This window comes from Pleurodeles waltl, chromosome 3_1 (genome assembly GCF_031143425.1).
Source record: "Pleurodeles waltl isolate 20211129_DDA chromosome 3_1, aPleWal1.hap1.20221129, whole genome shotgun sequence".
Classification (NCBI taxonomy): domain Eukaryota; kingdom Metazoa; phylum Chordata; class Amphibia; order Caudata; family Salamandridae; genus Pleurodeles; species Pleurodeles waltl.
In genome coordinates this window covers 355938094-356010182 of record NC_090440.1, presented here as the reverse complement: position 1 = coordinate 356010182, position 72089 = coordinate 355938094, and positions in this window count along the sequence as shown.

Here is a 72089-nt window from a genome sequence, read left to right as displayed (position 1 = left end):
TCATTGGACGTTTCGGTGCTGAAGTTTGTGGTGTGTTGCACTTTACTGAACATGTAATGTACCACCCTGGTTTGTTGGATGGGGCTGTCCTTAAGGATTATGGAGTTATGGGTAGATCAGGGAATTCTGGCACAGAAATGTGTGAAGCATAGGTCTGTGTTACGGACCATCTGTATGGGGTGATGGGCCACAACTTGAAGTTACTGGCTTCATGGCCCTGGTAGGAGCAATTGCTGATTGAAGCATATTGGGGAAACACTAAATTATATTGATGTTTGCTTCAAAGTAATTCATTGAACATAGCTTTCTGAGAAATACGTTCTGGCCCACCGAAGAGAGCAAGTTGCACATGACTGGTCTGAAGATCTTTGAAATGATGAGCTGTGACACAGCAAAAATTCTGAATGGCAAGTAGTCTTGTGAGGTTAGGTAGTGCAGGGTTGGACTTTTTCAAAGAAACAAAAAGATGGTCCCAATGAAAGAGAAAAGTGAATGATCGTAACCTTCTCTGACACCTTTTCAAAACAGACTCTGTGGGAGAGAGCTCAGGGTCATCAGACACTGAGATCCATCACCACTCGCTCCTTTTTTATTCCGGGGGACGAGCAGAGTACGCAACTGGTTTCAGAGACAGGACAGAGGGAGGTTTCACCATCAAGACTGTCAACATCATCATTTCAAAACACAGAAGCAACAATTTTGGAGATCAGAGAGGCACCGGGCATAGGGTTTAGGGACAGACTTCCCAGTGACACTATTCCTATATTTGATTTGTCATTAGTGGAAATTCAGAAAGATGAGAGCCAATTGTTATCCAGAGGGCTCTCAGTCTTTTCTAGTGTGCTAAGTAATGTCTTCCAACTAAATAAAGATGTGTTCAAGTTTCTCAGGAAAATAAGACTAAAATTATTCTTAATGCACAACAGCGTGGAGAATCAAGAGGTAAATCGGTCAGATGCTAACTCCCATCTAAGTGTACACTGACTCTGGACATGTTGGGACCAGGAGTGACCATATTTGAAAGAGCAGTACTTAAGGACCTTATTAAAATCACTAGGTTTATACCTCTAGTATCCCCAAACTTGTCGAAAGGGGAGGCTGTCTCCCTCAAAAAGTGACAAGAGAGCCCTAAAATCATTGTGAAACCTTGTGACAACGATATTAGAAGTAGTCTTGATGGGCAGAGAACAGTACAATGAGAAAGTACACAGCATATTGGCTGTCCTGGAGCATTACAGGGAGACCAATAAACAAGTATTTGTTGCACTAGAAAAGAAGATCTACCAGAAAAGATCTAGAGCTTTTTTGTGCAGCCAGTCGGTGTGCTTTTTTGACATATGCCTACATGTATTCTCTGTTCCCCATGCCTCCTTGCTTGCTGTTGTTGTTTGACCATGTGGCTGGCAGGCATTTTGTGCATCCAGCCAGTGTGCCTTTGCCATAGGCTTGCATGTGTTATTTGTTCCCCATGCATCCTTACTCACTGTTGTTGTTTGACCATGTGGCTGGCAACCATTTTGTGCATCCAGCCAGTGTGCTTTTGACAGAGGCTTGCATGTGTTGTTTGTTCCTCGTTTCCCCTTGCTCGCCGTTGTTGTTTGACCATGTGGCTTGCATCCTTTTGTGCATCCTTTTCCTATAGGCTTGCATGTGTTCTTTGACCCCATGCCTTCTTGCTCGCTGTTGTTGTTTGAGAATGTGGCTGGCTGCCTTTTTGTGCATTCTTTTTTTTGGGGGGGGCACCTTAGGAGAAAGGAAGCCATGTAGATAATGTGTTTAATGGCATTAGAGGAGGGTTTGAACACTGATCATTATTCAGAATACTTTTTAGGGAATTAGGGATGACCAACATACTGACCATGTGGCTGGCTGCCATTTGGTGCATCCAACTAGTGTGCCTTTGGCATAGGCTTGCATGTGTTTTTTGGTTCCCATGTCTTCTTGCTTGCGGCTGTTGTTTGACCATGCGGCTGTCGGCCATTTTGTGCATCCAGCCAGTGTGCTTTTGCTATAGGCTTGCATGGATGGATGTGATATCAGTTTTATAGTATGCTTGAGGATTACTGTAGTATATGTATATTATAAATATGATTTCGATGAACAGTGCTTATATATTACATTTTTTGTATTATTCATTTGCACCTTCTTGCCTCACAAGAGGTTTCGTCTCATCCTCCCATGCAAACATCAGAAATAATTTTATTTTTTTTATTTTTTTTGCATATGCATATGCCATCTGCATATGCCCTTGTAGATATGCCTACACATGTAATATGATACACCCTGCCTTAGGGCTGGCAGGCCCGCTGTAGGGTGACTTATATATATTGCATGCAGTTTTAGTGGGCATGGCACACATGCTGTGTGCCATGTCCTGTTTTCACTTTTAGCTGCACCAAGACACACAGCCTGTAATGGTAGTCTGCATGAGCTAGGTGAGGGGCCTCTGAGGGTGGCATAATACACGCTGGAGCCCTTGGGGACCCTCTTTGGTACCCATGCCCTAGGCGTCTATAATGCAATTTTCTAGATACGTACATGGGGACCAATTGTGCAGTTTTGGGGAAAGAACACTGGCACTGGGGACCTGGGTAGCAGGAACCCAGTGCACTTCTCTTAAAATTGCATCCAATGTGAGGCAAAAAGTAGGGGGACTACTGCACCAAAACCCCATTGTCTTACACATATGCCTGCGACACCAGCCTCTGTGGAGGAACCTGAGAGCAGCACTCCTTCATCAACAGCACTACCCCAACTTAAGCCCAAGACCAGGCAGCCACTGCAATCATGGTGATGCCGACGAGCAGTGATGTTGAATTGGAGCTGACCATTTTGCAAAGTAGTACCCAGTTGTTTCAGGAAACAGAGCAAAGTGAACAGCAGCTGCAGCCAGCAATAGTAGATCTTCCTGAAGTTGGAGCAGAACAGGAGGTCAAGCTTCCTGCCGAGCAAGAACCTCCTCTTTTTGAACCATTGGCTCACAGATCTCCAGCAAGGAAAAGGAAGGGTATTCTACCATCTTCTCCAAGCACCACTTCTCATGATGCTGATGGGGACATGTAGTGAACAATGCCAGAGTCCAGGGTGATGCCAGGAGAGGCAAGGGAAAAGAAAAGTTCCTGAAAGCCTTAGAATTTAGGGAGGGGATGATGAGGAGGATGATGACGACGAGCCAGTCATTTTGGAAGCTGGCACAGAGGAGTCAGACATTACTCCTTCTATTCAACCTACTACGAGGGATGTGGCACAGGTAGCACCACCATCTCCGATATTCGTAAGGCCCCAGCTGAGACCTGGGCCAGCCCCTACCTCAGTACAAGTATGCACTGCAGAGAGGCAATCAACGACACACCCACCTACCTCCAGTTCTTCTTCAGTGGCTCACAAAGAAAGTACTTCCACCAGTTAGAGACTTTTTTACACTTATCAAACATTAAGAGAACATTGCAATATGTTTGATTTGCCAACTAAGTGCTTGTCGAGGTAAGCCTGGTTCACATTGTGGTACTGGAGGCCACATGACCCATATGTAAAAACATCACCCAATGCAGTGGCAGGAGCACCATAAACAAATTGTGAACTTGGTTGTGGTGGTGAAGTTGAGGAGAGCAAGGAAACATCAGTTACAAGTCCAATCATGGTGAGAGGTCATGATGAGGAAGAAGAGGGTGACATCCTCACACAAAGCAGCCCTGTCTCAGCAGTGCACCAGAATCATGTGCCTCAGCAACCTCACAATGGCACAAGAAGAGTCAAATGGAGACACCACAGCAGATAGTAACTGCCCCATGATGCACATTGAGTCTACCACCACCTAATTCTCAATGGTCGTCTGTGTTAGTGGCCCAGAAAAGAAGAAAATCCAGGCTACTATTACGGCATGTATAGGCAGGAGTGGCCATGCAATCATAGCCACCCCACGGCACCATTGTACAATGGGAAGCTAACAAAAATGTTAGTGCTGAACCGCCTCCCTTTTTCTTTTCTGGAAGGAGTGGGATTCTTAGAATTTATGGCAGCCATCTGCCCGAAATGGAAGGTTCCAAGTTGGACCTATTTTGCCAGAGTTGCTGTTCTATCACTGCGTCATTATGTGCTGCAGTTGGTTGGACAAGCTTTGCACCAAAGCGTTGTTCACATGATCCACCTGACAACAAACATGTGGTCTTGGCCCTGAAGAAGGTTTTAAGAGCTCTCTGTAGCATACAATAGTAGCCTTGGATGAATTTAACAGCAAGGTTTCTGAATGGCTGCGACCCAGAGATATTGGATTTGTTGCCATGGACAATGGCAGTAACATAGTCAAGACCATAGCACACAGTGGCTATTTCAGGGTCCTGTGTTTGGCACATTGCATCAACCTGGTTGTGCAAGAATTTCTCAATAAAGAAGACATAGTCAGCAACATACTTTCCACCTGCAGAAGAATCTGCACTCATTTCAACCAATCTTTGAAAGCTTTGAAGCAGTTGCAGATTATTCAGCGTGCTAATAGAGTACCAGTTAAAGCCTTGATACAGGAGGTGCTAACACACTGGAACTTGACATATTATATGTTACAACGTCTGTTTGATCAGTTCAGACAGATCAATGACTGTGTCATTCAAAGAGGAGGGGATGCAGTTGGGAAATATATGACCATGGATGCAGATAAATGGGGCCTAGTCAAATGCATGACACAGAAGCTACTCACTTTTGAGGTTTTCATATGGGAAGTTAGGAAGGAGGACAGTACGGTGGGCCAAGCTATCCCGTTGTTGCATCTGCTGCAGGACCAGCTAAAGAAGGCATCTGGAAATGTTGTAGTCGTAAGTGTGAATGAAAACACATTTGCGCATAATTTGTTTCATAGCTTAATATTTCGCTTGGCTTGTAATGCAAGGCTGCAAAATGACATACTCTTGTACAAAGAGTACATATGTGCCACACTATTTGATCCACAGTACAAAAATAAATCTGCCCACTTTCATTCCTTTTTCTGATGGTGATGTTTCAAAATACATGAGGTGGATTATTGAGCAACCTGGACTCCATGAAGAAGACCGGCTGGAACTTAGAGTCTCACTCACTCTGCAGTTCTGAGCTGCCACTTTAAACTTCCAGAGAGGGCAGTCTTGTCTCATCACAGCATCCACACCAGCAACAAGAACACCGGTAACAACAGCATCAGAAGAATCAGATCGAACCTCTGCATTGGCTTGGGTTCAAGTGGCAAGTATTAAGTCCAGTGATGAGGCAAAGGCAAAAGAGGTCGATCAAGTGGCAGCACCAATGACACTTCAGAGGATGTTCCAGCAGTATCTGGATGACCCAAAAGAGGTGCATGTGGCTCGGAACCCATTGGTGTATTAGTATGGGAAGATTTGCCAATGGCCAGAGCTCAGCAGGCTAGCAATAAAGTATCTGGCTTGTCCTGTAGCAAGTGTGTCTGCTGACCGTGCGATCAGTGCAGCTGGTGCAGTAGTTACAGTGAAAAAGACTAGTCTCTTCCGTCAAAATATAGAGATATTGACTATGATCAAAATGAACCAAAATTTCATGCCACATGATTACACCGTTCCTGAAACAGCACAGGAAGAGGATGATTGGTCAGAATCAAGTGTGTTAGCTTACCAACTTCTGGGTGAACCACCTGAGAATGCCCTTCCCAGACTGAATATGCCGATGCCGCCATAGAACTTTTTAAGTATTTCTTGTTGAACTTCTTTCTTTGCAAAAAAAGAAACTAGCTAGTGGAACCTTATTTTTGTGTCTGATTTATGCTTCCCCGTTGTTTTATATTCACATCACATGTATTGCCGGTTTGGAGTTACACCGTGTGCAGTGAAGAAGCCTCCACAATTCCTTTATGACATAGGAGACAATACCTGCCTCCCTCACATCCCTATCCTTTTTTGCATGAAGTAGCAAGGCTGCCCCAGAAGATCATTGTACCAAAATTGAAATGTGTTGCCGGCGTCAAAGATACATTTATGTACCTACCCGTGCTTGGATTTGAAGAGCTAACTACCTCTATTGCCCTAATGAGTGAGTGCTGATTGATGATTTATGTGGCATCAGACAGTGAGGGAGGGTGTTCAATTAATCGTAAACTTGATTTTGATGAATTGAAATGTTTGGTGCCTGATGTGTGATCATTTTTCCTGAAGGTAATTCGCCTTTACAATCTTATTTAGTGAAAATGTTCTTGGAGAGTCAACTCCTTTTTTTCTCGCTCTTCAGAGACCAGCTATTCACTTTAGTTAACAAACACAAATTTATACAAATAACTGCAATTCTGTTTCGCCACTTGTTCTTCAAGAGCAGTGCACCCCAGGTCTATCTCACTCAGGGTGGGTCTGGGATGGAGTTACTCGGATTCAGGAGGAACATGGAAGGACTCAGGGTGGGGCAACCTCAACAGTTAGAAAAAGAAAGTTATTGACTTCAAAGGGAAACCATGACTCTGAGGTCTAGTATTCAGCTATGTGGAATGGGAAGAGGTGCATTGATTTGGGAAATGCTGCTGAGTGTGTGTGTTGCACTGATGACAAACATGAAACTCCTCTTGTTTTTGCTCTCCCTCTGAGTCTTCTTGGTACACTCCTCATGAAGCTTCTGTCTTTCTCCTTGACTCTCCAGTACAGTTTGTGTTTTACAATCCGCAGGCCTTCTTCTCTTCTGCATGAACATAAGGCAAAAGCTGAGCTCAACACTCCTACTTACGTAACAGAGCTGATCAGACAGGCACCCAAGAGTGACGGACATTCCTGAGGAGAATGCAGATGCACCGCCCAATTTGGTAACACAGTATAATTTTGCACCCAAGAGTGACGGACATTCCTGAGGAGAATGCAGATGCACCGCCCAATTTGGTAATACAGTATAATTTTTCTTTTTAAATCATATTTTTTTTAGAACTAGGTGGGTTCAATTCAGTCCTTCAGAATTAGATTTATTTTCAAACATAGAAGACAGAACATTTAGATATCTAATAACTTGGGTCTTTGGTGCACAAGGACTGTTTGCTGTGTATTTACCTGAACTGTGTCACATTCATTCCTTCATTTCTTTCAACAGCAGATTGATGAAGAGCATGTGCACCCCATCGCTCTGATGAATATTATTCTATGGATGTGTTTGTATTTGCCACACCTTTCCTCCAATTTCCTTTCCCATTCATTAATCAAACCCCTAACCCTCTTCCTCCGGGCTGTGTAACTTCACACTTGGTAGGGCGGATGTGGATAAATGTGACTCCAGCTCACTGCGGGATCTTACCCTAGCAATAGCCCACACCAGCCCCACTTACCAAACTACACATAAGTAATAACTAAGAACATCACCACCAACATCATCATTTGGGCCTTTGTTATGCGTAAGTAAACACTTAACCTTGTCGACTACAGAGTACAGACTTTGAGTAAATGTTTCCTGACTTGAGAATTTTATAACTTTGGTTTTTAAATTCCATGCTCACCATTGCTCAGAATAATTCACTATTGCTAGTTTTTTTTATAATATGTGGTATGCTTTGATTTGTCATAGTGGTAGTAGTCTTTCCTCAGTCTCAGTCTTTCTAAAGCCATAATTTAAATGTATATGTATAAGCTACTAAGGCTCTCATTACGACTTCAGCGGTCTCTTCCTGAGGGGGTGGTGGTACCCCCCTGGCCCAACCTTCCTGTTGCCCTTCGGTACTGTTGTAAGAAATAAAGAAGATAGCAAAAATAGATAAGTGGTACAGTTAATCTCCTAGAAAATATTTTGACAGGCAAAGGCAATAACATATTGACATTGTATTTTTCTAAATTAGATTGCTTATATTAATGAGTTTACCTATTCCTAATTTCTGAAACCTTACCTAAGCCATATTCCAAAGTTCCTAAAGTGCATCTGGAAATACTAATGCATTGCAACAAATGATCTTTGCTTCGCAAATCGCAACCTCCTTTGATGGGCCATCTCAGTCAGTTTCCATTTTCATTGCGTAGTTGCATACTACACATCAATGGGAGATTGCTTGGGACTGTACGAGCTACATCAAAAGAAAGACGCAGAGAATGCTAACTCACTGATATTATACTACTACTACTACCACAGTACCACTATCTAAGTGACAGGAGGACAGAGGAGTCAGCATAACTTTTTAAATAATCATCCCAAGTGAAAGCCCACAGCAACGAGCAGAACTAAGTAGAACTGAGCACCTGATTCGTTCAAATTGGATTACATAATATTTGTAACTTTACTTGAAATTAACTTACCACTGAGTGTCACTGCCAGCGCCTGTAGAGTTTACCGTTCACTGCACCCCCTGCAGTGGGGCTGCCTCTCCCACATTCCGCCATGGCGCTGAGTGAGAATAAAAAAAAGGCAGGAGGAAAGATAAGGAATAGAGAGTAGGAAGTTAGTGGAAAACAAAAAGGGACAAAAAGACACAGAAAATAAAAAAGAGAGGCAAAATCATAAAATACACCAACACAAATACACACACTGAGGAAATAAATGTCAAACCAGGGAGGATAAGTAGGAAGTGAGGATGGCAAAGATATAATATAGATGAAAATTAAGCCCATCACCATGCACATAATAGGAAAAACAAGATGACTGCATGCGGGTGACCGCGTGGTGCTGTTCATGTTCGTGTTGCAATGTGGAGTGCGCTACTCACACCAATCAGTGTAAACAGGATGTTGAGCACATCTCCACCCATTTGCAGAGTTTTTTGGCACTCTGCAGATTTCGGCATAGCGGAACTCCACCCACCCCTAGTCCAGTAGAGCTTCCCTACCATCACTCGGTATATGCCTCCATAGGACAGCTCCCCAATCCTCCTCAGGAATCCTGAGCTTCTAGAGTGATCTCATATGTCACGAACCATCTGTCTATGTCATCCCCCTCCTTGAAGTCAGGCACCAAATGCTTGGGCATGTGGACCCATCCTTCAGCACTGGATGTGGTACTTTCGCTGGCACCATTCATGCCACACTCTTCTAGCTGTTTGGCTTTCAAGTTCAGCTCCCTCTGACTCAGTTCATGAGCCAGCAAGATCATCTTCTCTGCCAAGCCCCCCTCAACCTTATCTACCTCCATGGCAAGTTCTTCCTTGGCTAGGGCTCTGTCATTCTCATCTTCTCTTCTTCTGCCTTCTGCAGCCAACTGGGCCAACTGCAGCTTCAGTTCCTTCTCAGTCTGTCTGTCCTCAAGCTTCTCAAGGAGACACTGCCTCCTGCAATGGATCAACTGGGGGACTCCCTCTCTCCGGACTCCTCTTTCTCCTTTGGGGCCTCTGCAAAAGTCATTTTTCCCCTCCGCTGCCTCTTTCTCAGGGCCACTACCCTTTTAGGCCTCTGGTTTGAGAGGATCCAGGAGCATCCAGGGCTTTGCATTCTGTAGATTTCCATAAGGGTCCTCATCCCCAAACTCATCCCCAGAGTCATCACTTTCCTGGTTCTCTGTTGGTGCTCCATACCTATGTTGGAATTCAGAACAAGAGAGGGAATTCCACAGGCCTTCCTTAGTGGACCCTTTCTCCATTAGCAGCCCCCTCTCCTTGCAGAACCTCCTCAACTCCCTCATATTTTAATATGACAGGGACTTGGGATCCATTTCCTTTCTGATAAAGCCAGAAGAGTCCCAAGTTGATGAAGATGAAACAGGAGTAACATTTTAAAAAATGACCAATTGAGAGAAAAAGGAGAACAACTTGTAATGGTCTTAGATGTGGATGGTGGTGTACACCAAATTACAGTAAGGCAATGCACAAACAGAAGTCCTATCCTTACTGCTGATCACCATTATTAGAAATTGGGTCTCAAGTTGGCAGAGATAAGCATCCTGTCCAAGTAGGGACCACAATCCTATTCAGGGTATGTAAGATACACAACCTAAATTAAGCTGTGCTCAGCCTCTGGTAGCTTGGCACAGAACAATCAGTCTTAATTTAAGAGATAAAGGCCCTCATTTTGAACATGGTGGTGGAGACCGCACCGGCGGCGGTAATTACCGACGATGGCATGGCGGTTCAGACCGCCATATAATGAAAACATTAGTGAACTGGCTTCACTACTACCTACCGCCAGGCCAGAATCGACCGCCAGGCCGATGGTAGCCACTTTCGACCTGGCGGTGGAGGCCAGACCGCTGGTGGGATAATGTGCCCATTTCCACCAGGGATTTCCTGGTAATCCCTGGCAGAAAGCATACAGGTGATAGGAATTCTCATTTCTGTCACCTGTATGTGACACGCCAGGCCTCCCCTTACCACAACCCCCACCCACCTCCCCCCAAGCACCTAGACCCACCCCCAACCCTGAAAATTGACCCCATCCCTCCTCCCTCCAATCTCCCTGTTGGCCCTCCACAACTCTCCCTCATCATCGCCTACCCACCCCACCTCCGTCCAGTGACACCAAACTCCAAATTTCTATCTTTTCCCAACTGGAAGTTACACTTAAAGGCTGCTTCAGGGTAATCCCAATATTAACCTGTGGTAGAGCTAGGCTTTGCAGTAGTGAAAAACAAATGTAATAGTTTTTCACTTCCAGGACGTGGTAAACTTGAAAGTACATGCCCAACATTTTACAGACACTGCATCCTGGCCTTGTGGCTAGCTAGGGCCAACCTTAGGGGTGTTTTGCCTGTACTAAAAAGGATGGTTTGGGTCTGGCAAGTGGGTGCACTGCCAGGTTGAAGTGGCAGTTTAAAACTGCACACACAGGCTCTGCAGTGATAGACCTGAGACGTGTTTAAAGGGCTACTGTGGATGGCTCAATCATTGCTGCAGGTCCACTAGTAGCATTTTATTTACAGACCGTGGGCACATATAGAGCACTTTACTAGGGACTTACAAGTAAATTAAATATGCCAGTTGTGGATAAGCCAATATTACCATGTTTAGGGTACAGAGCATGTACACTTTAGCGCCAGTTAGCAGCGGCAAAGTGCACACAGTCCTAAAGCCAAAAAACGAGGTTAGAACAAAAGGCGAAGGTACGCAAAAAGTTTGGGAATGACACTGCTGAGAGAGCCATTTGGAACAGGATGTGTATAAGGAAATATGACACAGCATTATTTCTTCCTTAGGCCTTTTAAAAACAAGTTGAATAGTTGAGGGACTGTGTAATAACCAGTGGAGCATGTTTCTAGCTGCAATATGGCACCTCTAGGTAAGGGTGTCCTGGGCACATATGCATGTCAGCCTTCAGTTATTACAGAGACTATGTGGAGCCCATGCAAGGACTTCTTCCCTGTAGTAAATTGTCAGTTACATTAAATGCGTCCTTGGGATGCCCTAGGTGTATGTCTGACTCGAGCGGAATAGCAAATAGCAGAGACTAAGCGGAGCTTAGAGGAAAAATAAAACATCCTTGTTCTGGTAGGCAGGTGAATTGTACGACTTGTTAACATGGAGCGATAACTTTTTTTCCATCTTAAGTAAATATAATTTCGTTTTTTTACTGTATAATCATGGAGCTGGAAGAGTACTTTTTTTTGCCCCAAGGAGACGGATTTACACGGAACAACACTTTACTGTACCTCTGGTAGGCGGCTCCCCCACCTCCCCTAACACTCACCTGACGCCTCCCCTCCATCCATACTCACCCCCACCCACTGATACACAAACTAACCCCGCCCCCTTCCGATCCACTCACTCCCCACCCTCCTTGCACACACACACCACACAACTGACCCCACAGCCACACACATCACCCACCTTCCCCACCCCCACTACAGTCACAGCACCCCTCCCCCCACACCTTCCTCCCTGCATACACACATACAGACACCCACACGCACTAGGCATACACCCATTCACTTACACTGACATACATGCATGCATTCACACACTGACATACACAAATTCATTCATGCATACTTCCAGACAGACTCACACACATTCTTACACACAATCACACTGACATGCAGACTCTCCCTCACTTCACCATTCTTACACGCATTCACTCATACACATACAACCATGCAAACAACAGAACACACACAGACGCATTCACACACAAACTCACACATTCATGCACACACTCAGACACACACACACAACACCCCCCACCCTCCCACCCCCCCTGTCGGAAGCCCGACTTACCTTGGGCAAGGAGGTCCTTCGGCAGGGAACAAGAAGGGGCATTGCTACCGCCAGCAACGCCCAGCCAGCAGAACACCGCCATATCGTATTACTGGTCATAATACGCTGGCAGCCTTCTACTGGCTTAGCGGAGCAAGTGTTAGCAGTGCAGGTTACCACCTTCAGCCACTATGAACACTGCCGGATTTCCACCCTTATTGTTGCGGAAGTCAGGCAGTGCTCATAATATGGCGGAAGGATGGTAGCCGCCGTGGCAGTATGTTGTCGGCCGTCACCGCAGTGGTAGGCGGTATGTACCGCCAATGTTATAATTAGAGCCACAGTGCCTAGATATAGCTTCTTTTTCTGCTGCTGTTCTCCCTTTGAGACATCAGTTTGCCTTGGGAATTTTTCCTTCCTCACATCTAAAAGGCATCAGTCTCCACAATTGCAATGCACTGCTTTTCAGGGCTTACAGAAGAAAGAAACACTGTCCAATAATGTCAAGTATAAGGTTCCCTCTGGTCTTCTTGATCTGTCAGGAAACAGTTATCAGTGTCCTGACAGCAATCCACGGTGCCTCAGGAAAATTCTTATGCTGAAAGCCTTTCAGTTGTTCAGAGGGCTGGTGTTCCCCAAACATTATTTAGTCAAGTGGCATTATGAAGGCAAACTTTCAACTTGATTGTGGGATTTCTATACCACAATATCAGGTATCGACATTTACCTGTATTAACCACCCTCCTACATTCACACTAAAGGAAGGTAAGGGTTACATGATGAATATTGCCTCCGTGCCATTGCAATTTCTGGTAACATTTACTCCCAAGAAGAAATATCTATCCACAAAGCATACTTAGAAAATTCAGGCCTTACCTGTCCTGAGATCAAATGGTGTTGACTGGGATGTTTGGTCGTGCTTTGAGTGAAATGTGTCCTGAGATCAAATGGTGTTGGCTGGGATGAGTCTGTTCTCACTTTGAATGAAATGTGTCTAATGGCATGCATTTTTGCACAGAAGAACCCCCTCTTCTCACATCAGGTCTCACTTAATGTTTCCTCAGAGAAACAAATTCCCATGCTCTTTTGAGATTTCCAGAGGTGAGGTTCAGTCCTGCTCATAGAAATCCTAAGCATTTCAATACAACAATAAGGATGTATAAAGGCATACTCACACCAAAAACTCAGAAAGTTTACATTTAAGTTAAGTCTTTGTAGGGGGCATGACCAAGTAGGCAACCAAGATGGTGGATGTGGAGCCTGACCAAGCTGCTATGTGGAAAGCAGATCCCTGTAGCAGTTGTGGTCAATAAGGAACGACGGCCTCAGACGCCTAGCTGCAACAGAGGCAGTCAGTTACCCTAAGTCTAATCTCCCGCTCCATCTGCCATGACGGGTGAGGCTGAGGTCATCACCGTTGTGCGACATGCTGACAGATTGAGCCATCCTGAATACAATCAGATTGCAGTTTATACGGGGGTGTCTAGCCTGGTCAGGGACCTGAGTGGAGGCAGGCCAAACTTACTGTAACAATCCAGTACCAACCTTGGCCCACCTAGGCTTTGTAATCAGTAGGTAAGCAAACAACCTAGGCATGCGATCCCTTCCATATTGTAGAGCGCTGTAGCCGGGCCATGGAGAAGGGATCCTGGCCTATGGTACCGCCTAAATGGACCCATGCAGACCCCATTGGGTGCAAGGGGTGGGAGTCCTGGGATACGAAAAGAGTTACTGTTCCTGGAAGATCATTCCTAGAGTACTGTGACACCTTGAACCCCGCCAACCTTCCTGCAGAGGACGGTTGACATAGCTGTGTGACTCCAGATTGGAGCTTGTGGAACTGTGGCCTCCTGTGTGCTGGATTTTTCACACTAGGGAATGGACGATCAACTGTGCCGGGCCCTACTTCCTTACTGCCATTACCATGGGGAAAGGTGACATCAAACAGGGCAAGCTATCCTTTGATGCCAAGAGGACCCCTGTTGTGCTGAACTCATGCCCGCTGGGAAAATGATTCCCACTGGATCAACCGAGCTCCAGTAATTTTACCACTGTGACACGGCTGGACTGTCTGAAAGAGCAGCCGAATAGTCAGTTGGTCAGAATTGATGGAGCTGAGGGGAGACTCACTGACCTGGCAGATGACCTCACAGAAACCAAGGCCAAATTGGCGAGGGTGGTGTTATGTAAACTGAGTCTCTGGTTTGTTTTCACTCCCACAGGAGACACAAGTGAACTTAGTTCAGTGCTAAATACAGGTTTTTGTAGCCCCATAAAACCCACCCAATACATAGCTGAAGTGGCATCAAATGCTTTTGGGTTAGTAACAGTCCCTAAACAGGGGACGGCGTATTCAGTGCACATTCCAAGGGTGCTAGGGAGGCCACCTGTGTGATGCATTGGACTTGGCTCCATGTGGAATTGAGTCCAGTGCCGCCAAACATTTTCCACTGGAATGACCGGTGGAAACCTTGGATTCCGCTGGTCAGCCCAGTGGAAAACTCCTAACAGGGCAGGTGGGGAGTCCACTAGCTCGACGGCGGCCTCTTCACCATGGGTCTGGCGGTTGGGTTTTCTGACTGCCAAACTCGTAATCAGACCCTAAGTCATTTGGAAGTTTACATATTGCTGTAGGGAGGGGGGACTTCAACCTGGTTCTAAACCCTGAACTCAGCTTCACAAATATCTGTCGCTCCTTCCAAACTCAATCAGTTAAAATATTGGTAGATATTATGAGTCTGTTAGAGCTACAGGAAATGTGGCGATGTGCTCATCACTGTACTAGGGAATTTACTTTCTAGTCCTCAATGCATGAGTTCTCCTCCAGACATTACTATTGGCTCTCCACACTGGATTTGGTGGTCTGGGCTACTGACATTACTCACCCACTCTGTACCCTATCAGATCACTCCCTGGTTATGCTGCAGGTGTCATTTCCCTGCTTGAACTGACCGCTGTTGCACTTCCCCGCTGATTCCCTTTTTGACCCAGTATTCCATGACAAATTGCTTATGACCGCACTAGAATATTTATTGCTGAACAATGGTGTGGTGTGGTATACGCCTTTAAGGCCTATATTGGAGGGGTAACAATAGCCAAGATGGCAGGGATTCTCTGGGATACACATGGGCAACTCAAGCACCTGGAACAGAAACTTAATGATCTAGAAGGCTTTTTAACACCTGCCTTTTTAACACCTGCCTCATGAAAGAACAGCACCAGTAGCTGCAGGAGTTTAGGGACCTAGCGGACAGAGAGGTGCATTATTTGGGTAAGAATGCACTTACTTAGCCTTATGGCAAGCGGGAGAGACCACACAAGACTTTGCTGTGGCTCCTACTTTAAGATTGATGACAGAGCCACATACACATGATCACGACACAGTCTGGCACATCATTAATAGATTATGAGGATATATTGGCTGAGTTCCAGGCCTACTACACATGTCTTTATGAGAGTGGTGGAATCAGCTAACTCCATCCTAGATTACCTAGATGAGGTGGCTTTAGTTTGGCTGCAAAGATGTCAATAGCAATTGTTAAGCCATCCTATCTCGGGAGAGGAGATGGTGGCAGCCATTGACGTCCTGACTGGGGGGAATGCAACAGGCTCTGACAGCTGACAGTAGATTTTTTCAAGGCCTTTGAATGTATTTTAGCCCTCCCATCTCCTACAGGTATACACTAGGCCGCTCCCTGAATGAATGCTACCCCCCACTCCCAATGAGGTGTTTTTTTAGTCCTGCCTATACTCAGACGAGACGTCACTCAATGCACCTCGTACAGACCACTGTCACTACTCAATTATGAAATTAAAATCCTAGCAAAAGTGATTGGAAACTGACTCTTTTACTCAAGAAGATAGTCTCTTCGGTGCAAGCTGGTTTGTACCTCACAGGTCCACATCAATTAACCTACACATGGTGTCTGCGTTTTACACCTACTGAACCCTGAGCTTAAAGCCATAGTTGTCTTACTCAACACCGAAAAGACATTTGATTCTTTGGAATGTCCCTTTCTTATTGAAATACCAGCACGGTATGGCAACACAAAGGGATTCTTGGCAATGATTCAGGTGCTCTGTTTTTATCCTGTTGCTACGATCGCCATTAGCGGCCTGCTTCCAGTTCCATTCCCAAAAAACAGAGGCACTCTGTCAAGATGCCTCCTTTCTCCTCTGCTTTTAATCCTAGCCATGGACCTCCTTGCTTGACACCCTCAGGAATGCCACATGCACAGGGGGACTTCCTTTTGCTCAAGCAAAATATTAGTATCCATGTATGTGGATGATATTTTGCCCTTTAAAACACTGGCAAGATAATGTATCCCTATCGAAATTGTCAGGCTCTGTAGATACCTAAGTATCACTGTCAACTGGGATAAAAAGGATATATTTCAGCTCACCTATGGCATGGAGTCCCTTCCTTTGGAGTATCTGACTCGGACTACATTACATTACCTGGTGATTAGCCTAAACAGAAATGCGGAGCTCATCAGACCTCTCAGCTACAGACTGACTATTGATCAGTTACAACTGCAAATATATACCTGGCTTAAGCTTCCCTTATTTCTGGCAATCAGAGTAGCATTGCTCAAAATGGTGGTCTTGTCTAAATGTCTTTATCTATTCTTAAATATTCCTATCCTGCTCAACAGGCATGTTTTTACTCACCCTCAAATCCCTGTTAATCAAACTTATTTGGGTTAACAGGGCTATTAAGATATGCTGGGATATTTCCCTATGAATGTGGTGGTTTGGAAGTCCCCGATTTTGGAGTTTTTTAATATGTAGCACAATGTCACTTTGCTGCCCATTGGTACCTCTCAGACGCACGTCACCTTTACTTGATATTAGAAGGGGACCAGGTAGATAACATTCCGTGGTTGTCGATGCGTCCCCTGGGGTGTGCCTAGACCAGCAGTTCTTAACTTATTGACTTCCGTGGACCCCCACTGAATCACTAGTGGAAGCTGGGACCCCCTACCTAAAAAATTGCTCGGGTGTGAACCTCAAATAAATACACAAAACTGCAGAATCCAGTATACATGAAAAAAAAACACATATTATGAAATAACTGCTAGGGTGTGAACCTCCAATAAATACACAAAACTGCAGAATCAAGTATACATCAAACAAATACACATATTATGAAATATTTTGTTTGATTCACAAACACACATTTAAATTATAATTTCAATGGGAAGGTTAAAGCTTTTCAGAATTTGGGTTTATTTTTAAAAGACAAAGCTATAGGCTATGTTCCACCATATCATTCTGTATTTTTTTGCATTTAATGCTTTTTGTCAGAGAATGCTACCATTTCAATTGAGGCCAGTAATCACTCATACAACTGCTTGATGTCCTCATGCTGTTCTTACAAATCAAGTTAAGCATATAAGCTTATTTTTTTAGCCTCCAGTTTTCAAATTCCTTCACATTTACAGAACATTTTAAAATGTTCAGTTTAGCTAAGTCCTGTGTATATACTTCATCAACCTCTGGCTGGCTTTAGCACTGATGGCACCCAGTATGGCAAGCTTTGTTAACACCCCCACAATAACCTTCTTTTCCATAGTTTTCCTCACTACTACTCACAAATAGTGCCCCTCATCTGTTCATCACCCTTCTCTCATATTTTCTGATTTTGTTTATAATGGTACTCCTCCTAATATAGGGAGTCACAACACTTTACATCAAACTCACACACATTATACAAAGACAACAATTCATACAAGTGTGTGAGCTACAGGGTAAATAAGTTGCATGTCATCCCTACTGATATTAATTGAATGGTCGGGTTGATTGCCCTAATAAAAATTACTACTCCACAAAGGAACCATTTTAGACACCTGAGATTAAAAAAAAACAAGCATTTTCAATGCATTCGGTCTCGCATTTGAAAATGTTTGAGCTTTTGGTAATGTAATTGCTTAATGTGTTTGTTTGTGGGATACTTTTTGGTTATTTGTAAACAAATTTGTTTTGTGTGATATAAGTGCAGTAAAATATGAATATGGTGTTTTTTGTGTTGCAATGTAAAACAGTATGTAACTGAAAATTGATTTCCACTTTAAGTACTGTATTATTATATTTTTTAGTTGTAACAGTGTAATAATGTTCTATTTTGTGTAATTAATGTTTAAGTTGTTAGAAAAGAATGTCATTTATCTATGTATTTTGTTTAAATGGTATACGTTTTTTTTATATGAATACTGTAATAATATTGTAACTAAGTACCTGATACTATTTCTAGTTGTGTAAGTAATGCTTGTAAAGTATTATATTATTATTTTTAACTGTAGTTAATAGTGTAGTGGGCGCATGTAATGAACGATGGAGGCACAAAAAGAAAGACACACAGGGAGTGTGGCACTGGATATGTGATGTACGCAAACAGAATTAGACATAGCAGACTCACAGAAAGAGATGCTTGAAACTTGCAATAACGGAAAGTTGCACTTAAAGATAGAGACAGGGCGCGTGTAATAAATGATAGAGGCACAAAAAGAAAGTCAGATAGAGGGTGTGGCACTTGATGACTGATGCATGGAAAGAGAGGCACAAAGGGCAGACGCACAGAAAGAGAGACATAGGGAGAGTGCTACTAAAAGAGAAACAGACAGAAAGAAAAACAGAGAGAGCTTGACACTGAGAGACAGATGCACAAAAGAGATACCAAACGCTTACTAAAAAGAGACAGATGGACACAAATAGAGACACACAGGAAGAGTGATACAATAAACAGATGTGCAGAAAGAGACGTTTGGAACTTGCAATAAAAGAAACTTGCACCTAAAGAAAGAGACAGGGAGCGTGTAATAAACAATAGAGGCACAAACAGAAAGACAGATAGAGAGTGTGGCACTTGATAAATGATGGACGCAAACAGAACCAGGCATGGCAGACACACAGTAAGATGGATGCAGAAAGGAGTTTAATGAAGCAGTTTATAAATAAATTAAATACCGGAAGGACTATGAATTGGAGGTGAAGCTGCACTTGATAACTGATGCACGTAAAGAGAGGCACAAATGGCAGACGCACAGAGAGACGTAGGCAGAGAGCTACAAAAAAAAAAAAGGACAGAATGAAAATAGGGAGATCGTGACACTGAGAGACAGATGGACAAAACAGATACAAAACGCTTACTAAACAGAGACAAATGCACAAAAATAAAAACACACAGAAACACTGACACAAGAAACAGATTCACAAAAGAATGACACGTCACAGATGTACAGAAAGAAACGTTCAGAACTTGCAATAAGGAAACTTGCACGTAAAGAAAGAGACAGGGAGCGTGTATTAAACGATAGAGACACAAATAGAAATACAGATAGAGAGTGTGGCACTTGATCACTGATGGACGAAAACCGACCCAGACATGGCAGACGCACAGTAAGACGGATGCAGAGAACAGTTTTTTGAAGCACTTTATAAATAGATTAAATACTGGAAGGGCCGTGAATTGGAGGGGAAGCTGCACTCGATAACGAATGCACGTAAAGAGAGGCACAAATGGCAGACGCACAGAAAGAGAGATGTAGGCAGATTGCTACGGAAAAAGAAATGGCAGGTAAACAGAGGCACAAATGGCAGACGCACAGAAAGAGAGGCGAAGGCAGAGTGCTACGAAAAAAGAAACGGACAGAATGAAAACAGAGAGAGCGTGACACTGAGAGACAGATGCACAAAAGAGATACACAATGCTTAATAAACAGACACAAATGACCACAAATAGAGGCACACAGAAAGTGAAACGACAAACAGATGAACAGGTGGAGACGTTCGGAACTTGCAGAGAAAGTGTGACACTCAATGACTGATGCACGTAATCAAAGACAAACATGGCAGACGCACAGAAAGACAGATTCAGAGAAGAGTTCATTATAAACTTTCTAAATAAATTAAGTACCGGAAAGTGAAGCTGTAAATCGCCCGAGGTTTTCCTGTCCTGCGCGTTGGGAGCCCTGCTGCTAGAGCACGCTGAAAGGTAGACACCATTGTAATCGGAGTTTTTGAAAACAAAACTTGTACAGAGCAATTTACAAAAACACAAAGGTCGTGTTTTACCGTGACCTTTTTAAACTATGCATGAGGAAGGGAATCATGTTTACACAACATGCAAGCTGGCCCTGGAAAAGCACCCCTCTGTTTTATTATGTTTGCAAAGGGAGCTGGTAAGGAGGAGGGACTGAACAAGCATCCACAGTCTTGAAGTCAAACAGGCAAATGGTAAAAAAAAGTCCCTTACAGAAGAGATAAACAGAACATAGCGTAATTACACAGTACTTTGTACTGCTCCCAAAATCAAAAAAGGCAGGACAAATGAAAGACCTGACCACTAGCAAGCAACGAATCAAAACACTGAAACGCACTCTATTGTATACTTTAGTATACAGCAGGCCGAACGCTAACGCTCAACCTAAAAAGACTGAGGGGAAAAAAAGAAGACGTTTTTAAACCAATACCTTGACATTTGCATTCAGCTGTTTGATGCTGGTTATTGTGCTATATTAGAGGGGTTTACTTTATGCAAGTAGTAAAAGGTTCTCTATGACAAATTCATTAACCCAATGGGTTATGTAAATCTGTATTCTGAATGTAAAATGTATGCTTTGCAGGGGGCACATTTATTTACCCTCTTTTTTGTGATGATTCAAAAATGTCACTAGACAAAAGTCAGACCTTTCTAGCAAGTATATTAATCACCATAGTTAACTTGCCATTTTTATTACTGCCTGATAATTTCAGCTCACATAAAGAACTCTGCAGCATGTGCATTCACCCCCATATGACATTTTAAAGTGAAGTGCCCCTGAGTTTGGGCCCAGTGCAGAAGCACTGGTCACGCAACCCTAAAGCCGACACTACTTCTGACAATTCATTTTATGGACAGTCATGAACCGCCTGGCTAGGAGTCACTTTTCCCCAGGGGTCCACGGTCACAGGTTAAAAATCACTGGCCCAGGCCACAGAGGTAAAAACAGTAGCTACAACATGCTGGATGTGGTGCACGCTGTGTCACAGAATGGGCAGCTCCTTCCTGTATTAATCTGTGCTTCAGCTTCATAGTAATCCCTGGTTATCACTCACTTTGGAGTGGGTGGTACAGAAAACACTGACTAAAATAGCCATGTCTCACTTTGAGCATCCTTATGCAGATGGCCTTTTCCTTACATTGAAACTCAAGGGAGCCCTCCGACTTTAGATATCTTCATATATGCACGGCTCCGTGCTGCTGTATGGGACAAACTCCACTAGCACCCTGCAGAGTTGACGGACTTTGCACCACTGACTCAGAAGCTTATAGCTCCAACACAACATAATTGGTGACTCGGCTGTACGCCTTTGTGTCACAAAATCGAGTAAGCTGAACCAATCTGGCCTGGCAGGCATGGGATGCAGATCTAGGAACATCGCTATCTGATGCATAGTAGAGGTATAGTTTAAGACAAATGGGATGTACATCCCTGAACTATTGGCACCAACGCCTGCATTTTAAATATTTACTCAAGGAATACGGCACACCAGACTGCCAGCACCATATTGACCCTACACGTTCCAAGCAATACACACATTGCAGTGCTGAACATGTGGGCTTTATGCACCTAGCATGGGAGTGTCTCTCTGTTCTCGCTTATTGGCGTGCAGTTCTGAACATGCTAGAGCAGATGATAGATCAACACATAGTAGCTAACCCACGCATAACTACACAACACACCCAAGGGCACCAGGTGCTTCCCAGCTCTGGCATTCCTTTTGGACAAACACAGAGTGGCCTTATATTGTGGAATCTGCAACACAAACAAGGCCAATGACTGGCTCCGAGACTTAACAGTCTGTAATGACAGTACTAAAACCTACGCAATTATGCTCCTAGTAACCTCACGACCAATGGACATATGGAGCCTCTCAGGTCTTATTTGGCTAGACGGGGCAGGGAGATTCACGGGGACTGGCTGAGATAGAAATGATACCGTGGAATCGACTGTGGCTACCCCACCCTCACAACCTCTATGAGTGGTGGTTAGCAGAACTTTGTGACCTGGAGATCGACAGGGATATTATCACACCATAGGATAAAAGTAAGGATCCTATTTTCAACCCCAGGGATTCCTATATATATTAATCTACAGGGGGAGGAGAGTTGCTGGATTACACAATAGATGACTAGATGTGATTTCTAACTGCTTTCACATTGTGACACTGGTCACATCTTTGTCTCTCGAGACTAGATTAATTGTTTTGTATGTGTTAGATTCTAAGCAAATAATAAAATAACTAAAATAATGTAAAAAAATTAAATCTCCGTTTAAAAAAATACAATCATCTTTTGTACAAAAATTACAATTTCTTAGGTTGTGAATAAGCGTATGGCCTCTTGTATACTTTTAAGTATACTTGTACTGTGGGCTTAAAGCCATTTCATTTAAAAATCCTGGCTTACTAGTGGTCAGTCATACCTTTTTCTGTTTGGGAGCAGAGACCAACTACTATATAGTTACACTGTGTAATGATCATCAGGGGACTTTAATTCTCTTCATTTCCTGCTCCCCTTTGTTGAAGATTCCCTTTTCATTTGCAAAGCGTTCTTGCTCCCAGCTTAGCTTTGCTGTAAACAAGGCTGTTATCTTGGTCACATTTGTTCTTCCTCTCTCTGCACCCTCTTTTACTGCTCTCTCAGGTGCTTGGCTCCCACCCTTCCTTGGTTTGGAATAAGAGTGTGCCTGCCCAGTGTGCTTATTTAATTGCTTGTTTGCTAAGTAGCCCACACTCCATGTATTAGAGGCTTTACATAAGTACCGTGGAAGGAGGTGATGTGCAGCCAACGCCCTGACTCGACCCCAGGTCCTGAGACCCAAAGTCAGCAGCTCTAGTTGGTGTGCCACTCCTTCTCCCTGTTCTACCACCTTTTCCTGGAGCACATGAGGCATTCCAGTTCCTTTCATTGTGACAGTGAGGCGCAACGTGCTTTATGTTTACCTCCTCCATTTTTTATTTAATTACTTTTTCAAACCTGTTATTGTTTAATGGTAGAGATCTAGGACTTTGCACATGTGAGTGTCCTATGTCATGTGACCACCACATATGCTTGCACAAAACTGCACACACACTCGCAGGTCACACTTTTAAAGTAGACACATCAAGCAAAAGACCCACACAAACTCCACCTGAAGGTATTGGAGGGTTTACATAAGCACGAGCTATATTACACAAGGACATACAAATTTTTTGTAGGCACAGCGAGATTAAGTGATGTTGAGTTGACGCAGTAACTGAAACCCAGGTCCTCAGTTTCAAAGTCAGCAGCTCTAGTCATTGTGCCGCACCTTCTCCCTACTCTGCCGCATTTCCATAGAGCACATGAGGCATTCCAGTTCCTTTCATTGTGACAGCACAGCATGCTGATCTTTATGTTTACCTCCTCCATTTTTTATTTAATTACGTGTTCAAACCTGTTATTGTTTAACAGTAGGGAACCAGGACACCTGCGAGGTTCCTGTACCACGTGACCACCACAGATGCTTGCACAAAACTGCATGCACACTCTCAGGTCGCACTTTTAAAGTAGATACATCATGCAAAAGACATGCAATTTGGTGTGTTAATAGATATAGCAACCTATATAAGTCCATGTGCTTCTTAATATTTGATCTTACAGACACCACAGTTTGTAGAAAATATTTCTGTTTGAAATGAAACCACGTTTGTTGTGAATTAAAAACAGGCCTTTGTGTGTCTTTCTATGTCAAATGAGGAGATGACATGCAAGTTTGCGTGCTGGCTAAAATAGGAATCTCCTAAGTACAATCTTTATCTTTCTGCGAACCTCTGTAGTCAGATCCCAAGTACATCTTCAGCACCTGCATTTCTTCTGTGAAACGGACTGAAACAAATGAGGGTTAAGTAAACTTAGTGACAGGCCTGCTAACATTTGTATTCCAGGCAGCCACAAGCTGCTGCCTGCAACATGACTTCAGAATATGACACCTCGGGCGAGGTGCTTCCAGAAGAACATGCACCCAACTGTCAAGATGTTCCATTCACCGGCAACCCATGGTCTACTCGGAAACAAATTTTTTTATCTTCTTTAATCATCTTACTGGATCCTGCCTGCTGCTATAGTGTTTGATATCAAATGCACAAAAATATAATTCCCTTTATGTTTAGAAATGAATCCTGGAAGAGTATAATTCTGTTGAAACATTTACAAAGTAGCATGGCAGATTTAAATTAGGATGCTAAATGGCAACATTTTAATTTTTTGCTGCAGAAAGAGGAAGAAGGTAAATGGAAGTGCTTTAGCTACATGAAGGGTCACTATAAATATTTGGCAGAAAAAGACGAAATTATGAGGCAGAGTTGACCAATATCTGCAGAAAGAAAAGTCCAATCATGAATTTACAGCCCCAATAGCTCTAACTCAAGGAAATTCGAGACCTATTGCATTGCAAATCCCTGTTATTTTTTAAAACTCTTTCTGTGCTTTCACTGTTTAATACTCAAAAAGCAACATACTGTGCTTTCTGCTAAAACATTTCAATTTACACATCTTTCATTTCATTGCTTATGGTTAACAACTCAGTAAGGTAAATATCTTTCCATTACAACAGAAAAGGAAAATATCTGCAATAGAGAAGGCGGTTTCACCAATACTAACTGATATATAACATTAACTTAATTATGCTTCCCAAAGGGGTGTGGCCAAGATGGTGGCCAATGTGCGGCTAATATGAAGCTCCGCTTCAGACCCAGTGTTTATCCTGTCACAATTGACCATTCCAGTTCCCCCAGCAGCATCTAACAGTGCCCACACAAGTCCTGAAGTATATTGACACCTGACGGCACTCCCGACTCCCAGCCGTGGGCAAGAAGTGCTGTTTTGCTATAATCGAAGGTCGTCCTGTGGACAAGACTGCAAAATTGGCAAAGGAGTCATCCCAGGTGGCATCCTGGCCTTCCACTGCACCTACCACAGGTGGAGCCCCCTGTGAGAGCATGACCGTTGGTAACGCATTGCAACCCTGCTCCACCACGGCCAGTCTGCAAGGTGAAATGCGCCTGACTGAGAGGACTGCAAAGGCTGCAGTGTGCAGCGAGCTGCTGGGGCTCGAGTGTGCAGCACCTTGAGGATCCTGAGCCGCCGGAGGCGAACTCAAGAAGTTCCACTGCCCCCAAAGAACTGCACCACCGGAGGTGAGCCACTGTTAGTGGAGTACTGCGGCCAGGGTGGTGCGCGCCTAGCAATGAGTTGCGGGAAGTAACTGCTGGGCTGCCTGGCCTTGCATATGAGGACCCCCAAGGGAACCCCCCGGCTCAATAAGCATCCACTGGAAATGAATAGCTGCTGCAGCCGCACCCCAGCCTAAGCATAGCCTACAATCTGTACTTTGGAAATCTGCCTGTGCTCTGACCGGGCCTCTGACTTCTCCTGCTTGCTTCTGTTACTCCTATTAATAAGGCACACAATATTACCCATTATTGCCACTAGCAGATTCCAGTAATCAAGTGCAGAAGGGCCTGTGATGTCCTGGGACCCCAGATGATTAATACTGTAAATTCCTGCCACAGCATATTACCAAGATTACATAGCACATCTCCAAAGCACCAATATACCAATTGAGGCATATAGGCCAAATCTATGAAACATCACTTCACCTTGTGGTGTGCTAGCGCTACTAGACCCACCACAGACACTCAGATCTCTCTGCAAAGGGAGACAGGGGACCCCATCACTCAACATGTGAAATGTGAAGGTCATGTAAAAGTCAGAGCAACCACCCCATATGAAATGCAGGCCTGAACCCTAGCCACGAACCCAGTGACCCAGCAACGGGTCTGCACCGCTACCACTCCCCTCCCTGCGACCCCTCTCACATAGAGCTGGTGGTGTCAATCAGTGGCGCAACACCACCTCTAATAAAAGCTTGAAACTGTACAACCTATACCTGAGATCCCGGCTAAGGACTACACATCCTGCCGACACCCTCACTGCCTTTGCATTCTTCCGCTTCCTGCCACAGAGTGAGTAGCTGCCACATAACAAAATGGTAAAGCCAAAGAGCACAAAATCTTCTATGTCCATGAATAGGACTCTGGTCGCTCACTCCACAACCTCTAACAACACCACCTCGGCCCTCTAGCAACTGGACGCAACTCTCCATACCCATGGCACTCAATTGCAGGCCATCCTAGATACCTGCATCTCCCTGGAAACAAAAATTGATGCAGGGACTCAAGACATCAACCTCCGTCGAGCGACCGACATAGTAGAGGAAGCTGAAGCATCTCTTGTAGCCATGTGCCCAAACTGTCCAGGAACTACAGACAAATGAAACAACTGAATGCAGAGGTGGCTTCACTACACCGCAGGTGGAGGACGCAGAGGGACGCACAAGGTGCAACAACATCTTCATGGGGTTTCATGGGCTTTCCCAAAAAAGCAGAAGGCCCTTGAACAAAACTCTTCCTTGAAAAATGGCTGACTGATACCATATTCGGGGACAGGGTACCAAAATTATTCTCGATTGAAAGGGCACATAGGATCCCAGGCAGACCTCTCCTGCTTGGTGCCCCACCCCAACAGATCACGTATTTCTGGACTTCTTAACTATCAGGACCACAATCTGATACTCCAGGGCATCAGAGCCAAGGGGCAAAGGCAATTTGAGGATGCCTCCATCACGACTTACCCCGACTTTACAGCAGAGTTATAAAGAATTAGGAACTTGTACACTAAGATCAAACAACACTTTCACGACCACAATGTCAAATATGCTCTACTGTGCCCTGCAAAACTTCATGTGGAAGATGGTGAGAAATCACACATCTTGCCAACAACAACAGAGGACATCTGGACATGGCTTCCTGCCATGGGCCTCATCCAGCCATCACAAGAAGAGGTCACAGCTGAGGGGTGCCCAACTCCTCACCCTAGGCAGAAGCGTCGCAATGCGTCCAGAGCAAAACTAGCGAGGACCCAAGTAGCGGTGGGCCAGGCTAAAGCCTTGCTTGAAACCAGCCAATACACAAAAAACTCTTTCATGGTGCTCCGAGATGAATGCTTATCGGATGCTGGCTCTGATGCGGGAAATTCTAGTGGCTCAACTATTGGCTCCACTAAGGGGCCAGAGGTCACCCCGTGCACTGGTGATGACCTTTGAGGACTGAGCATGTGCTTGCTTCAACCGTGATCTCTGGCGTAAATGGCTTAACCAGCAGCTGAACCCTGATACGTCACTTATCTTTGACAGAAACACAATCATCGGATACCAGATCCAGAGGTGTTGGAGACTCGGGAAGCGTTTGTCCTAATGTTCACACACTGTTACGGGTCACTGCAAGCCCACGGACGGAGACAAAATTCTCCTGATTCCACAGCTCCAGCTACCCTGCTACCAGTATTTGGGAACTAACCACTATGTGGGGATGGGACATGGTAAGATCACACATTCTACCAGTCGAAGCCATGATTTAAGTCACTTTTAGATTAGCCACGCTCCACCAAAAGACTTCCAAATGGACAAATTTACTCCCACATATAGTTATAGTTATAAAAAGTGTTATTTCTGGGTAACTGGTGATAGGCCTCTTAGCCATCAGCCTCGGGGGGATAATCACTAGAACTGTGTTGTGTACTGTTGCAAGCTTGGTATGGTGGACTTCAGGCAGGTTGGGGGAAGGGTCCCGGTGCTTGGGGGAACAGTATCCCCAAACCTACATGGCGTGCATGGGTGATGACGTGGTGCGCACGGGGAGAGATGTCCTCTCTGCATTTGTTGCCCCTATGCAATGCATTATGAGAACCCAAGCTACTACAAATGCAATACACTATAATGTCCTGACATGGAATATGAAGGGTATGATGACACACACCAAAAGCTATTGGGTTCATGCCTACCTTAAGCGCCACTATATGCACATAGCCATACTATAGGAAATCCACCTCACAGACACAGAGCTCTAGAAGCTCAGAGCTAACTGGAGGGGTCAGGTATATGGCACAGCGTCAACAGCGTTTACCTGAAGGGTGCTGATTTGGGTGGCCCCAGGAGTCCCATACACAATGGAGTGATTCCGCTCGGATGACGGAGGTCGATATGTGATCCTAAAAAGTCATCTAGATGGGTCACCATTAACATTAGCAGGGATATATGTGCCTAACACGGGACACAGAAAATACTTAGCCACGCTCACACCCATTCTTTTCCATGACCCAACAGCCGCCTGCCTATGGGCAGGGGGGCGATTTCAACTGCACACCTAACACAGAAATGGATATGTCCCACTCACCACTACCAGGAGCATTAAGTAGAAAAATGCCCCAAGGGTTTTTACTCCTGGATGGCAGACAGAGGATTACACGATTTATGGTACATAGGACACCCATCAGAGTGCAAATACTCCCTTTTCTCCCCAGTACATGAACTACACACCAGGATAGACCTCTTCCTAGGACTGGCGCACCTGGCTCAGAGGGTAGTGAGGGCGGACTACCTGGCCTTCCCCATATGTGATCATTGCCCACTATATATTGAGATACAGTGGGGCAGACTGCACACATGTATCCTAACATGGCGCCTACAAACCGAAGCAGTCTCTGATCCTCCATTTTGGCAGGAACTAGCAGGTTGCTTAACCCAGTTCTTCTAACACAACAGGGAGACTACCCCCCTCCACGCCACAGAATGGGATGCCCACATAGTATTGGTACAGGGCCATTGCCTCCCAGCAATATGGGGAGTGAGGCATACAGTGTGTTGTGAGTTGACTTCTTTGGAGTACGAACTATGTGAGTTAGAGAAAGGGGTCACATCGTGGAGATCCAATCCTGACAGCCTCCGCGAACTCCGGAAAAGACATAGAGACACAGACACACAACTGCACAGACATGAGTACAGGCACTACCTGATCAGATTACACACTGAGGGTGACTGCTCTGGTAGACTACTGTGGTAGTTGATTCGCAACAGTCAACACCACACCCCTATTGGGGTTATCAGGCTGGACACCAGTCTAGTGGTTAACACACAAGCAACCATCAATGCTGCCCTTTGCAACTATTACCATAAACTATGGGGGTCATTACAACTCTGGCGGTACAAGACCGCCAGGGCTGTAATGACGGAAGCACCGGCAACAGGCAGGCGGTGCTTCCCAAGTCATTACGACCGCCACAATGGCCCCGGCGGTAGTAATCCGCCATCTCCTTTGGAGCCGGCTCCTGTGTTGCGGCCGAGATCCCCGCTGGGCCAGCGGGCAGAAACTAGGTTTCCGCCCGCCGGCCCAGCAGGGATCTCAGAATGGCCGCGGCAGGGGTGCGGCTGCATTGGCAGCCGCCCGGCAGTCCGATCTTGGCAGGTGGCTTCAGCCGCCCGCCAAGGACGTAATGAGGGCCTATATGCGGTGGGGCCAGATCCCACCCCCGGACAACTATCTGCCTTCATGGACAATGTCCCTGTGACTCAACTCACATTACTACAGAGAAATGAACTTGACAAGTCAATTTGGCTCAAAGAGGTTCGGACCTCACTGGGGCAAATAACTCCTGACAAGACACCAGGCACTGCCGGACTACTGGCGGAATGTTACTCTACCTATTTCTCACACCTCACCCAGCCATTGCTGGAGTTTTTAATGAAGAAAGAGACCACGGGTAGCTTCCAGACTCAGAGCGGGGCCGCTCATAGTAGTCTTACCCAAACCTGATTGCGATCCACTCGAAAAGCGCTCTTACGGGCCAACGTCCCTAGTAAATCTGGACTGTAAAGTGCTAGGTAAAATACTCGCAAACAGACTGCTTCCTGTGATTAGTCAGTTGGTCCATGAGGATCAATCAGGCTTTACCCCCGGACATAGTACATTTCTACAGGGGCGAATCCCCTCTCTTCTAAGATGCTCTAATGGACATCTACACTATAGGCCCAGGGCGTTTCTTAACATATTGTGCAAGGTGAAACCTTGCCACCACTGTTGCCCAGCCTTAATACACAATTATTGGGAACAGGCCCTAAGAAAGCTATTTCCCTAATATATGACACCCTAAATGCAAGCGCTGGCACAGGCATGGAGGGAGCACTTGCCTGATGGAACCTAGTCCTTCCCAACCCACTGTCCCAAGGGTCATGGTCAAGCACACTCCAACATGTAAAGGGAATCTCACGTGATCCTAGATTCCAGTCCATCCAATTTAATTACCTCCACCAAGCATATTTATCCCCCAATGCATCAAGCGTATATTTCCAATGACAGCACCGGAAAGCCTGTATTGTGGGTTATCCGATGTGGGATTGTGTCACATGGTATGGGATTGTCCTCCCCTGCTGAGTACCTGGCATGAGATAACTGTGTTAACGGCAGACCTAGCAGACCATACGCTATCCCCCACCCTTGAAACCTGCCTCCTAGGCCTTCGCACTAAAGCTAAAGGAGATAAACACCTTCATAGCTTTATAGATTTAACATTCGTATTGTTCAAATGGCTTAAAGCGATGCAGTGGAAGGCGCCCACCACTCCGTACATTAATATATTGCTCCATACCCTATTGCAGTGGGCTCGTGCTGAAACATGCGTGCTTTGCTCCATGAGAGATAGAGGCTTGGCCTGTGCTGGATGCAAGATATGGGATGTATTTGTCATTAACATAGAATCTCAAAATGACACCCACCCCCCACTCAAAGGCCCCACGGAGAATATTACATGCATCGCATTAATGCACTGATGTAGGAACACTCCAACAGGCGAATAACTCAACATACCACTACAGGATGCCAGCGATCACTGTTTTCTCGTCCCTCCTCCACTGCATGTACCACCCCTCCCTTTTAACCCAGCCACTTCCCAAGACACCCGCCACTTTATCCTCCCTATCCCAATGCATGTGATCATATGCATAATACAAGCGTTTGTTACAGTAATGCTTGCCTACAGTATGACGTGTATGACTCTAAATGAACCGAGGTTTTTGCTCATCGCACTTCATCGAACCTGTGTCCCTTCCCTCTATTCTCCTTTCCTTCACTCTTACCGCCATCCCCCAAAGCTCTGCAATAGTTGTTGATGATGTTTTGTAAGCAATTAAAATAGATTAAAAAAAAACAAATAATTATGCCTCCCACTAAATAGCGTCTAGATGACGAACGTCTGAGGGGGCAGAGCTGAGGACGAGTATGGGGCGTGCAGTGATGGTCTCATGCTAGAGCAGTAGGAGCAACGTTTAGTCCATGTGATGTTTATTGATTGCTCGACAGTGCCTGCAGAAAAGACACTGCAGTCAAGGATTGACCCTGAAAATCGGATGGAATGCTAAAAAGATTTAGAAAAACATATAATGAAATAACGTGAAATATAAAGATAATGACATGGGGTTTCAGAACGTTAAACAACTGTTCAACCAGACTATTTGCACTTCCATGGTGACAACTCACATCCTGTAAGAGGCTATGCTCATACAAGATTGTAGTCAGGGAAGCATGCCATGGGTCAGTGAAACTATGATGGAAAGGTGGCTTTTCCCGCTAAAACCGACACTTGAAGTGTCTTGTAAATAAAAAGGTAAACACTTTACTGATTGCCATGTCTTATTTAGGACAAATCATTTGTTTTCTCTTTTTTCACACCAAAAAGTACGTTTTTTCTTGAGAAGACACAGCAAATATTGTAATGCATATAACAGTTATTAAAATATAATCCATCACAACATATCGCAGGGAGTATGTTTATTTTGGTCGGTATGCCTTGTGGTCAAGAAGGCTTCTGATGCTGGCTCTAAAACTATGCAGCACATACATTATAGAGTAAGCACTTCCTAGGGTGTAGAATAACACACCAAATAGCTGATGATGAAAGAAAAGTGCTGTGTTTAACTGCCTCTTTGTATATTTAGAAGTGTAACAAAAATGTTTTGGCAGACAGCCAAAGCTGACTATAGTCTGACTTAAAAATTAGAGGTGTGCAAAAGTCAGCCTCACACATGCTACTTTCCCTACATACAATCCCACGAAACTAAATTATTGCAGTCCTACAAGTGAAGTCCATGAAACGTACTTTGTCAATTCTCACTTACATAATTGTCTATGGGTTTTTAATCTAATCTAGTAGTTTCTGTTTAGGATTTCTGTATCTTTGGTTCTTTTGATGTATTTCTTTCTGTGTTGAAAGGCATTTTTATAATGTGCAATAAATATCTTTGTGCATATCTACCTAGTCACAAAATAGCCTAAAAATATACTTCATTATTTGATGTTAACAACAAAGCTCCAGATTTTAAACATTTACTGTATTGGAACATTCATTCCGTATGTTGTACCTGCATGCAGGTTTAACAAATTCACCGAACGGTATCCTTGACGTTTTCTTAATTTCTTTTTGCATCCTTTAGGACTATGTATTTCCTGGTTTCAAGAAAACACAACTTACGCAGCTGCCAGTAGGCTTGGAAGCTCCCCAGGTTTTAAACCGCATAATAGAAGCTCAACATTTTACAGTGTGTAATATGTTCAGATTTTATGCTCAATTGATGCATTAAATGCTATTGACCTATATGTGCAAATATTTAGCTCTTGCTAGGTCAAACAATGCATATAAAATGTATTCACTAAAATGATATGTAATGATGAAATACTTTTCAGCACTTAATGGTCTCATTTCAGTATCTTAGAAGTGGTAAGTGTGAGAAAGACGAATAATACACTATTCAATTGTAATTATAGGAGTACTTGCTACAGTAAAGGAAATCACTCACTTCAGTTACTTGATGCTGTTTGTGAATGCTCATTACGCCCCGCCATTTTCAAAATTCATCAGCCACCACTGAAAAAGAGCGCCTTGGAAAACGTCAAGGGGAAATAACACGTAAGGTTATTAAATTTAGGATGCAACCATCATGGAAGTGTCATAGCCATAAATAATTTTGGAAGTTTTTGACTTCCTATTTCATACTTGTGGAATGATGCGGCACATAAAACATCAAAAAGGGCTTTATTGAAACACTAACTGCAATTATGCAGACTGGACGGAGCTGAAAATGTACAAAATGAATGATTGAAAAGAGGGTGTGGCAATGCAAAGTATTTGTTGACCTGTGTAGTAAAAACAAACATGCTTTGGAAAAGTGTTTCCCTGCTGGAAGCGCTTCTTTCTCTAATGCTTTAAATGTCCTTAAATTATAATATGTGGACCATGACCGTTGTCATCTCCACCACTTTGTACGTTTCTTGGAGTCATGCCACACCCCTCATCCTTTCAGTAAGTTTAGAAGTGTCCTGGCAAGGAAACTATACCCACCTATGATAATTGAACCTCATCTTGATTATTAAGGCAATTCAGAAAGCCCATTTGATATTACATGTAATGGGGGTGTTGTTTAAATCAGTAAAGTTTTGTTTACCTGGTATACATGCTGTATAAAGGTGGGAATTTAAGTTTAAGTGTTCATTCAGCCTAACAGCCAGTGGCCTCCTGTAGTTCGAGCTTCCACACAAGAACACATGCACGCTGACTGACTCAAACTCGTACTATCCCATACATTCACACACGCACATCTATTCACAGCACACACTCACAAATACACATACATTGAAAAAACACTTATGGGCTGCAGTGGTGATTTCGAAAAGAAAAAAGAAACAGTGGCTCCTCTCGATTGCAACTTCTGCTTCCTCTCATTGGCTGACCATGTTATGAGTCAGCCAGTGAGATGAGGTGGGAGTTACTTAGTCGTCCCAGAGTGGCATGGGGTCAATGAGACTGCTGACTCTGCCCCACTATTTGATGAGTGTCACTAATAGACAGTAGGCCCTTGGCACTTTAGGGGTTTAAACTGAAGTGCCCAGGTCTGAGGCTAACAGTGACTCTCCCCCTTGTCCTGAGGGGGAGGACCACTGAGCGCTTTGCTGGACTGAGGATGTATAGCCCCCAGGGATGCAACATCTTCAGCCCAGCACAGGTCAGCTCAGACAGTGCTTGGCTGTCTGTCATGAACATAAAGAGTGCTTGTCTGGTTGACATTCGCTTAGCCTGAAAAACACTCTTCATGTTTGGAAAAACACAGTCGGTGGGGCCCCTCTGTCCTTAGGGACAAGTCATAGCTGCTAACAGCTCCATTTTGAGTGTTGTACATGTAAAATCAGACACATATGGGGCCCACTTAATCATTCTGCATCCCACGCAAACAGCTTATGGATCTGCAACTTTTCTCTGAACAATTTTGTCCAGATAATGTTTGCCCATACTTGCACAAAACATATGTCTTGACTCTGAGTTTTGCAGCTTGGTACAACACAAGATAACATAGGCACTGCATGTTATCCCTGATTTCTAACTGTGGAACATGGAATGGAGAGGTAAAACCACCTGGAAAATCACAAGGTATCTTATTGGACATTACAGAGGCGGTTTTATCTCCTGGTATTTTTTAGGGTCTTGGAAGGATGACAATTGTTTTTTTATAGATGATAAAGTAGCTGAAGGACCTTTTGGTTCTTACACCTATATTTCTGATACACTTCAGAAGCACATATGAGCAATTATCCATCTTAGTAGCTGCTGGACACAATGAAATGCAGACTGGGTGTTGGAGGCGGCACATTCAGGTTGGCTAAGGCTGGGCCCTAGCCAGGCAGAACTCACCACTCCAATCAGGGGTGGGTGATTTCACTTACTGTATAACCTGTGCTTACCCTTGGGTAGCTTGGTACAGAGCAGTTAGGCTTATCACAGGGGCAATGTGTAAAGCAATGGCACAGCAATACCACACAACAGTTATGCTGAGCGTCTCAAAAGAGACTTTACATGAGCTGTGTGTAAATAAGTTTTGTATTCAACACACACATTAATTAAAACAGCATTAATAACACATAACTCTGGGCAGGAATCACCATTTGAAACAACACTAGCAGTATTAGGCTCAACTGTGTTAAAACGTAATTTCCAATATACACATGTGAGGTGCCCAATGTTGTCAGAGCGAGTACCCCAATTCAATGATATACAGTCCTAGGATGCACCCCGGTTCACAGAGATAGCTGCAATATGTACATACAGAGCAATGCAGCACTTTGAATTAGCTCTGCGGCCTTGGCCGCACAGGTAAAATCTAATGTCAACCATTTAAGTCCTCTGGCAAGAATTAATGTGTCTGTCAACACCTTCTTATGGTGTAAAAATCACTTATAATCGCTCCCAAACACACACTCTGCATCGCTAAGCGATGCCACAGACATCAGGCGGCTTGCAATTTATGCACTTGCATACACACGCTCCCAGCACCCTAATGCATAGAAATCCAAAATGTAGCTGTCACTGCCCTTGCAGACCCGCCCTTTGGACCCAAAATCCTTCCTCCAACCTCCAACTGGCTCTACTACCCCACCTTCCACTAGCTGAAGATGCGAATAGCCATTCCCCGGGTGCTAGGCCGCACACGGTGGGAGTCACACTTGTTCAGGTACTTGAGGACAATATGGGGGGAAAGGAAGTGATACCAGTGTAGCAGATAATAGTAAAAAATGGAGGTCTGGCCACCATTCAGGAAGTTCACTTAGATGTATCTACACTGTGCCTCTCGGCATGGGCCCAGGTCTGCAAAGCACAAGGGGTGAGTCGTTGGGGGACACACACTGGTCACAGTGGTGCCCAGCCAAGCCAGGCATTCTAATACACAATAGTTTTCAAATCCTGCACGTCCCTGGGAGGAGGTGCAATTTTGGGCACGATGACTTGAGTCGCACCAGATGACTCCCAGCACAAACACCAAGTGCTCAATGCCGTACCTCCCTCAAATGAGGCACAATGTCTGTTGCAAAATGACTTCAGTCTCACCTGACAGGTCCTGAGTGCACACACAAAGTGCTCAATGTCGTACCTCCCTGGAATGAGGAACAATGTCTGGTGTGCAATGACTTGAGCCGCACCAGACAATCCGGTTAAATATACAAAAAGGATTCCACTCCTGCACCTCCCTGGAATGAGGCACAACATCTGGCATGTGGCTTGAGTCGCACCAGACACTTCCGATTGCAAACACAACATGTTCAGTGTTGTACCTCCCTGGAATGAGACACAATGACTTGTTCACTATGACTTGAGTTGCACCAGACAGTCCTGGTTGCCAAAGCAAAGTGCTCAATGTCGTATCTCCCTGGAATGAGGAACAACATCTGGTGCGTGATGACTTGAGTCGCACCAGACGATCCGGCTACACACAAAAAAGACGCAAGATCAACAGGGGCACACAAGATAGGATACAGCACTGCCTCTGGGGGGCCCACACCTCCCAGGGTCATCACCTATGACAAGGACACCGCACACAATGGCATTGCAGTTGGGAGTTGAATGAGAGAAATACAACGCTTTCGACAAACGTGGGCCATGCAGGGTCCCGCAATGGTGAATCTGCTCACAACTAACCAGCTGCTTATATGTGTTGTGGCCACACGATGTAGAGCCACACTCCTTGAAATGCGGGCAATACTTTGAAGGCACCACACCAGCAAATTCGGTCTCCAGATAGTATACTTGCTTCAGCGCTAGCACCGCTGCTGCCTGATGAAGTCCAGCCGACAATGCAAGTACTTACAAGGGAACCACTCTCCAGATTACACCATTAGAAGGTTAGGTCTTTTGATGTTCCCGAGATCTCCACGAGAGAACAGGGAGCATGCCTTCATACCTGTGGAGAGCACACGTCAGAGTGCCACACTGTAGTGACTAGTTTGCCCAGGCGAACCATAATGTCGGAAGGGTGTGCAGTTCCTTCCTGAGGCAGTAAATACTCCTTTTGCACAACAGACTTCTCTGGGGTCCATCCCACATTCCTGCAAGTGTAGCCCTCAGTTGCTGAAGTGTGGTACCAGTAGATATACTGAAGTGTGCCTTTGAAGTTGGGGGTAGTTCAAAGGGTTCCTCTTTGAACCAGAGTTGTCTTCTTAAAATTTCTGTACTATCTGCCATGGGGCCATGGATTGCATATCATTAGCTTTAGTGAGGCTATGATCTGGCTCCAGAGGCCAACTGTCAAAACCTCTCCCTCCAATCTATCCAGCCAGGCCCGCAACTGGCAGAGGCCTGTGGTTCTGGTTGCCAAAGTGTTAAGGCTTTCGCTGGGAATTGCACAGACGTGCTTTCCCCAGCCTCCAGTGAAATGGAGTTTGAATTAAAAGTCCCCAAAAGAGAGTTTTTAGAACATAGAAATGCCCACTTCTTAGAAGTGGCATTTCTAGTGCATTATTGACAAAACCGGCTTTACCATGGAAAGGGTTTTATCCTTGTGATCCCACTAATAGTAAACACCATGAGGCAGCTCCACTTCAATCCACTGTTGCACTTCAGGATCAATTGTAAGCTTTCCACATGTTAACATATGGGCAGAGCAGCTCTCATGTGTAGTGAAAACACACATGGGTATTCTTTCACTTCATGGGCACATGTGCCCTGGTGCACGCTGAAGCCTGCAGGAGCAGGCTGGACACAAGTTAAAGTACACCACAAGGGTGCAGGTGCACCCATTCAGGCCTGCTGTGACAGGCCACGTACATAGGGGCACACAATGTGCATTTGTGCAAATACTGGTCAGTGCCTATTTCCTGGCATAGATAGGAACGCGTGCATGCTTTCACACTATTCAGAGTGGAAAAGTGCATAGGGCTCCAAAGGCACTTTAAACATCATTGTGCAAGTGCACACCCACTGGCCTGCTGTGTCAACCTCAATGTACATTGAAACACCATTGTGCAAGTGTGCACATATTGGTAAACAATGGCAGACCCGGTCGCTTCTTGGACACTATTGGGCAAGCGTGCACATACTGACCTGCCAGGCCGGGTTCAGTACATGTCAGAATACCATTGCAAGTGTGTCCACTCTTGCCTGCAGTGGCAGGTCCAGTACACATTTTAGCACCACTTCCCGCCATGCGTAGAAAAGGTGCTTGCACTTCCACACTGTACTCATAGTGGGACAGTGCCCTGGGAGCCTATGGGAAGGACTGACCCCCTAGTTAGGGAGAACCCACATATGGGGTTCTTCCCTGCCTGGGCAGGGAACACCCTGGTATCCCTGCCTTGCCTTATGGCTACCACATTCGCAGCTCCAGGAGCTATCCTAGAGGTAGCGTAAGGCAGGCTCTAGGTTGGTCAAGGTATGAGAGGTGCCACCATGGGTGCAGACACACCTGCGCCTCCACAGGCTCGCCCTGTCAGGCCTGATACATGTGGGTCAGGGTTGTCTGGTGGGTGGCACACTTAGTGCAGTGCCCCACCAGTAGTCAGGGCCGTACCTGCCCCAGGTATGTGGTGTACCTTTTTACAGGGCATTTCTAGGTACAGCGTCTCATCCACCGACATACTCGCCCCTTCCTGGCCTATGTTGGAAGGGCGTGCACAATCTTTGACTGCAGTACAGAGTCCTACGGCTACGTCAAGAGAGTCAGCAAAAAGCTGGGAGGAAAAAGCACAAACACTGGGTGTGCAAACATTTTTGTGGAATGGATCATTTTTGCTGTTAGACTGACAGGAGCATTGTGGCATTATGGGGGTAACATGACAGCAAAAAACTGCTGAAGCTTCAAGACAAAACATTGTAAATACAGTACTTAGCTTCAGCAACACTCTCTGTTAAATACTATGTTTAACCGCAGATGTTGGATTCGATCCATTACTTTCTGTAGCAAGTCTGATGTCAGCAGCCAGTTGAGGTACAAGAATATATGTACTCCTGGCCTTCAGAAATGGCCAGTGACCACAACCATCAAGTTTGTGAACACCAGAGAGGCTGAGGTAAGGCCAGAGGGGAGCATGGCTAGCTACAATGTTCTTGGTCCAACTTGAAACGCAGGTAGTGCCTGTGTGTTTGTAGGATAAATGTATGAAAAACATGTCATGCAAGTCTGAGGGCACTATCCTGTCTCAGTGGTCCAGACTATACAAAATCTGAGCCAATGGGAGCATCTTGAATTTGGCCTTTTACAGAAAGGTATTTAGTAGACTAGGGTCTAGAATGAACCTGTGACCCCCCATTCTTTTTTGGCAAATAGTAAATAGTGGTAACAACATCCCACACCTTTGTCAGAGTCTGGTATCCATTTGATGACTGCTTTGGAGAACAAAAGATGTACCTCATGTATCAGGATTTGTAAGTGGTCATCCAAACTTTGTTCTGGTGTAGAGGGCAATAATGGTGGGTAGGAAAGGAAGGCTACGACTTAACCCCTTTGAACTATCTGTTAGACTCCTGTCTATTGTACTTGATCTCCAGCCCGTGAGGAAATGTTGGATTCTGCTCACCACTAGCCTTGCATGAGTATCTAGGTCAACCTAAGACTCCTGGGTTTCATCAGAGGAGGAGAAGCTGGAGGGCTTATTTTCGCTGCCGTGCAAATTTTCTGTCTACAGCTCCCAAATAGACTAAACCGGTTGCTGCAATTCCAGTTGGGATAACTACCACTAACTGTAGGCTAACCACCTGAAGTAATCTTTGTTCCTATTAAACGGGGGCCAATAGTACAAAAAAACTTGACTGTTTGAACCTGTCTAGAGCATAGTCTGCTTTTTCTTCAAGGTGTCTGGACCCATCGAATCGCATCTCCATTAAGGATGCCTGTACACTGCCTGAAAATCCAGTAGACTGCATCAATCTGTTTCTCCTTTCAGACCATGATGGTACCAACAACTCTAGCAATCCAATCTGCAGTATTCATGCCAGCACAACATTACAAACTTTGTTGCATCCTTCCATTACATATTGTTTGTGCCAAAGAGGCTCTGAGGTCTTCTGGTACTGCCAGCAATATCTTATTGGCTGTGTCCCAGAAAACATGCATGTTTCTGCCCATCAAGCATATGGCTTTTAAGGACATTCTCTTGATGAATGCTCCAATCTCTTTGGAGTCCTTGTCCTGGGGGTTGGCTGAAAAAGAGTTAAGATTGACCTTGCTAACAGAAGCCTGTACAATGAGGCTCTCAGGTGTAGGGTGTTTAGTCGAAAAATCTTTGTCACCAGTTGCAGGTCTGTGTCACTTGGCTAATGGTCTGTAACTTGTGGGCAGGACTGTGGTTTTGGCCATGTAGTCATTAATGTGTCAGTAAGGGTCTCTTTAAAAGGCAACAGTGGCCCAGAGGTCGTAGACCCTGTTTGAAGAATCTCTGTGTGGACATTTGATTTTGTTTTGATGGAAGCAGCTGCAGTTCTAGCACTGTAACTGTCCTTCTGATCACCGGTGCAAACAAAGCACTTTCCTCCATTGATGAGCTCAATTTCAGGTGATGTATCCAATCCATGGCAATTTGTAGGGTTAGATATAATGCATTATCAATATAATGATGAGGAAGCAGAACATGTCCCTCCTCTTCATCATCAGTATCCTTAGGGACCCTACTTATCAGAGTCAAAATGGTAATGGGGCCTCTATTGGTAGCTACACCTTGATACATGTGTTAGGTTAGAATCAGGCTGAATGACAACCGGTTGCACTTTTGTAATCATATAGTGTGACTTCGGTAGGGCTCCAGCTGAGGTAGGTTCAGGGTCCAGCATGAGTGTCATCTCTACGCCATCCATCTCCACTGTCTTTGTTGGTACGGCGGAACTGATGGGTAGGTTGGATTATTGGTAGGCTATACTGGAACCGGTATGGGCAGAGGAACAGGTCCTGAGGGGTCATATGACATTGGGGATGCAGTAACACGGCTGGAGACTCCGACTCCTTGGGGCCAAAGGCCCTCCACAGGTGACTGGTATAACTATGAATTTGCAGCGTGACCTCCCTGAAGGATAAGCTGGGGAATCGGCTCTGAAGCCGGAGAGGTGAAACAGGTGCAATATTCATCCTGACATCCTTGCGCCTTCTTTTTAAAACTTGAGTGTGAAGGAGAGAAGCAAGTCCTGCTTTATTTTTATTTTGTTTGGACTTAGAGTGACATGGTGACTTCCAGCCAGAAGTAAACCATCCTCAGGAGTGACGTATTGACCTGCACCGCGAGCAGGCCCGCAATTTGGAGTGGCATGTATGCTAGACCAGGCCCGCAATTTAGAGGGGCATGTGTGCTTCGATGGGAACCTTCTCTAGTGTTCAGTGATGTTGCACTTTGTCTCCCAATCTCACATTGCCTTCCGTTGTGTAAGGGTTCTTTTTTCAGATGACGTAGACTCATAGCTAGAGCCCAGGGCACACCTCTAAGGGGTCTGTACTCTCTGCAACCAACATATATATGCTTATTCAGTTGTATCACTATTTGAAGCCTGCAGTTTTTGAAGGTGCCATAGTCCGCTAGCACACTAGAAATGTTTAGGAGTTGTTGGAAGTGGAAATTTTGTGTGCACCAGAATAATCAGAAAGAAAACATATAGGGTGGTGCTTAAATGTGGCTCAGCTCTGTCTCTTCCGGTGAGCAGCGGAGCTTCATTGAGCCACATTCCAGCTCGGAGAAGCACTGCCGTGAAATTTTCTTGATCCAGTCTGGCACATGGAGATTATTTAAAAGGTGGAAAGTTAGAAGTATGCATCAGAAATGTATTCTATTCAAGGCAAGCTTTTGCACATAACCAAAAAATATAATTAATTTTCCACCTTGACTATTACGTGATAATCGTACCTTCATCCGCAAGCTGTGGTGGAAGCATGGTAAATACCAAGCCCATGCAATCACAGACAACCAAACTGTGCAAGCTTCATTTTCCTGATAAATAATTCTCTTTTGACATCTGCGTGGATAAGTCAGAGAGATTTATTAAAGAGGAAGACCACCGATGCCTCCTTCTCATTTCCGTGAGAACGTTGGAAGGTTTGCGGGTTCAGAATAATGTTGCCTCTGGAACTTGGACAGGGAGGAGTGCAACTGTAGTGTCTACTCTTGAAATTTAAATGAGAAGTAGAGTTTGAACCTAATTTATATCCAGTATATGCTGCATTTGAAATATGCTTGTTCTAATACAGGTTATTTGGATTAAGCACAGTGTGGGCAGCTTATAATTGTTCATGACTGAATAGTGACTATTGAGGACATCATACATATATAAAGTGAAAGACTTCAGCAGCATCTAGTAATCTATCAATAACAAGCACTGTCATCCTCTATGGAGCTTCCAAAAAACATACATGTGATTACAAGATGATAGATGTGCATAGGCGCACCCAAGTGAATCTTTGCCAGTGACTAAGGGCCACATGTACAAAGATCAGGTATTGCGACTTGAAATTTGCGAGTCGCAAAACTGTATGTACAACAGTGTACTTTACACTGTTTGCGATTCCCAATGGGGTAGCAAATGACCTACCGCATGAATATTTATGAGGTAGGGTCAATAAGACAGCAGACCATCATGTCTGTGACTGCTTTTAAATAAAGCAGTTTTTTAAAAAAAATGCAGCCCGTTTTCCTTAAATGAAAATGAGATGCATTTCAAAAACGAAAATGAAAATATTTTTTAAGAGTACGCAGTGGTTCCTCGGACCACAGCCTGCTCTGAAAAAATATTTTCGCTGCCATTCACAAAGGGGAAGGGGTCCCATTGTGAACCTTTCCCGTTTGCGAATGGGTTTGCAATTGTTTTGTGACCGCTTTCACGGTCACAAAACAATGCTACATCGCGCTGCGACTCGCAACTAGTAAGGGAACGCCCCTTCGTAATTGCGACTCGCAAACCTACTTTGCGATTTGGTAAATAGATTACCGAATCGTAAAATAGGCTCTGTACATACCAAATGTTTCTTTCCTGTCGCAAATGGCCGATTCTGCGAATCGGGCCGTTTGCTACAGGAAAAATGGTACGTACATAGGCCCCTCAATGTCACAAACTGTTGAATTATATATTGCCTCCGAATTGGTCACATATCCCTTTAACTTAAGCACCTTGTTCTTACAATGTAGTCACCCACCACAGACTCGTCTGTCATCTTAGTAAGAGCTCAGAGAGAGTACGTGCTGCATGTACTTTATTTACTAAAACAAATTAAAAAGTGAGTCTTAGAGTTTATCTGTTATTTATTTCAGACGAAGGTTAAACAATTCTGGAAAAGTATGTTTCTTTCTGAAGCCTCCATTGCTCTTCTCCTGGATTCATTTTGGTGGTTTTTTCTAGAAAAGTTTCAGGTAAATCGAAAAGAATTAAAGTTTTATGATGTTTAAATTAACGTGCAAAGAACATTAAGGTCTTCCATTCTGCTCTTCATGTTTTGGTAGTAGGTGTTGTAGTATAGAAAGTTAAAGAGTTAAGATGTTTGAACAATTTGGAAACTAGTAGGCGGACACATGACATTACAAAAATACTACAGTAAAACTTTGAAGTCAGACATTTCTTTTAAACATGTATATTTGGTATCCTGATGTTGATCATAGGCAATTGAATGACCTACAGGCACACCCAGTTAGTGTGACCACCTCACTCCAGGTCACTACGAACCAGTCGTGAATTTTTCACCTACAAATCATTGATTTCAGATTCATTTAGTTCGTCAGAAGTAAAACACGCCAACATCACCTAGTATGCATTAGGTTATAACACAAAACTCTAGGGGAAACAGTGACCTGGTGAAAGGTGGTTATCCTATGCCAAATCAGATATGAACACTTACACTCCTACTATTTCCCTTTTGCTTACAGTTCATTTTTTAAATGTATGTATTTGTAGAATGTTCTTATAGTTGGGATCAGCATAGCTGTAGGACAACCATGGCTGATCAGAGAGGAGAGTGCATACTAACTGGACAGATAGGTTTTCAGCTATTTATGAATCAACGCATGTGAAAATCTTGTGCAGTTTCAGTGGGATGTTGTTCCAAAGAGGAAAACCTAGATCTTCTGCCAGGACTTTCCTGGTAATATTATGAAGTCTGAAAAAGTAGCAAATAGATCTAACTGGCATATGGTGTGGTCACTAAAGAGGAAACCAGTTTTGGGCAGGTATTGTAAAATGTGCGTTGTACGGCACTTTAAATTGAATCCTGTCTTCCACAGGGAGAAGGTGAAGTTTGTTTTAAGTTTGTATGTTATCATTAATATGAATTGTAAAATTATAACTCACCAGAAAGCCAAGTAATTAATTGGTGCACCATTTTGTTTCTTAAATACATTATTTAGTTTAACATCAGTTGCAGTGGGAAGTCCTAGATATTAAAGACCCACTGCAGCATTTTTGGCAAGAGCTGTATTGTATCTTTTGTAAAGAAGAAGGTTGTGTTCCAGAATAGAAGGGTATGTTTGGCCTTTGCAGAAAGTCTCCCTCCTGGTTGGATGCTAGAAATTATCTTCTTACTTACCTTGAAATACTGAGTCTCTCCTTTTCACTGGTGTTGAGAAAAAGCACATCTGACCGGAAGGAGGGCTGCTAAAAGACCCTGCTGTGCTCTTCACTGACTTCTGAGGCATTCTCTTTGCTGGTGAGCCACAATGTAAGGAGCTCACCATGTTCAGTCTTCTCGGATGAGAGGCAGGTGCCAGCGTTGGACTGATAATCACTGGGGATGCCTATTTCAGCCATGTTAGAAATGGAGCCTCTAGTTGGCAGAGGTATACACCCTTGTCCAAGTAAGTCACACACAACCCAAATTATCCTGTGCCCACCCTCTGGTAGATTGGCACTGAGCAGTCAGGCTTAATTTAGAAGGCAACGTGTAAAGTATTTATGCAATAAATCATACAGTAACACAGTGAAAACATTATAAAAATACACCACACAGGTTTAGAAAAATAGATAATATTTTAAAATAAGGGAAACAAATGACAAAGATCCAAACAAACAAGTTGAAATATCACTTTTAAAAGGTTTAAAAGAGTCTTAATCCTTAGAAATAAACAGTTGCTTCTTTGTTACACACAGTACCTGGTATGCATCAAAAACTCAGGCAGACCGCAGAGGAGGAGATGCGTGGAAAAATAGGATGTTGCGTCAAATTTTCCGGCGTGGCACAAATGATGCGTTGTTTCTTTCCATGCTGCAAGAAGTTTGCGTTGTTTTGCGGTGCGCAGTCTTGATTCCTCCCTGCTGTGCTGGGACGATGCGGGGAAAATCCTTGATGCACTGGAAGAAGGCATGGGCGCTGCATTGAATTTTCTGTCGCAAGGCAGGCGCTGTGTCAAATTTCCAGTGAGGGAAGTCGAAGCTGTGTTATTCCGGTTGGTTGTGCGTCGATTTCTCAGTCACAATGCAAGCTTCGCATCTATTTTGGCAGGCAGTGCGTCAATTTTGGATGCACAAGGAGTTTCCTGAAGAGCTGAAGTCTTTTTGGCCTGGAGACTTCAGAAAACAGGAGGCAAGTTCAATCCAAGCCCTTGGAGAGCACTTTTGGGGAAGGCAGAGTCCTTCTCAGCAAAGTCAGAGGGAAGCAGGGCAACAGCAGGGCACAGTCCTTCTCAGCAAGAAGTGGGGAATACTTCAAAGAGTGGTTTTGAAGTACACAAGTTCCCTTTTCAGCTAAATCCTGTCTGCCAGGGTCCCAGTGGGGGTTATCAGTCCATTGTGTGAGGCCAGGCCACTGGCCTTTGAAATGCAAGTGTCAGGCCCTCCACCCTTCCAGCTCAGGAAGACCCATTCAGTATGTAGATGGCGACTGAGTGTCCTGTGTTTGTGGTTGTCTGGATGAAACGCACAATGGAGCTGTCAACCAGCACAGACCTGAGGTTGATTGGAGACAGGCTGGTTTTAAGTGCAGAGAAATGCTCACTTTCTAAAAGTGGCACTTCTAAAATAGTAATGTTAAATCCAACCTCACCAATAAACAGGATTTTCTATTACCATTTTGGCCATACTAAATATGACTCGGTTACTCCTTTCAGATCAGAATCTATCACTCAAAAAGTGTATGAGGCCAGCCATAGGGGGTCATTACAACATTGGCTGTAAAAGGCGCTTACCGCCGTGCAGAAGACCGCCAATACACCGCTGCGGCGGTGGAATTCCGGCACAGCTATTATGACACACATCTCGGAAACCGCCAAAATTCAGACACCCACACAAGTCCGCCACACCAAAAGTCAGTGATAAACTGGCGATAAAAAAACCTCCACCTCCACGCCAACAGAAACACGCCCATGCTATTACGACCCACGAATCCACGCGGCGGTCTTTCAACCGCGGTATTCCATTGGCGGTACACACCGCCGCGCTCAAAATACACACACATCTCCAAAACACTGCCACATTGGACAATTCGAAATACACACACCTGACACACATACAAACAACACTCCCACACACCCAACGCAATATAAAACACACACTCACATCACCCACAAACCCCTACGACCAAAAATTTATCACGAAGTCCAGAGACACAGCACAGATCAGACAATCCCACCACGCAGAGGCACATAATACCATCACCAACACAACATCCACGCACAAAACACAACACACCACAACACATCACCACACACATTAACACTCACACCGCCCCACACATCACACACACCACCCCATGGCACGCCAAAGACACCCCCGCTTTTCTGAGGAGGAGATCAGGGTCATGGTAGAGGAAATTGTCCGGGTAGAGCCACAGCTATTTGGCTCACAGGTACAGCACACATCAATAGCCAGGAAGATGGAGCTATGGCGAAGAATAGTGGACAGGGTCAACGCTGTGGGACAGCATCCAAGAAATAGGGAGGACATCAGGAAGAGGTGGAACGACCTACGGGGGAAGGTGCGTTCGACGGTCTCCAGGCACAACATTGCGGTTCAGCGGACTGGCGGCGGATCCCCACCTCCTCCCCCACAACTAACAACATGGGAGGAGCAAGTCTTGACCATCATGCATCCTGAGGGCCTCGTTGGAGTCGGTGGAGGATCGGACACTGGTAAGTCAAATCTTAACTAACGTATCCCCCACCCTACCTGCATGCTATCACACACCCCCGCCCTCACACCCTCCCCTATCACCCCAAATCCTCACTAATGTACTAATAACACAAACTACACATCCCAACACCAAGCCCTGCATGGCACAACGAAACATGGACACCTATCACCTAAGCATGCCCACTGCACATACCAAGAACAACCCCCTAACCATCATCACACAAGCCCCCACACAGGAATGCTAGCACTGGGGTACACAGTCACCTACCCATTGCACACCATGCCACACACACATGCAATAATCATGCTCTTATGCCCCTGCAGGAACACGAAGGACCGTCACCACACCAGAGCGTTCAGACAACACCACTCCACCCCCAGAAGAGGCCCACAGTGACGATAGCAGCTCTGCCCTACTGGAGCCTGATGACCAGCCCGGACCATCGTGGGCCTCAGGACAGTCGGTTCCCCTTGCACAGGCACAGCCCAACACTGACCTTCCACCCTCTGGTAACACCAGCACAGCACCCACCCAGCGGGCCCAAACCTCCCTACCCAGGACAGGTCAATCAGCGGTGTGTCCACCACTACAGGGAACCCAGGCTAACCCACCACCCCAACAACAACAAAGACCTGGGGGCAGTGGTAGGGGGCCCACGGTCCAGGGGACTGAGGCATAGGAACACAGGGGAACTGGGAGGGCTGCTGTGCGACAGGGGGCGGACAGGCCAAGGGAACCCACTCTCCATGAGGCCCTCACCTCCATCATGGGAGCATACCACCACTCCCAGGAGACGATGGCCACGGTCCTGGTCAAGTTTCAGGAGACCCAGCGCCTGCAGGAGGACCAGTATTTGGGGTTCAGGGAGGAGCTCAGGACCATCAGCTCTGCCCTGGGCACCATCATAGGGGTGCTGAAGGACATACAGCAGACCCTGAGGGACACCGTGGCACTCCAAGGGGCCCCTGACACTAGCCAGGACGATGAACTGCCCACCACCTCCGCCGGCGCTAATGGACAGGACGCCCCCCCACCGGACAACCACACCAGCACCCTACCCCCTGCAGACGGACAACCACCCCGCAAGCGGTCCCTGAGATCCAGGAACAGGACACAGCAAGATGGCAAGACCCCCGCCAGGAAATGAGACCACCCTGATTGTCTCCCCACTGCCCCACTTTGTTACACTCTCCATACTTGAACTGCCCCAGCTCCTCTTCCTATGCCCAGATGGGAAGTGCACCTGTGAGACTAATAGACTGGACTCTGCCATGGACATTCCTCCACCATCACCCGTCACCATGTAACAACCCCCTCCCAATTCTGAGCACTGCAATAAACACCCTTGAAACACAAAACAATCTGGAGTCAGTCTATGATTTGTTAAAATGTAATATCAATGACAGTGTGAAAATGCGTTGTGAGATGTAAAAGAAACATACCAATGTCACACATCAAAAGTCCTTGAAGGATGCAAGTAGATGACACACGTTAGTAACCACACCTGTGAAACCGTAATGGAAAGAAACAACTCAATTACCAAATAATCCCAAGTAATTACACACAGGATAGAGGAAGATGTGTGACAGTGAATGTAATGTAAAATCTGAAAATGTTCTCACCTGTGTGTCACTGGAAATATTGCTGTATGACTGACTCCCTGTTGTCGTTGTCTTCTTCCTCAGCTTCCTCCTCATCACTGTCCCCAGGCTCCACAGGCTCCACAGCAGCTGCAACACCGTCATCTGGACCATCCTCCTGCAGAAAAGGCACCTGGCGTCGTAAAGCCAAATTATGAAGCATCAAGCTGGCGATGATGATCTGGCACACCTTCTTCGGTGAATAGAATAGGGAACCACCTGTCATATGGAGGCACCTGAACCTGGCCTTAAGGAGGCCGAAGGTGCGTTCGATCACCCTACTAGTCCGCCCATGGGCCTCATTGTAGCGTTCCTTTGCCCTGGTCCTAGGATTCCTCACTGGGGTCAGTAGCCAGGAAAGGTTGGGATAACCAGAGTCCCCACAATAGCCATACACGGTGCCTCTGTGGTTGACCCATCATATCAGGGATGCTGCTATTCCGCAGGATGTAGGCGTCATGCACAGAGCCAGGGAACATAGCATTAACCTGGGAGATGTACTGGTCTGCCAAACATACCATCTGTACATTCATAGAATGATAACTCTTCCTGTTTCTGTACACCTGTTCACTCCTGTGGGGGGGGACCAGAGCTACATGGGTCCCATCAATGGCACCTATGAGGTTGGGGATATGTCCAAGGGCATAGAAGTCACCTTTAACTGTAGGCAAATCCTCCACCTCAGGGAAAATGATGTATCTCCTTACGTGTTTCAGCAGGGCAGACAACACTCTGGACAAGACGTTGGAAAACATAGGCTGGGACATCCCTGATGCCATGGCCACTGTTGTCTGAAAAGAGCCACTTGCAAGGAAATGGAGCACTGACAGCACCTGCATGTCAGGGGGAATTCCAGTGGGATGGCGGATTGGTGACATCAGGACTGGCTCCAACTGGGTACATAGTTCCTGGATTGTGGCACGGTCAAACCTGTAGGTGACGATGACATGTCGCTCTTCCATTGTCAACAGGTCCACCAGCGGTTGGTACACCGGAGGATTCCACCATCTTCTCACATGTCCCAGCTGACGGCGCCTACGAAGGACAAGAGCGACGATAAAGTCAATTTTCATCCAGGTATGTACCCACAGTTACACAGAACACGACACCACACACAAAACCCTTCCTGTATGTGTGTTGAGTGTAGGCCTAGCTATGTGTGTCGCAGAATCAAATGAAGCCATGTGGGCCCCTGAAATGGCGGCTGCCTGACCTCTACACTGGGACAATGGGATTGTGGGGTAACTGCGCTGGCGTTGCACACCGTCGCGGTAGGCGGTCATAGACCGCGGCGCAATGCTGCATTGGTTCACATAGGACCCTATGGGTCCCAGGAGCCAATGAACAGGTGCGCCGGCGGTGATGATACACACCGCCGCGGACATCACCGCCGCGGAAGTCTGGGGAAAGGGCCCCTGCCTTCACTGCTCAGGAGTTGGGGAAACTGGTAGACGGGGTCCTCCCCCAGTACACGCTACTCTACGGTCCTCCAGACCAACAGGTTAGTACACAGGGAGCACGTTGTATGGGCTAGGCCTGGGTGGAGAGGGCTGGGTGGAAGATGGAAGGGGGCAGAGTTCAGGGAACATTAATGCATGTCAGTGAATGGGCCACATGGCTAGAGTAGGGAGGGGGGCCACTCACATCGACGGTGCAGTTGGTAATGACTTCTCTTCTTCCCTTGTGCATGTCATGTAGGTCAGCGCCCACCAGAAGAGGGACATTTGGCGTGCCATCGCCAAGGACGTCCGGACCCTGGGGGCCCACCAGAGACGGGGCACCCACTGCCGTAAAAGATGGGAGGACATTCGCCACTGCAGCAAGAAAATGGCAGAGGCTCAGCTGGGGATGGACTCTCAATGTGGGAGGGGTGCCCATCGCATTATGACCCCCCTGATGTTCCGGATCCTGGCGGTGGCCTACCCGGAGTTGGATGGGCGCTTGAGGGCCTCACAGCAGACACAAGGGGGTGAGTACAACCTCATTCTGCGGACTTTGCGCGCAGTAGAGGGGTCTGGGTGGGGGAGGAGGGCTGTGGGTGTACCTAGGCCAGCCAGAAATGCGTAGACTAGGCCCCTCTGTAATGCAGCCCATGTGGCACTCTACCCCACCTCAGTACAGTGCCAAGTACAGGTATAGTTTCCCCTGTGGCATCCATGTGTGCAGATGTCCACCATAGCGATGTAGGCCATGTCCCAGGAATTGCATATGCAGAGGCCAGGAGCACGGCGTAATGCAGGGGGCTGATGTGTCTGTCTTGTCCGCCAACGGTAGCGGTATGCCATGCACTCAACCTGTTCTTCTTCTGTCTTTCCCCCTCCGTTTTGTGCTCTCCCTGTTCTTTTGTGCATAAGCATCATCAGGCGGAAGTACAGTGGCACCGGAGCACAAGGGAGCTGCATCCCACATGGCCATGGAGGGCCACACCACGGACTCAGAATGCACCAGTGGGACGGAAGGCGAGGGGAGCTTCACGTCGGCCACCAGATCACCAAGCAGCGACACGGACTCGTCCGCCGATGGGGGCTCTCTTTTGGTGGCGGCACCATCTGTGCGCCCCACTTCTACAGGTACAGCCGCCACCTCCCCTACCAGCACCGCCCTCCCAGCAGCCCCTCAGCGTTCGCCCCGTGCCCGCTCACCCAGGAGGGTGGGCATCACCTTCGCCCCAGGCACCTCAGGCCCTGCCCCTGTCACCCCTGCTGCCCTCAGTGAGGAGGCCATTGACCTCCTCAGGTCACTCACTGTTGGGCAGTCTACCATTGTTAATGCCATCCAGGGTGTAGAACGAGAGTTGCATCACAGTAATGCATTCCTGGAGGGCATTCATTCTGGTCAGGCTGTCCTTCAGCGAACCCTGCAATCTCTGGCCTCAGCACTGATGGCACCCATTGTCCCCGTGTCTAGCCTCCCTCCTCCAACCTCCTCCACCCAGACCCAATCCCCTGTACCCCAGTCCATCCCAAGCACACCTTCAGACCAGCATGCACACAAGTCAGCACACACAAGTAGCTCAAGCAAACATAGGCACCACACAACCCACAGGCACTCACGCAAGCCTCACCCACATACAGACACAGCAACATCCACTGCCTCCACTGTGTCCCCCTCCTCCTCTTCTCCCTCCTCCCTCCCAGTCTCGTCTACACACACACCTGCATGCACCACATCTACAGGCACCAGGAATCGCACCAGGACACCCAGCACCACAAGCCTCTCACCTGCACTCACCACCTCCACTGCCATTTACATGTCCCCTGTGTCCTCTCCCAGTGTGTCTGTGACGCCCCCTCCCAAAGTACACAAACACCGGCAACCACACACCCAACATCCATCCACCTCACGACAGCCTCCAGTACCTGCACCTGCACCCAAAACACCTAAAGTGACACCCCCTACAACCACCTCCTCTTCCTCCACTCCCAGACCCCCTCCAACTACACATCCCAGTGTTCGTCAGAAACTGTCCCTGTGTAAAGTTGACATTTTTGCTCCCACCCCCCCTCCAATTCATCAGTCCAGTCGTAGCGCCTCAGCCAAAAAGCCTCCAATACCAGTGGGGCCTGTTCAAGGTATGTGGAGTGCACCGGCCACCAGGGCAGGCAGTATGACCCGGAGCCAAGGCACTGGCAGCCCACCCCCTGTAAAGGCTCTGAAATTGGAAAGTGGACGACTGGACCGTGTGAAGACCCCTGGTGGGAAAGCAACTCACAGGGGTCCCAAGGGGATTGGAGAGTCAGCTGTGACTCCACCAAAGGTGGGGAACGGCCAGAGGAAGTCTGCCCAGCCTGTTGTGAGTCTCACGACGGAGAAGGGCGGCATCATTCTCGGTGGTCGAGACACCACCGCCAACACCGTAGTCACTGGTCAGGAGACCACCGCCGGAGTCAGTGCCCAGGAGGGCCCAAGTATCGTCACTGGTCAGGAGACCACCGCCCAAGTCATTGCCCAGGAGGGCCCAAGTATCGTCACTGGTCAGGAGACCACCGCCACCGCCGGAGTCAGTGCCCAGGAGGGCCCAAGTATTGTCACTGGTCAGGAGACCACCGCCGGAGTCAGTGCCCAGGAGGGCCCTAGTATCGTCACTGGTCAGGAGACCACCGCCGGAGTCATTGCCCAGGAGGGCCCAAGTATCGTCACTGGTCAGGAGACAACCGCCGGAGTCAGTGCCCAGGAGGGCCCAAGTATCGTCACTGGTCAGGAGACCACCGCCGGAGTCAGTGCCCAGGAGGGCCCAAGTATCGTCACTGGTCAGGAGACCACGGCCGGAGTCAGTGCCGAGGAGGGCCCAAGTATTGTCACTGGTCAGGAGACAACCGCCGGAGTCAGTGCCCAGGAGGGACCCGGCTGCCACAGCCCTGGTGCGCTATGAGGGAACGTCATGCCACACACCAATGCCCAGTCTGGGTATCATCATGCCACACACCAATGCCCAGTCCATGGAACATCATGCCACACACCAATGCCCAGTCTAGGGATCGTCATGCCACACACCAATGCCCGTTCCAGAGACTGCCATGGCAAAGCACCGCTGAACAGTCCAGAGACCGCCATGGCACAGCACCGCTGAACAGTCCTGAACCGCCATGGCAAAGCACCGCTGAACAGTCCAGAACCACCATGGCAAAGCACCGCTGAACAGTCCAGAGACTGCCATGGCAAAGCACTGCTGAGCAGTCCTGAACCGCCATGGCAAAGCACCGCTGAACAGTCCAGAACCGCCATGGCAAAGCACCGCAGAAAAGTCCAGAGACCGCCATGGCAAAGCACCGCGGAACAGTCCTGAACCGCCCTGGCAAAGCACCGCTGAACAGTCCAGAGACCGCCATGGCAAAGCACCGCTGAACAGTCCAGAGACCGCCATGGCAAAGCACCACTGAACAGGGCAAGCACCGCCATAGCACAGCACCACTGAACAGGGCAAGCACCGCCATGGCAAAGCACCGCTGAACAGGGCATGCACCGCCATGGCAAAGCACCGCTGAACAGGGCATGCACCGGGTAAGAATGTAAAGACCGCCACAACAAGCATCCTTATCCCATGTGCATCTGGGTCAGTGAAGGGACAGGAACTTTCACGGGGAGACTGATCCAGTCTGGCCACCAGTCCCTCTCCAGAGCCACTGGCGGATGTTATCTACTTGAGAGACTGTAACTTTGCACTCCCCAGGATATGGCAGTGGGCAACCCACCCACTGTAGAGACTTGAGAGACTGTGGCATTGCACTCCCCAGGATATGGCAGTGGGCAACCCACCCACTGTAGAGACTTGAGAGACTGTGCCTTTGCACTCCCGAGGATGGTACAGTGGGCAACCCACCCAGTGTAGAGACTTGAGAGACTGTGGCTTTGCACTCCCCAGGATACATCAATGGGCATGGAGCCCCGTCGTGGATCTGGCTTTGCAGTCATCCGGCTGAGGTGCCCCCCTCTTCCCTTCCCCCTGAGGTGCCTGTAGTATTTCTATCTGATGCCCCGGCAGTGATCTCTCCGATTGAGGACAGGTATGTTTTGTGGGCCTCGCACATGCTTTTTTGGACTAGTGGTGCACGGACATTGCTATGTGCATATCTGCACTACTTCTCGTAATGTATATATTTCTGGCTGATTTTCTTATATATCTATATATTTTTGACTGACATGTATATTGACACATTACAATGTTTGAACAGATTTCGCTTTGTCTTTGAATTCTTCCGGTGGGATTGTGGGTTGTTACTGTGATTTTTTTGGATGCATTGGTGTGTATGTTGTAATATGTGAGGGTGGGGGTGGGGGTGGGAGTGTTTCTTGGGTGTCCCCCTAACTTTTGCCTCCACCATGTTGTAGGTGCTGTACTCACTGTTGTCTTCGGCTGCGCCGCTGTTGGTCTTCGTAGATGAGTTGGAATACAAGGGCCGGAAGAAAGTGTAATCCGGGCTCCATGGAGTCCTCGTGGGATTAGTTGAGGTGAGCGTTTTCCCATTGCAGTAAGTGTTTCCGCCGTGTTTTTATCCACGGTGAATCCGTCCCGGAAAAGGTGGCAGATTGGCGGCTTGAGATACTATGGCGGTACATTGTCTTCCGCCTGTCTGTTGGCGGTGACCGCCGCGCTGCTTGTCTGTACCGCCGTGGCGGGCGGTGTGTTAAAGTGGCTGTCTTTGTTGGCGGTTCCCGCCAGGGTTATAATTCCCTTTTTTGGTCCGCCGGCCTGTTTGCGGTATTTCCGCACCTTTAACACCGTCCGCCAGGGTTGTAATGACCCCCCTAGTTTTAGTCTACGAAAGGAGCAGGCCTCACAATAGTGGAAAACAAATTTAGGAGTTTTCCACTACCAGGACATATATAAGACATATGTACATGTCCTGCCTTTTACCTACATAGCACCTTGCCCTATGGGTTACCTAGGGCCTACCTTAGGGGTGACTTATATGTAGAAAAGGGGGAGTTTAAGGGTTGGCAAGTACTTGTAAATGCCAAGTCAAAGTGGCAGTGAAACTGCACAACCAGGCCTTGCAATGCCAGGATGTAAATTTGCAAATACAACACGTTGGAAGGATTGTTGAATATAATCCTTTTTGTACCATCAAAATTGATGATGTAAGTGTGAAAGTAATGGCTGATTCTGGGCCCAGATATAGCCTTAATGGGGAACAATATTTGAGCAAATTTCACAATAGTGCTTAGGGCACCGGATTTAAGTTAGCTGACATATGGTAATAAACACATAGGGGGTGATTCCAACTTTGGCTGGCGGCGGGCGCCGACAGCCAAACGGGAACCGCCAGAATACCGCTGCGCGGTCAAAAGACCGCCGCAGGTTTTCTGGGTTTCCCGCTGGGCAGGCGGGCGACCGCCAGAAGGCCGCCCGCCAGCCCAGCGGGAAACACCCTTCCACGGGGATGCCGGCTCCGAAAGGAGCCGGCGGAATGGAAGGTGTGCGACGGGTGCAGTAGCACCCGTCGCGATTTTCAGTGTCTGCATGGCAGACACTGAAAATCTTGGTGGGGCCCTCTTACGGGGGCCCCTGCAGTGCCCATGCCATTGGCATGGGCACTGCAGGTGCCCCCAGGGGCCCCACGACACCCCATACCGCCATCCTGTTCCTGGCGGCCAAAACCGCCAGGAACAGGATGGCGGTATGGGGGTCCGAATCCCCATGGCGGCGCAGCAAGCTGCGCCGCCATGGAGGATTCCCCTGGGCAGCGGAAAACCGGCGGTACACTGCCGGTTTTCCGTTTCTGACCGCGGCTGTACCGCCATGGTCAGAATGCCCAAGGGAGCACCGCCAGCCTGTTGGCGGTGCTCCCACGGTCCCCGGCCCTGGCGGTTTTCACCGCCAGGGTCAGAATGACCGCCATAGACTTTTGGGGTTTATTGTAGTTCAACTGGAATTTCAACATGTAACTGTGGCTTTCAAAGTTTATTTTGACAAGGATGGTCTGTGTCTGCTAGTGTGGGGCCAACAAAGGGATGTGCTTATAGGGTTTCAGCACAGTCACCCAGATCAGGTGTTGGGGGCACAGTCAGATGTGCGTAGAGAGTGTCCCATACATGGAGGAATATCCTTTAGTGTTCAGTGACACACTAGGTGTGCTCAAAGGGGTTCATGTACAGAATTGTATTGAAAGGAAGGCCCACTGTTAAGGCTCACATGCCACATGGTGTCCCACTCATCATGAGGGAGCTGTTGCACTTAGAATTGCTGAGGGTGTGTGATGAGGGAATAATCGAGGAGATAGAGGCATCTGAGTGTTTAGCTCCAGTGTGACTGCCAATGAAGGAAATTGTGATTTCTGCCTTTGTGTGGACCTGCATGATGTGAATGCAGCAATCTGGGTGGATAGAAATCCTCTGCCCAATATAGGTTAGATTCTGACTATAATTAAGGGGGAGTATCCAGATTCTCGTCCGTTTACATCTTATGTTATGCCTGAGGGTGCATACAGATAAAATAGGATGGTGTTTGGCTTAGCCTCGCCAGCTGCAGTTTCAACAGGCTATGCATCATTTGTTCAGAAACACACTGCATGTTACATATTTTCACGACAACACCTTTGTGTTTGGAGGAAATGTGGGAGAACATGGCCTGACGTTACAAGCAGTAGTAGAAATTTTGCAAAACATTGGTTTGACAATCAAGGAAGAAAAACATAAGCTTAGAGTGTGTGGAGTAGAGCATTTTGGATTGGTGAGAATGGAATTTCTCTGAGCATGAGATTGGTTTCAGTCATAGAAGAAGCTACTTCTCCTCATATATGGACCAGTTTAGGTCATTTTTGGGTCTGGGAGAATATTATTCATGGTTTGTTTCGATTTTCACATATAAGACCAAGCACATAGGTAAATTGATGGTGAAGAATAAGAAATTTGTCTGGTGTGAGAAATGTGAAAGCAAGTTCAGAAATCAAAGGGAGCTTTGCATCTGCACCGGCAGTTAAAGATTTAGACATCAATGATGTCACTATAATCATCACTGATGCCAGCTTTGTGGGGTTGGGTGTTGTTTTACTACAAAGAAGAAATGGCTAAGCAGTTACGATTGCCTTTGCATCCACACCATTGAGGGATGTAGAGAAAAATGACTCCGCCATTGAGAGAGAGGCATTTGCTGTTTGGTTGGGTGTGAGCCATTTCAGGATGTATGTATCATTTCACTTCGGACTAACCACCACCCTTTGGTGGATGCTTTTTTGACCAGGGGAGAGCTTCTGTCGGAATAGTGTGTTGGACGATGAGTACTGGAGTACAACTATTGGATGGAGTATGTCCTGGGAAGAGAAGTGTTTGGTCTTGAACGTCGTCACGGAAGACAGAATTTCTCATGAAGAATGTATAGGTGCTGCCAAGGATGATATTGTGTTCCAAAAAGTAGAGAGGTACCTTCATAAACGTTGGGCAGCAAATTGAAAAGCTTCTGTAGGTGCAGAGTGTTTCCACCAAGTGAGTGGGGAGTTAGCAGAGATAGATGGAGTGAGAATGAGAGGAGAGTTGTTGGTGGTGCATGTGGTATTGGGAGACCATGTGGTGAAACTGGCACATGAGGGGCACATAGGTATGAAGACCACCAACAGCCACATTAGAGCAAAGTACTGGTGGCCTGGGGTTGACAGTGAGTTGGAGAGAAATATCAGAGAGTGTTGGCCTTGTGCGTGGCGTGACAAGTTGCAGAAGACAGTGAAGTATCCCCCTGCAGTTACTGACAAATCTGATGGATCTAATGGTCCATGGAAAAAGATTGCTGTTGATGTCACAGGTCTATTGTATGTCTTGGGAAAGTGCTCCAAGTATGCCATAGTAGAGGCGGCTTTTTCCCCACGATGACCAGAAGTGAAATTTACGGGGCAAGTCACCAGTGAGAAAGTGATTGATTTCTTGAAGGAATTGCTCGTGAGATAGACTGTACCGGAAATCAATGTCTCAGATAACAGTGTCCAATTTATTTATGGACTCCTGAAGAATTTTCTTGTGAAATATGCTGCAGAGCACATTCGTTCCTCAGTGTATTACCCCAAAGTAACGGTCTCATTGAGAGGTGGTATTAACCCCAGAGTAACTGTCTCAGTGAGAGGTGGAACAGAAATCCAAAAGGAGGATTGCGGTTGGCATTGAATGGTGGAGAAGAATGGAGGAAGGCAAGGGGGAGGTTCATTTGGTTATATCTCACTACACCCCATTGTGTGAATGAGAAATGCCTTTTGTAGTGATCGGAGGTCACAAATCCCAAGCATTAATTTCTAAGGGAGTGAAAATAATACTGTTTTGGAGAGGATGATTATGAGGTTGGATATTGTATCCATGTATTAAAAGGATGCAGAGTAAACAAGTGTCAATCAAAGTTTTCTCGTCCTCTCCAAGTGAGAAGGGTAAATATGTACACACTTTCATTGAGGCTTGATAATGTTTGGAATCACGCAACTGCAATAATGGTTCTGTGTGGGTTTGAACAAAAGAATCTGAGGAAGCAAGTATACAAAGCAAAGGGGGTGACTGAAGTTGAGAGCAGATCCATGGATCAGAAAGAGATCAAGTTTCTGAGGAAGTTTGATGGGTTCTTGTTCCACTACAGCAAGTATAGTAAGCAGTGTGGGTCACTATTGCTCGCACTAGGGAGTCCAATTTAAATGAGATTTTCCACACTCTACCCCCCAGGGATCCACTGCTTAAGAATTACCCACGTAGAAACATAAACCAATAAAATGAAGAGGAGTGCTCAACTGTATACAAAAAGTCCTCTCAAATGACTAATGCTAATTCAACCAAGAAGATCAAGTCATAGAAACAAAATTATTCAGTTTGTCATCCAATGCTCCAACGAGGAGCCATGTGGTAGTGTCACATCTAAACTTCATTGGATTTCCTTATAACATCATTCAGCCCAGCTCAGTTCAGGCAGGACTATTCCCATAGGGAGCATAGTCAAGACTGATTTGCATATAGCTGGGTCCAAACTAGGGTGGCGTGGTGAGCAAAACAACTGATGAATTAAACCCAGATCTGTGCCTGGGGGTGAATGTTTGATTTTTTCCTCATTCAGGCCATCATCTGTTCTTTTTACTTTCCTTTCTTCCTTACTGCAAGGCTGCACTGAAAGCTGTTCAGCAGGCCCGTTCCTGTCGGATTATGAACTGCTGATGATCTTCAACTCATGTTTTGGGTACTTTCCTGGCATCCTACTGGCTCCAGGTTTTCATTTTATAAGTAACTAGAGCCTCACAAGAACTGTGTGTTGGTGGTCACCATTAGCAACAGTGTCTTGACATGGTCCTGTTCTTTGTCGCAAAGAGCACACAACTTTAGGATGTCACTGTTGTTGCCAAATGTCAGAGCCCTGGGGAGACATCTCTTGCAAATTAGGAACTCACTCCACCGGAGGACATTGTGGCGTGTGCAAATTCAGTTGCAAGTCCAGGCAGGTCCTCTGCAAAAGGTCAACTGGACAGTTGCACAGAGGCCTCTGGAGCTTGTTGTGGCCTTGTACCTCAGATAAAAGGTCAGACAACTGATCTTTGGAGTCACTTAGATTAGCCTGGGATGAAGCAAGCAGGTCCAGACTTCCATTTCATAGACCAAGGCAGTACTCAAGCAGCAGGGCAGTCCTCTGGCAGCAGCAGGGTAGTTCTTTGGGGGCTAATGAAGTCTTTCTTCTGTAGTGTCCACAGGTCTAGGAGGGTACTGATGAGGTCCAGTATTCATACCTGGTGCCAGTCTTTGAACTAGGGGGATTCCAATACTACTCACACATCTGGTTCTGGAAACGTCTTTCCTTCCCCTGTCAAGATGTCTGGGGTGACAAAAGACAGGACATGCTTGGTGTCAGATTCTTTTGTATGTGTGAGGCAAAGTCCTTTGAAGTGCAAGTGGGGGCAGGAAACAGTCTATCCTGCTCACACCTAGTCCCCTTTGTATCGCTGTTTGGGAAGAATATGGAAACCCCAACTGCAGAGCCATTCACCGTCATGTGACCCAGAACACTGGCAGAAGATACAAATGTTTAGGACGAGAAAATGCTAATATTCTAAAAGTGGCATTTTCAGAATTGTGATTTAAAATCTGATTTTACCATTAAAGAGAATTTTAAATTACAATTCATTTGTGTCTAAACAATATACACATGTCCTTCTTTTTGAATACAGTGCCCCATGCCCTGTGAGTTTTAAAACCTACTGTAGGAGTGACTTATATTTATTAAAGGATAGCTTAGGCCTGGCATAAGGTTTATTTTGCCAGGTCGAAATGGTAGTTTAAAACTGTACTACAGGCAGCAGTGGCAGGACTGAGATATGTTTAAAATACTACTTTTGTGGGTGGCACAATAAGTGCTGCAGGCCCACTAGTAGCATTTACTGTACAGTTCCTGGGTACATGTAGTACTATTTACTAGGGACTTATAAGTACATTAAATGTACAGATCAGGTATTTGCCAGTTGCACTATGCTTTTAGGGTGAAAACACAAACAGGGAAAAAGTGCACAGAGTCCTAATGCCAACAAAACAAGTTCAGCAACAATCTTGGGGAGACCCTGCAAAAAGGGTCATGTCCAAGATATAGAGATAGATAGATAGATTTGTAAAGAGATATACAGATAGAGTTGCATACATAGATAGCGAGGTAGACCGATAGATAGAAAGGTAGCTTGGTAGACAAACAGACAGATAAGACTGGTAGATAAGTAAGTACATAGACAACAGGAATGAACAGTGCAGCATCAATTAGTAATAAAATAGTAATAGGCATGACATAAAAAAGCACTGAAAGCAAATTAGAAAGCCATGCATGCAGGGCAAACAGACTAAATTGATTTATGTGAGAAACTGGGTTTGTTGGTTGAGTGAATTGTTAACCCTGCTCAAACAACAGCCACAATACCTGCCACGGTGAACCACAAACATCAATAAATTACCTGTGCATATCCCTCTGGCAGCTTTGCACAAAAGCAAGCAGGGGTTACCTTAGAGGCAATGTATAAAGTATGTATGTAACACACAAACAGTAATAAAGCGAAAATGCAAGACAAGAAAAATTCAACACTAATTCAAAACATAGAGTACATTTTAATTCATTTTTTGACACCAAAACAACAAAAATCCAATCAGTACAAACGAGTTATGAGTTTTTAAAATTTAAGGTGAAAACAAGCACCTTAAAGATCAAAGTGCCAAATTTGTAAACCTTGTTGTGCGAGACTGGGGCAAAGTCAAAGGTTATGGCTGACAGCAGTGGAGCTCAAGTCGGATTCAAGGAGTACATTGAGACCGTCCTGCAACTACCTTCGTACTTAGAAGAAATTTAGTGGAAAGATACCTGAGAAGGTACCGTTCAGCAGGACAAAGCTGCAAGCGGCATCCGATGAGGAGGTGTCACCGTCGGGGAACTGCTGGACGAAACCGCTGTAAGAGGTTCCATGAAGCCATTACCCCTTCTGCGAAGGACTGCTGAACAGGATTTGCTGCTGTGGTGTAGGATGGAGTGAGAGCTGCCACACTGTAACCAGTTGTGCACCTTTAGTGGATCGGCAAGCAGGTAGGTCCCTGTCTCATCTTTGTTCTCAGAGCATTTTTTTTTGCCAAAAATGTTCCTAAGTTTGGACAGCACCCAGCGCCAGGAACCCTAGTCCAGCCACCACCCACAGCTACACTTCTACCACCCTCTGCGCCCTTGACTCAGGACACTGCCACAAACACTGACACTGTGATGCACCACACTCTACTGTAGGACCTTTCACCTGCACCCTCTGCCACATCACCTGACACAACATGCATTCCCCCACCGCTCTCAGCAACACCTATCCCACTCAACACCCACACCACCTACTCATCACCAGCGTGCATGCACCCTCTTCAACACTTGCTCAGCCAAACATGAGGAGCTTATCAACACTTTTTAGCTTCACACATTGCCACCGCCATACCAGCAGGATACAGAATCACCCAACGTGACGAAGCACTCAGAAATCAAACTCCAGATGGAGAAACCTTCAGCAGACCCCAGCAGACTCAGCAACTACAGACCCATCTCCCCGTTCCCTTTCCTGACCAAAGTCATCAAAAAAGTAATCAAGCAACAACTCACCCTATACCTGGAACACATCTAGGTACACATCTTTTGTGCCATCTACCCTGGCACAAAAGAAATCAGGCATACTTTAGAGGCAATCTGTGAAGTATTTATGAAACACATAAACAGTAATAAAGTGAAAAATACAACATAAGAAAAATTCTGGATGACTACCAATCCCGATTCTGCAGCATCCACAGCATCAAGACAGCCCTGATCACAGCCACATGTGACATCCGGGCACTTCTTAGCCAAAGGAGAGACAGCCACCCTTATCCTCCTCGATCTCTCAGCAGCCTTTAACAGCGTCTCCCACCATACACTCATCACCAGACTTAACGACATTGGCATCTAAGGTGCCACCTTCAGATGGATCGCCTCCTTCCTCTCCGACAGAACACAATGAATCCATCTTCTAATCTTCGTCTCCGAACCCAAACCAATCATTTGCAGAGTCTCTCAAGGCTCTTCAATCAGCCCCACCCTCTTCAACATCTACATGCACCCCTTGCCAACAAAGTCATATCCCACAGACTCAACATTGTAGCATACGCCAACGACAAGCAACTCATCCTCTCCCTCTGTGAAAAAATCCACTGTCGCCAGAACCAACTTCTACCAATGCATGACCAGCATAGCTAATTGAATGAGTAATAACTGCCTGAAGTTAAAGTCAGGATCTTCAAGCAGTGACAACCCCCATTGGGATGCCTCGTGGTGGCCCACAGAACTGAGGCCCACTCCCTCCCCCCCAGCTGAGCACGCCAGGAATGTCTGTATCACTCTGGACAGCAAACTCGCCACGAGGTCCCAAGTCAATGCAGTGTCGCCAGCCTGCTTCTTCATCCTGTGCATGTTACATAAGATTTTCAAATGGCTTTCCCAAAAAGCTAGCTGCACCATCACCCGAACCCTCGTCACCAGTCAGCTGGACTACAAAAACACCCACTACATGGGAATTGAGGCCCATCTAGTTCAAAGACTTCAGACCATCCAGAACACAGCAGACGGACTCCTCCTGGATCTCCCTCATTGCACTCACATTACCCCCATTCAACAAACTCCACTGGCTCCCAGTTCAGAAGAGATGCCAGTTCAAGCTCTCTACTTATACTTTCAAGGCCCTTTATAACTCTTGACCCACCTACATTAACCACTGTCTGAGATTCTACAAACCCTCCAGCACTTCTGCTCTGCCTCCCTAGCGCTGGCCCATACCCCTCACACACAGTGTAGCAGAGGATTGCTTCTCCTACCTCACAGCCAAAGCCTGGAACTGCCTCGCCCTGCACTACAGGACCTCTCCTACTCCACAGGAGTTCCATAGGATGCTGAAAACCTGGCTTTTTGACTGAGGCCCTGGACCAAGCCAGCACCTGGATACCCTCACAGGTGAAAAGTCATGCTCTACTAGTCAACTGATTGATTGATTGAGGGCTCAAACAGCAGGACATATGTCAAACAGTTTAAGCAGGCTTCAGGTAGTAGAGCAGTCCTTCCAGGTGGAGCAAAGCAAACTTCTGAAGTACACAGCAGGCCACTGAAGTAGGCTGTCCTCTGAGAGTCCCTCTGCAGGTCCACAAAGTGAACTGAAGAGAGGGTTTGGGGGTGCTATTTTTATACCTGGTACCTTTTTTGAATTAGGAGAAGTTTCTAGAGATTCCCTTTGAAGTACGTGAAATTTCCTGCCTCCCTGTCCTGGCTCCAACCACAGTGGACTGGTATGAATTTCTTAGTGTTAAGGCAGGACACATCTTATTAATTTGCAAGTGGGGCTGTGCTCCACCCCCATCGTGTCGGTGATAGCCGACCTAGGCACACCTAATCCTTCTATTCTGTGGCTGTCTAGGAGCACTATACAAAGACTAACTGCCAACTACACCCAGTCATGTGACCCAAGAAAAAACTGCCAGATTTCTAAGAGTAACATTATCAAAATTATAACTTTACCATTAAAAAGGATTTCTAAATACAATTCCTCAGACACCAAATTTGACCCATCTACCTGTTCCAATCAAACATTAGCACTTACTAAATGTTAGAGGGTAGGCCAGTGTTGTCCTGTTGGAGAGGCAGGCTTTGCAGTAGTGAAAAAACGAATTTGTGAGTTGTTTCACCACCAGGTCATGTCAAACTTAAAAGTACATGTCTAACTTTTTAATAGCTTTGCCCCCTGCCCTATGGCCTGTTAAGGGGTTATCCTAAGGGTGACTTATTTGTATTAAAAAAGGGAGTTTTAGGCTGTTTAAAACTGTAGACAGGCTGCAGCAGTAAGCCTGAGGCATGTTTAAAGGGACTACTTATATGGGTGGTGTATAAAGGGCTGCAGGCTGACTAGTAGCATTTAGTATAGCACACAGTTTTTTCTGTGGTGTTTATAAGGAATTTGTGAACTGTATTCTTTATTAACTTTGGATACATCTTTGGTCGAGGTACAGTGCCCTTACGTACCAGATTTATAGTTATGTTTGTGTGTAATCATGCATCACTGTCGCTAACGCCTACGTCATCACCCCCCCATGCAAGCAAATCATCGGCCAATCTGCCATCCTGCCTGGTTCACCTCGTGGGCTTCATCTGCCCCTGCCAATTCTGTAAGGTCATCCCTTCAAACCCACATCATTGGGGTCTAGCACTTAGCCACTGAATCGCAATGCTTGGCTTGGCGACAATCATCCCCAATAATGTGAACTTCCTGCTCAGCTTTTTTACGAGGGGTTCTGGAAGTAAGCCTAGCAGGCATTGCTTAATGAGTCTGGGGAATGTCCAGCCTGTCAGGGTTGTAGTTATAGTTTGAGCTAATACCTCCATCCAAAAGACAGTTATAAGTGGGCACCAACATACAATGTGTAAAAAAATCTGCTTCTTCAGCATCACAGCATGCGCACCTAGAAGTTCTGTGAAGGTAAATGGCATGAAGGCTCTTTGGCGGGAGGTATACCATGTGTGCATAATTGTATGTAATCGGCTCCTCACTAGTGCGCTTCCATGTTTCCACGCACTGATCAACCTGGAGTGACTGATATTTGTGTGTTATCAGCCAACAGCCGCCATTGAATGCTAACATCGTGACTAATGTTTGTGTGAGTGCCGGGTCCTTAGGGAATGATACCCAAAGCTGCCTGACAGTGCACATGGGTATAGGTCAGAGAACATAATGCAGCCTACCTATAGCAAATTGTCGAGTCACATCATCTGGACTATTTAGGCAAAGGGCATACTATCCATATTTACAGGCCCAGATTATGTGACATCCTCTGTATCACCTGTCATAAAGTCCAATCCCATAGGCGACAGGTCAGCCGCATCACATGGGGTAGTGGATCTGGGACATTCCTTTCTCTTATCAGGAGCTAGTTGGTGTCCGTCATGAGAGCCCACTAGTAGTGTCTTCTCCCAATTTTCCTCTCCATTGAGCCAATGAACTGCGTTTTGGAGGTGAGCCACCAGGTAGTAAAGTTCTAACTCTAGGACCTCAAAACTGCCCCTTCCCGACTCCCCCCAAAGAATAGCAAGTCCGACCCTACAACGCTTTCGATCCGTCAGTAATTGTAGTACGAATATGTCTAAGTATTTAAAAACTCGGCAAGGGATTTTATACATGGTGCCCTGAAGGACATAGAGACATCACGGCAATACAACAATTTCAATAAGGGATATCTTACCCATTAAAGACAGGGGCAATGTGTACCAGCATTCTATGGTTGGGAGTAAGGCACCAACCACCTGGCCTAAGTTAGTTCATATATTGCTTGCTCCACATGTGCAATATGGATACCTAAATATCACACTTTGTCCATTTTCCATGGGATACCAGCAGCCCATCTAGCAGCATTTACCCTAGTGACCCTATTGAGAAGAGTGATAATTTATCAGTATTTACCAGGAGGCCCAAATGTTTTCCAAACTTCTGCATAATATTTAAGAGAATCGGAACAGAAAGGTCATGGAGGTACACCATTGCATCATCTGTGTAGAGCGAGACCATTTGTATGCCCCACTCATATGCCCCACCCTCTAAGTGTCTGCCAAAGATAGCAGGTCAGGGGCTCCATTGCAAGGGCTGTTGTGATGAGGCGATACACTCCTCAAAGTTTTTCAATGCCAGGATTGGCTGCATCAAAAGTCTCAGACTTTATTAGGTGCGCCAACAACCAACCCACATTGTTCCTCTCCATGTAACAACTACATGGACTCGCATTTTGTACATGTTCCGCCAACTGGTCCCACAATGAGCACACTTGGTGTCTCTGTCTATCCTAGTCAGCATTATTTTCCTGCACGTCGGAAAGTGTCCGCTCCAGTCTTGTCAACTCTGTCTCTCTCTGTGACAGTTCCCTCTCCAATGTTTGTCTGATACCCATTGAAGTTGAAATGCAGACACCTCTGAGGTCCACCTTCAGTGCCTCCATTCAATTGCCCTGCTGCTTCCACTGTCCCAGTTGGTATTAACGTATTGCTCCAGGTCCTCTCTCATGGTATTAAGAGATACAGGATCTGTCAGCACCTCTACCCAGAACTGCCACAGTGGCATTCTAAGCCAGTTGAGCGAATGCATCAGTGTAAGGAAATGGCTCCCTGTTGCAGTTACCCCTCACTTTTTGCCTGATTCTGATGCTGACTTGACTGAGAAGTGTGCTGGGACCCTGCTAACCAGGCCCCAGCACCAGTGTTCTTTCACCTAAGCTGTACCATTGTTTCCACAATTGGCACACCGCTGGCACACAGATAAGTCCCTTGTAAAAGGTACCAGTGGTACCAAGGGCCCTGTGACCAGGGAAGGTCCCTAAGGGCTGCAGCATATGTTGTGCCACCCTAAGGGACCCCTCACCTAACACATGCACACTGCCATTGCAGATTGTGTGTGTTGGTGGGGAGAAAAAGGCAAAGTCGACATGGCATCCCCCTCAGGATGGCATGCACACAAAATACTGCCTATGGCATAGGTAAGTCACCCCTCTAGCAGGCCTTACAACCCTAAGGCAGGGTGTACTATACCACAGGTGAGGGCAGAGATGCATGAGCAATATGCCCCTACGGTGTCTAAGTCTATTTTTAGACATTGTAAGTACAGTTGTGGCCATATTAAGTATATGGTCTGGGAGTTTGTCAAAAACAAACTCCACAGCTCCATAATGGCTACACTGAATACTGGGAAGTTTGGTATCAAACTTCTCAGAATAATAAACCCACACTGATGCCAGTGTTGGATTTATTAGAAAATGCACACAGAAGGCATCTTAGAGATGCCCCCTGTATTTTAACCAATTGTTCAGTGCAGGACTGACTGGTCTGTGCCAGCCTGCTGCTGAGAGACGAGTTTCTGACCCCATGTGGTGAGGGCCTTTGTGCTCTCTGAGGACAGAAACAAAAGCCTGCTCTGCGTGGAGGTGCTTCACACCTCCCCCTGCAGGAACTGTAACAACTAGCAGTGAGCCTCAAAGGCTCAGGCTTCGTGTTACAATGCCCCAGGGCACTCCGCCTAGTGGAGATGCCCGCGTCCTGGACACAGCCCCCACTTTTGGCGGCAAGTCCAGGGGAGATAATGAGAAAAACAAGGATGAGTCACTCACCAGTCAGGACAGCCCCTAAGGTGTCCTGAGCTGAGGTGACCCCTGCCTTTAGAAATCCTCCATCTTGGTTTTGGAGGCTTCCCCCAATAGGGATAGGGATGTGCCCCCTTCCCCACAGGGAGGAGGCACAAGGAGGGTGTAGCCACCCTCAAGGACAGTAGCCAATGGCTACTGCCCTCCCAGACCTAAACACACCCCTAAATCCAGTATTTAGGGGTCCCCACAACTGAGGAAGATAGGTTCCTGCAACCTGAAGACAAAGAAGGAGTGCTGACCTGAAGCCCTGCAGAGAAGACGGAGACACAAACTGCTTTGGCCCCAGCCCTACCGGCCTGTCTCCCCACTTCAAGAAAAATTGCAACAGCGACACGTCCCCCAGGGTCCACCGACTTCTGACTACCCTGCATCTAAAAGGACCAAGAAACTCCAGAGGACAGTGGCCCAACTTTTAAAGACCACATGTTTCCCGCCGGAAGCGTGAGACTTTCCACTCTGTACCCGATGCCCCCGGCTCGACCTGCGGAAAACCAACACTACAGGGAGGACTCCCCGACGACTGCGAGCCCGTGAGTAGCCAGAGTTGACCCCCCTGACCCCCACAGGGACGCCTGCAGAGGGAATCCAGAGGCTCCCCCTGACCGCGACTGCCTGCTTCAAAGAACCCAACGCCTGGTAAACAGACTGCACCCGCAGCCCCCAGGACCTGAAGGATCCGAACACCAGTGCAGGAGCGACCCCCAGGCGGCCCTCTTCATAGCCCAGGTGGTGGCTACCCCGAGGAGTCCCCCCCTTGCCTTCCTGCATCGCTGAGGAGACCCCCGGGTCTCCCATTGAAACCTATTGCGAACCCGACGCCTGTTTGCACTCTGCACCCGGCTGCCCCTCTGCCGCTGAGGGTGTACTTTCTGTGCTGACTTGTGTCCCCCCTGGTGCCCTACAAAACCCCCTTGTCTGCCCTCCAAAGTCGCGGGTACCTACCTGCTCGCAGACTAGAACCGGGGCAGCCCTATCTCCATTGAGGCCTATGCGTTTTGGGCACCACTTTGACCTGCTGGTGTGGTAACTTTGGGGTTGCCCTGAACCCCCAACGGTGGGCTACCTTGGACCCAACCTTGAACCCTGTAAGTGCTTTACTTACCTGTGAAACTAACAAATACTTACCTCCCCCAGGAACTGTTGAATTTTGCAGTGTCCAATTTTAAAATAGCTTATTGCCATTTTTGCCAAAACTGTACATGCTATTGTGATGATTCGAAGTTCCTAAGATACCTGAGTGAAATACCTTTCAATTAAAGTATTGTTTGTAAATCTTGAACCTGTGGTTCTTAAAATAAACGAAGAAAATATATTTTTCTATATAAAAACCTATTGGCCTGGAATTGTCTTTTGAGTGTGTGTACCTCATTTATTGCCTGTGTGTGTACAACAAATGCTTAATACTACCCTCTGATAAGCCTACTGCTCGACCACACTACCACAAAATAGAGCATTAGAATGATCTCTTTTCGCCACTATCTTACCTCTAAGGGGGACCCTTGGACTCTCTGCATGCTAATTCTTACTTTGAAATAGTATATACAGAGCCAACTTCCTACATTCATTAACAGTGGAGAGTGGTCAGAGATATAGCATCCCAAATATGATGTATTGTGTATTTGCTGTGTATTTGTGGACTGAACCAGGAAGTATTCAACTCTACTGTATGTACCCGACGTAGGTGTATATGAGGAATATTCTCGGGTGCACAGGTGTTGTACGGACCACATGTCGACCAGCCCCAACCCCCTCCTCAGCTGAATTAGTGCAGTCGACATGTTGGGTTTAACAGCGAGTCACAAGGGATATCTATCTAGTTCACCATCTGGGACACAAATTAATTTACCCACCACAAGTACCTCAATCTCATTTGATATCGCTGCAGCCAGCACCTTACCAAAGAATGCCCAATCATCCACATTGGGAGCATATACATTGAAAAAGCTAAGATTGCATCCATCTAACACACCCTCAGGTATGACATATCATCCCTCTATAGCCACCTGTACCCTGGTTTTCTTAAATGGTGTTTCCGGTGCCACCCATATGTGTCCTGGTGCCACCCATTTGTGTCCCGCGTGCGTAACCTGAATAGGATGTGGCGTACATCTGCCCTCATCACTTTCTTTGTAGGGATGGAATACAGTCCCCCCAATCATGTGCCTCTTGAAGAAACCCCACATGTACTCCATAACTCCTGAGGTAAGCATACACCTTATTTCACTCCATGGGGTTATTTAGGCCTCTAACTTCCACATAAGAATTTGTATGCAGTCTCCGTGTAAGTCCTAATAGGTTTGAGTGGTCTGTTTAGGATTTATATGTGCCTACGATTCTCCATACTTTTCCAAGTAATCATGGACGCTTCCCCGTACAAATACAAAACTGGTATCAATATAACCCCCTCAGTCGCACCCTCAGTCCGTCCTGCAGGGAGATTAAACAGAGTCCCATGACACAACCCACAACCAATAGGGCCCTGATTCCTGCCCCAGACACCCACCCCAGAGAACCCCAACTTTTTTCGCTTTGGAAACTGCCGGAGTCACCGAGGCCCCCTGCCGAATCCCACACAGTAAGGGTACTCAGCAGTACGTAGGGGACAGAGTTCTTGTTCTCTCCCCACTCTGAAGTCAACATTAATATGCAGGAAAATTAAGCATACTTTCATCAGTTGAGACTGTCAATAACATATGATAAAGCATTGAGCCACCCACCACTACCCGCCCAACTTTACATACACAATCTATGAACAATTATGTGCCTCAGGGCAAGCCATGTTCCTTGTCTCTCATCCATTACCATATCTCATGTAATCCCAGTGATGCCAGGTCAAATGTAGTAGGTTATTCTGCATCTGTACTGTCGCACTTTGTGCCTGGCACCTCACGGATCTCAGAAAAGAAGTTCTGAGTTAGCACCTCCGCAGCATCAGTTTGTGGTGTTCCATCTGAGCAGATCAGTATACGTCTGTCAGTCACCCTGTCTGGGTGCCTACAGAGGTTTTGCTGTATCGCCTTGTTTCTGTCAGATCGTCGCAGTCCCTAATGCCTCTGTTCCCTCCATTCTGTGGGCTGTTGACATTGTTCAGTGCCAAAAGTATCAAGCAAATCTGTTGACTCAAAGAATTGAACCTTGCCATTGTGTTATATTCTGAGTTTGGCCGGGTACATCAGACTATATTTAATTCTGTGCTCTCGTAGGTGTTTTTTAATTGGCAGAAAGTTTTTACCATGATCCTGGACCCATCTGGTGTAGTCCATAAAACTAAGGATTTGTTTGTCCTCGAATCTTGGTCGTATGTGAGTGCAGACATGCTGGTGGATTGCATCCCTATGTCTGAAGTTAAGTAATCATGCTAAAAGTACCCTGGAGGTGCGCCAGGTCATGGCTCCACCGCCAAGGCACAGTGTGCATGCTCAAACATGAAAAAGGTAGATAGGTGCTTAGGTTTAAGTGTGTTTACCATCCAGTCCTCTAGAAATACTTCTGCAGAAGGGCCCTCGGCCTACTCTGGACAGCAAACAAGATGTATATTATTTTGCTAAAAGCGGCCCTTTGCTTTCTCCAGGGGTCTTCCATCTGTGACGCACTGCACTTAAGACCCGCCACTGTGGCCTAGAGCATTTTGATTTTCTGTTGCAGTGTAGAGATATCTTCATCAGCGCCGGTCACTCGTTCACCCACCTTACTTAAGTCCTTGAGTAAGTGGTTGACACTGGTTGCTATACTGTCCATCTTAAATTCCAGGGCCTCCTTGGTACCCCATATAGCCGACAGGATTTCAGACCTTGCCCGGGGCTGTGTCCCGGGCCCCGGGCTGGATCTCTCCTCCTGCATTGTTCCTAGTGGGCCAGAGTTCAGGACTGTGTATTGATCAATCTTGTTTGTCAGCACCATCATGGGACTCTTGTCCTTTCCCATTGTACCTGGGTTGTATCTATGTTCCTCCCAATGCGTGACTACCTTCTATCTTGCTCATGTATGGAATGTCTATTAGGGAAATCTATGAGGGGGGCAGAGAGGTATTGGATTGGTCTGTGCTCTGTTTTCCACTTTTGAAGCACCCACTTGACCTGTGGCTTTCCCTGTCGAACAGTGCACCACATTTATTCATTGTGGAATGTCTAATAACCAGGGGATGGGGGTGGCCGACACCCCGCAGGCCCAGTCCTGAGTGTCAAGTCGTGATCAGGCAGATGACAATGCTTTCCTCGTCAACCTGCAAGTCGCCAGCCCAGTCACCCAACCTGTCCCGTTCTATAGGGCCGCCTGCAGGAACACACACCAAGCCCCATCCAGGGCAACCCTTCTGGGCAGACTAGGTTTCCATCTCCTGATGCAACCTGACACATTGGGGCATCAGTGCTACACAGTACCGGCTCCTGGACCCTTGTAGCACCCCTGCACTTCCAGGCTAATTTGTGTGGAAATGTTATGTACTGC